Raw genomic sequence first — 72,089 nt, 5'->3', positions numbered from 1 at the left:
ATGCAAATTAAAACAATTTTGAGATACTACCTCACACCTATTGTATTGGCTAATAGGACAGAAAAGGAAAATGACAAATGGTGGAGGGGATGTGGGAGAAAATGAGATATTATGCCCAAAACAGCTATACAACCATGCATACCCTTTGACCTAGCAGTACCACTACTAGATCCGCATCCCAAAAGAGATAAAAAACAAAAAGAAAAAAGACCTAAATATATAAAAAATATTTATAGCAGCTCTTTTCTGGTGGCAAAGTATTGGAAATTGAGGGTATGCCCACCAATTGGGGAATCACTGAACAAATTTTGGCATGTGATAATGATGGAATACTATTGTGCTGTAAGAAATGATCAGCAGGATGCTCTCAGGAAAAACCTGGAAAGACTTACATGAGCTGAGGTAAAGTGAAATGTGCTCTGTACAAAGTAACAGAAATATTGTAAGATGATCAGCTGTGAATGACATAGCTATTCTCAGCCATACAATGATCCAAGATAACGCTGAAGGACTTATGATGAAAACTGCTATCCATACCCGGAGAAAGAACTGGTGGTATCTGAGTACGGATTGAAGCATACTTTTTTTAAACTTTATTTTTCTTGAGGGTTTTTTTGTGGTCTGTGTTTTCTTTCACAACATGACTATCATGGATAAGTTTTGCATGGCTACACATGTATAATGTATATTGTGTTGCTTGTCTTCTCATGAGGGTATGGGAAGAGAGGAAGGGAAAGAATTTGTCACTCGAAGTTTTAAAAACAAACATTGAAAATTGTTTTTACATGTAACTGGAAAAAAATTAAAAAGCCAAACAAATTTTAAAAAAAGAAAAATGGATTTACTTATTCAGTGCTATACCAATCAGGCTACCAAAAATTATTTTATGAATTAGAAAAAATAATAAAATTTGTTTGGAAGAGCAAAAGGTCAAGAATATCAAGGGAACCAATGGGGAAAAAATATAAAGGAAGGCAATCTAGCAGTACCAGGTTTCAAATTATATTACAAACTGAGGATCAAGAAAACAATCTCATACAGGCTAAAAAATAGAGTAGTGGATCCATGGAATAGATTGGTACACAATACACAGTAGTAAATGACCATAGTAATCTAGTGTTTGATAAACCCAAAGATCCAAGCTTTTTGGACAAGAGCTCACTATTTGACAAAAACTGTTAGAAAAACTGGAAAACAGTTTGGTAGAAACTAAGTATAGGCCAACATCCTTACACTGTATATGAAGATAAGGTCAAAGTGTGTAATGATTTAGACATAAAGCATGATATCATAAATAAACTATAGGAACATAGAAAATTTTACAATTTAGATCTATGGATAAGGGAAGAATTAGTGACCAAACAAGAGTTAAGAGAGGATCACAGGAAATAAAATGAATAATATTTATTTCATTAAATTAAAAAAGTTTTACACAAACAAAACTAATGCACCCAAGATTAGGAGGAATGTAGGAAACTAGGGGAAAAATTTATAGCAAGTTTCTCTGATAAAGGTCTTATTTCTCAAATATATAGAAAACTGAACCAAATTTATAAAAATATGAATCATTTACCAGTTAATAAATGGTCAAAGGATGTAATAAGGCAGTTTTCTGGAGAAGAAATCAAAGCTAGCTATAGCCATATAAAAATGCTCTAAATCAAATACTGATTAGAGAAATGCAAATTAAAACAATTCTGAGGCACTACCTCATACCTATCAGATTGGCTAACATGACAGAATAGGAAAATGACAAATGTTGGAGACAATGTGGAAAAATTTGGACACTAGTGTACTGTTGGTGGAGTTGTGAACTGGTCCAAACATTTTGGAGAACAATTTGGAACTATACCCAAAGTGCAGTAAAGTTCTACATACTCTTTGATCCAGCAATACCACTACTAGGTCTGTATTGGGAAGAGATCAAAGAAAAGGAGAAAAAACCTATTTGTAGAAAAATATTTAAAGCAGCTTTTTTGTGGTAGTAGCAAGGAATTGGAAATTGAGGAGATGCCCATCAACTGGGGAATGACTGCAGACACTGTGGCATATGATTGTGATAGAAATATTACTGTGCTATAAGAAATGACGAGCAGGATGATTTCAGAAAATCCTGGGAAGACTTGCATGAACTGATACAAAGTGATGTGAGCAGAAACAGGAGAACATTGTACACAGTATCAGCAATATTGTTTGATTATCAACTGCGAATGACTTAACTCTTCCAGTCAGTTCAATGACCCAAGATATTTCCAAAGGACTTATGATGAAAAATCCACCTCCAGGGAAAAAATTGATAGAGTCTAAAGCCCAATTTTTAAAACTTTCTTTTTGTTGCTTTTTTTTTGCAACATGGCTAATATGGAAATATGTTTTGCAAGATTTCACATGTATACTTGCTATCATATTATTTGCCTTCTCAATGGGTGGGGAAGAGCTGGGTGGGAGAGAGAATTTGGAACTCATTTTTTTAATGTTAAAAACAAATAAATAAATTTAACTAAAAGATTTTCATTCTTGTCCATTGCCCATACCTTCTGGGATTATTTCCTCTGTAGAATTTTAATTCACAGGAATGGGGAGGGAAGGGAAGGGGATAAGTATTTATATAGCACCTAATATATGCCAAACCCTATGCAAACCCAAATATTATCTAATTATTTGATCACAAGATCCTACCTATTCTTCCTCTGAATATTCTGGAATCTCCAGTTGTCCTGATCTATATCTTGCCACTGGACCCAGATGGCTCTGGAGGAGAAAGTGAGGCTGGTGACTTTGCACAGCCCTCCCTCACTTAAATTCAATTCACTTGCAAGTCTGGCATCACCTTCCTGATGTCATGCTCCTCTTCAAGAATGAAGGACAAACAACAACCTGTGAGTACTACAAGCTATTCCCATTGGGAACTGCCAGTTCTGGTTGGGCAATAAAGCTCATTCCTTTTCATTCCCTTCCCTTACCTTTCTAAAGAGAGAAAGTGAATAAAAATGGAAAAAATACTCCCCAGGCTCATGATATACCCTCTCATAAGGGAGCTACATTATCCCTCATCCATCCATCCATCCAGCATGGGGAAGACTAGAGGTTTCTGAGCCATGATTTTCTATTTTCTGGGATCAATATTAGGGAAGAGAATAACTAAGAATAACACCAATGTTCTTATTGCTTCTAGTCTTGCTTCTTCTTCAAGGCCCATCCCAAATCTTACCTTCTTCATGAAACTTTCCTTGATCTTCTTTAAACACAGCCTGTCGTGTGATCCCTTCTCAACCTGACCTCCCATAGAAAGTTCTTCCCATACATTTCAGCATGAGATTATCTTCTGTCTTGGATTTTTCTCTGATTCATTCCAGTGTATATGTTGGGTCTCCCCCACTTGACAATGAGTTCTCTAAGGAAAAAGACCTTGTTTTATACTCATTTTGTTTCCCTTACAGTCATAGTAATGGTAGTGGTTGTGGTGGTGGTGATGATTTAAGGTTTGCAAAATATTATATGTGTATACATATATATGCATTATGTATATATTCATACATATAGTCTCATTTGATCCTCACAACAGCCTTATGAGATACTCATATATGAGATATATGAGGTGGAGATTTAAGGTTTGCAAAATGTTATATGTGTATACATATATATACATTACATATATATGCATACATATAGTCTCATTTGATCCTCACAACAGCCTTATGAGATACGTTCTATCGTTATCCCCTTCTACAGATGAGGAAAGTGAGACTGAGAGAGGGGTAATTGACACAGAGGCAGAATGGTGACAATGGAAAGCATGATGAATTTGGAGGCAGAGGTCATGGGTTCAAATTCTGGCTCTGACATTCAGCTGCATGACTTTGGTTCACCTTTCTGGACCTCAGTTTTCTCACCTATAAAACAAGGGTGTTGGACTAGATGGCCTCTAAAGTCCCTCCCAGCTATGATTTTATGAGTCACTACACCATCGTTACCTCTTCGATTGCACAATTCTGTAATAATAGAATATCTATGCACATCTGATCTCTTTCTCTAATGTTCTGCCCACCAGTTCCCACAGACCATAAGCCTTTGGAGGGAAGAGATCTATCCCATTCAATTTTTGTCTTCCCTAGCATTTAACCCAACCCATAGTAGATACCAATAAGAATTTGGTAGACTTATTTTTTGCCTAGAAGAAGCTAAATAAATAATTGTTGGATTAAAGTAAAATTGAACTTTAATTTATTTTTGATTAATTTTCACTTGACTTATGAACAAGAGGAATTTGGACCCTGATTTCCTGAATCTAGTGGAAATTTAAACTGGATGAAAAAGCATAATCTTCTGAAGAAATGCTAGCTGCTGACCTGAGGATCTCGTATTGAGCCAGACAGAATCATGGTTTGTAAAGTAGGAAAGGACCTTGGAGGTCATGGGATGATGGAATGTTAGAGCTGGAACAGATATTTGAGTTCATCTAATCCATTACCATAATTTCCAGATTAAAAACAAAACAAAACGCAAAACTAAAACCCAGAGAGGTGAAGTGATCCACCTAGGATCACAGTTCTTTAAACAGCAGAGCTAGGATTTAAACCCTCTAATTGCAAATCCAGGGCTCTTGACACATGCCTGGTCCAATATCCCACCCAATGCAAAAATGCCTTCTACGCATCCCTGACAGATGTTCACCCAGATGATAGTATGCAACAAAATGAGACAGCAAAATCATACTGGCTGGCTCTTGGCAGCTAGCCTGAAGATGATTCGCTCCTCTCACAGGGTTAGGAGCTATTCCCTCCAGGGGAGAATCACCATTCTTTGGATGTCTGGGTTCCTTCCTAACAATCTTGCTATTGACTGACAGGTGCTAAAACACAAGACCATAAATCAGACACAATGGCATGCTGCTTTCAATGACTGCTTTGAAGTCTATGCCTTGGTCTAGAAGGCTCGTGATGATAGGTCTGTTAACAACAAGTACCTATAACAAAGAGAAGGCACTGATGTGTTTTAAATGGCGGCTGATCAGGTCAAAGCCAATGTTAGATCGTCACTCCTAATATAGCTATTATGGCTTTTTTTTTAAGAGTTCAGGTTTCTCTCCTGGTTCTCCTCCTCCTTACCTGGATGCTCCTTCTCAGTCTTCTTTGCTGTATCGATGGTGTCCTCCTCTACATGTGCAGACCTCAAGGATTGGTGCTGGGCCTTCTCTTTCTTTTGACACTTTCTCAATGATGTCATAGGTTCCCAATGGTTTGGCTATTACCTCTCATTCAGATGACTCCTTGATCTAAATATCCAGCTCCAGTGTCTTTCCTGGCCTCTGGTTCCTCTTTACCATCTGCCTATTGGACATTTCTGGCTAAATGCCCCTCGTAAACACAACACATCCAAATCAACTCATTATTTTTCCTTTCATACCCTCCTCATTTTCATTTTCAAACCCTCTTCTCCTCCAAACTTCCCTGTTCCTGTTGGGGAAACGATCATCATCCCAAACACCAAGATTCAGAACCTCAAGAGTTAGAACGAAAAAGGACCTTAGAAGTAATTTGCTCCACCTCCCTCATTTTATGGATGAGGAAACAGACCTAGAGGAAAAGAGTAACTTTCCAAAGGCCACACAAATAGTAAGTGGCAGAGCTATGATTTGAACTTGGGTCTTCTGACTTCAAATCTCACAGATTCCCTCCAACCACACTCTTCAACTTGTCTGTTTCCTGTACTTTCCATAACCTGTTGGTTGCTCAGTGTTGTTGAAGATCTCCATGGCATCTCTTACATCCATCATTACGCTCTACTCCGATGGCCATCACCTACTTCAGTCCATAACGTCTCTCACCAGGATGTTGTTAATAGTCTCCTAATTGGTCTCCTTGCCTTAATCTTTCCAAACTATCATAGGCGTAGCTTTCAAAGTAATATTCTTAAAGTATAACTTTGATCATGTTACTCCCCTACTCAATAAACTTCAGTGTCTCCCTATTGCCTCCTCTGTTTGGCATTTAAAGCTTTTCAAACTCTGGTTCTCTCTCTGGTTCTCTGCCACCTTTCCAGGCTTATTGAACATTCCACTCTTTCACACCATTGTGCTTGATCCAAACTGTCTTACTTACTTTTTCCTATACGTGACATCCCATCTCCCAGCTTTGTGCCTTTATCCAAATTATCCTCCATGCCTGCCATACCCTCTCTCCTCATTTTCATCTTTTAAGGTTCAGCTGATTGAGACCTCATACCAGGCTTATTCTGATTTTCCCCATTCACTAGTACCCTCTCCACCAAATTTATTAATTATTATTTCATTTATTTTTATATGTTTTGTATTTACTTATCTGCATTCATGGGGCAGCTAGGTGGCACAGTGGATAGAGCAGAAGACTTGAGTTCAAATCAGGCCTCAGGCACTAGCTATATGACTCTGAGTAGGTCACTTAACCTTGTTTCCTCATCTGTAAAATGAGCTGGAAAAGGAAATGAGAAACCACTCCGGTGTCCTTGCCAAGAAAACCCCAAATGGGGTCGTGAAGGATTGGACAGGACTGAAATGACTGACTAACATTCATATTGCTTCCCTTCCAATAAAATCTAAGTTCCTTGTGTTTGTTACTCCAGTGCCTAGCATAGTTCTTGGCATATCATAAGCATTTGATCAGTACATATTAAACTAATGAATTAATATAGCACTGTTTAATTACTATTAATATTACTATTATTATGATTACTTGACCATATTGAGAGGCATGGTGCCCAGGACAAGGAAGTTGACCATCCTAGTCTGGCAATATCTAGTATCAAGTTCAGTTCTGGGCACCACATTTTAAGAAGGAGAATGTCCCTGTTGCTTGGAGATATTGGTTGCAGAAGACAGAAACAAAGATGGTGAAGACCCTTAAGTTCATGGCACATGTAGATAGGTTGGAAGGAACTGGGAATATATCTTTCCATGTCAATCCCTTACTCAAGAAGCTCCAGTGGCTCCCTATTTCCTCTAGGACAAAACACTAATCCCTCTATTTGGCATTTAAAGCCCTTCAAAATCTGGCCTCTGAGTGCTTTTCTAGGCTTAATACCTGGTCTTCACCTGGCCTTCCCTTGGCCAATTTCCTATCCACCATACACAGCATTCCTGCTCCCACCTTTGCACTCTGCATAGACTTTCTGCCATGTCGTGAATACTCTGCCTCCTCACCCTCACTTCTTATAACCCTAGTTTCCTTCAAAGCTCAGACCAAGTGTCACACCCTCTAGAATGCCTTTCCTAATCATCCCCAGCTTCCTGTGCTTCCCCTCATCAATCTACTATGTGCTCATTTTGGATAAATTTAGCATTTACTTATCTCCATCCATGTTGTTTCCTTTGATAGAATCCTTCCCCTTCACAGCATCCCCCATTAAGATGTTGATAGGATTTCCACTGAGTTTTACCTGTTGCATACTGTTGTGATGTAGATAGCCCTGTAGATGTCCACGTCAGTCCATAGGACATAATCCCATCCCCCACACTTTCTAGCTGGGTGACCTTGGGAAAGTCACTAGAGCTCTCTCCTCAACCATAAAATAAGGAGGTCAGACTCAATGGCATCTAGGTCCCTTCCAGCTCTAGAACCATGATTGTATGGAATAGAAAGGGAAGGTGAGAAAAATCCAAAGTAAAAGTTCACATCACCACTTGATTCACAGTGGGTACTATCCAACCTATCCCCCCAACCCCAACTCATTCTGCCTCTCCCCCTATCTAAGGTATGAATAGAAACTTGTGGAAATGAGGTTGATTTTCCAGGACCTTGTGACTTAGCCCAAATTGGATAAATGAAAGCCTAGATGGTATATAGGGAAGAATGTTGGACTTGGGGTGAGGAAAGCACTGAGTTCAAATCCTATCCCTGAACCTTGCCATTTGTGTGAACGTGGGCAAGTTACACCATCTCTCTTCCTCAGTTAACTTTTCTATAAAATGAGGCTAAATGATGCCTTCAGTACTTACCTCATAAGGTTGTTTTGTAAGGATCAAATTATATAAAGTAAGTAAAACACTTTACAAACCTTAAAGCATTATAAATAGCATTTGTTATCATCACTTGTGAGAGGCAGTATGGTATCATAGTGGATAGAAGGTCAAGAAGACCCTAATTCTAGTCCCGCCCCTGATGCATACTGTGTGACTCTACCCAAGTCACTCACCCTCTTAGTGCTTTAGGCCAGTGGTGTCAAACTCAAATAGAAGTAGATCCCTGTAGGTTGAATATTGACTTAGAAAATCACAAATTAACATTTTCTATGTTGTATTGCATTTTTATTTATTTTGTTAGATAATTTCCAAATACGTTTTAATCCTCCAGGTTTTGAATTTGACAAATCTGCTGTAGTCATCTCCAAAACTGTGAATTCCCCCTGCCAATGAAATCAAAAATCCTTTTTCCCATACTCCTTGCTACTTTATCCACTCATCAACCAGAGTTCCACCAAAGAACTGGAGACAACCAGGTTGGCCTGGAGGTCAGAGGATAAGAGATCTCAATGAGGAATTTAGATGTAGAGTAGCGAAAAGTGCAGAATACCTGCATTTGTTCCTTACTACCTGCATGTTCTTGAGGAAATCTTTTTAGCTCTTAGCCTCAGGTTTCCCACTTATGTACAAAGAAGGAATGGGATTAATTGACTTCTAAGGTCCTTTCATCTCTACATTCTGTGCTTTTGACTTTGGAACAAATTTCTCAGCTAGGGAGCTAGCTATGTAGGGTGCAGGATCTCCTCTTCCTGAAACTCTCCTTGAGATAGTGAACCACAGCCCCATATCTATGCCAGTCCCCTTCTTGCTATGGACTTTGTCCTTCTAACTATAACTACTTAGTACCAGCTGCTCTTCTGACGTATGTGCTACCTGATTACACAACCTCTTTACTTAGTCATTTCTCTAACCTGACATTGACCATCCCTTATACCTGCTGCCTATCTTGGTCCTCAACTCAGAGCAATAGAAAGAACTATACCTAGTTCTCTTTCTCCCAAGAAAAATCTACTAAATGCTGCTTATGCCAGGAATAAGAAGCCAGTCAGGTTTATTTAAAAAAATATTGGAAGTGTCCATTTCTCCAGCTTCAAGACAATTTGGGATCAACTTTTACTCAAAACAAAACAAAACATAGCTTATGAGCCCCCACTGATGGTTTTTGTTTCTTTTACCAGATTAATCAAAGGACAAATTACTCAAAAAAAGTCACAATTAATCATACATCTCTCAGAATTCTAAACTCTCAAAATATTAAAATGTTGTGATTTCATCAATTTAGGTACTCTCTCCATCAACTTAGATAATTAATTAATCTAAGCTTGCCCTTCGTATAAGTTTCTTGCCCGTGTACTCTGATATTTCTCCAGAGGGGCTCCAACATTCTAGCCATCTCCTTCACTTTCTTTTGATGTCATGAGTATAGTAAGGGAACACATAGGCTATCCATCAGTTATCCTTTGCTTCCACCATAAATCCATCCCTTTTTTATTCAAATAGTTCTCTGATGATATCACTTCTTGTTTATACCCATCATGCAAATCTCTGTTGCCCTCTGGATGATACTCATTTTCAGTTCTTTGAAGACCATAGTATTTCATATCTCACAGCCATAGGTCACTGGTAGAATACTGATATTCAAAGTATGGGTCTTTGTTTCAGCTGGAAGATTGGGATTAGGAAAACAACTATAAAGTTTCCTAAAGGTAATGCAGCCCTGTTCAATTCTGGGTCCAATTCATTGTCCATATGTAACCAGAATGGCCTTTGTTTTCTTTGAATGACTCAGCTTACCTCATTGAGCCTCTGGATGCTGTGGCTTGCTCTTCCGGGGCAGGAAGCCCAGAGAGCATGTCAGGAAGCAGAAAACTTCCTGTGTGATGAGTCATGGGGCTGGCTGAGGGGAGGTGTTAATGTCTACGCTAGGGGGAGGGGCCAAGTCAAGAACCAATCGGCCCTGGTCATTCAGGCGGTGTTTGATGATGTCAAACGCCCTATAAGAGGGGAGAGGACAGTTTGAAGAGCTCTCCTTTTCCGGTTGGTGTGGGAAGCAGTGGCAAGTAAGCGTGACTCTGGGCCAGCCCTTGCTCTTGGGCCGAGCCCAGATGTTGGTAACTATGAATTGTGTTGGGTCTGTCTGTTGATATTTGTAATTTGTTTGTATTTTGGTTTTGAGGTTCGGGATGCTAGTTTGTTTTTTCCCCCAAACTAAATGAATGTTTTGAACCTCAGGGTGTTGGTTTTTTCCCCTGAAGTAAGTCAATGAATCTGTATTTGGTCTGTCTCTTGATGCTTGTCTGTATGCTCCCCTGAACTAACTGAATGCTAACTGAATGCTGGCGTTTTCCCCTGAACTAAATGAATGTTGTTTGTATGCTAACTGAATGCTGGATTAAAGTAAGCTGGTCAACCCCTTCACCGTGCTTTCCTTGTTTAAGCAGATAAAAAGAACCTGTGCTTTCCTGGAAGCCTCCTGGGTGCCAGCTGTGGGGGAGGGATCTTACGCCCCCACCGAAGCTGCTAACTGGGTTGTTAAAACACCATATATAGTATCTGTGAAGATACGGATATGGCTGTAGTAATAGATAGGGAGGTAAGTGCAGGCATGGGGTGAGGACAGGTACAATAGAGAGATAAAGACATAAATAGATAGAGATATGGGTACAAATATCGATAAAGATAAAGATATATGGATATAGATGGATGAGCTCCATCATTTGTCCATCCAAGTGCTTATCATAAGTCATCTTTATCCACTTTACCACTTCCTCAACTTGGACTAAGTACTGAATCTCCTCTGATACAGTGGCAAGCATATATGATGAGCATGTTTCTTTGTTCTGTATCTTGTCTGGTATTATTGGTTAGAGTGTCAATGAACAAGCTGATCTTTGTTGCTATAACTGTTGTTAAATATATAATGAAATGTTACTCAATAGCATAGCTAAACAAATGACAAGGTAAATTCACACAATCCATACACACGTTGCTACACCATCAGAAAGAGAACACATAAGAAGCACAAATGATCAGAGAGCATGTATGGAGCCATAAATGTGAAGGATATTTGTAAAGCAATGGAATAAGCAGGGAACATGTATGAAGGCACATATGTATTATATATATATATATGTATATATACATGTATAAACATATAAAACATATGGTCAGGGAGACATGTGTGGGAGAGGACACATGTAGAGAACATAAATGACTAGGGAACACATGTAACCAAGATAGCTCATGTTCTTAGGGAGGGATCCCAATGAAATACTTTTCTACTTCTGATGTTCCTGCTTAATTCCCCATGAGCCACTGAAGCAACCTCCTGGTCTGGTGATGTCATCAGACTGTGAGCTGCTTTCTTCACTGTGTTGTCACACTGCTGGGGTCCTCTGAGAGTTTGTCCTCTCTACTGGATCTCTGCTGCTTCCATCTACTATTTCTCTGATGAATTCTGGCAGCTATATGGCCTTTCTCCACAGGGGAAATGTTTTGGTAATTGTAAATTGGAGCCTCAGGGGCTTTTTTTTGTGATGCTGACCTGGGGCTAAAGTCAGCCGTCTGTCTCTTGACTTTCTCTTTTCTGATTCAGCCATCACTCTTTGAATTTATTCTACTCTTTGAGTTAAGCTGAGAAAAATTAATTTCAGTTTCGCTCACACCACTGGTTACTACTTCTTCCCATGCGAATGACTTTGGGAGATTCACTTAGAAAGACTTGGGGGTCAGGGTGGTGCTGGTTTTTTTCAGCACTCCTGACAATAACAAAATGACTCTTCTCCTGACTATATATTCATCCATTCATTTTATTAATACTAGTGAGTCAAGGGATTCTCATATGGAATGGGGCATAGACAACCACTAATAACTCTTCTCACTGTAAGTTTCTATGACTTGCTGACATGTTAAGTACTCTGCAGCATGCTAGGTATGGTGCCAGATAGCAAAGAGAAAGAGTAGTCATTTTATATTAAAAAAAATACATATATTTATACAAGGAAATTCACAAAACAGAGGCTGAAGATTGTAATGAGCATTTATGTTTAAATCAATAGAAGTAATAGTGGTGGTAGTAGAGAAGGCCAGTAGGGGGAAATGGAAATTCCAAGCATCTCCTCCACACGTTCAACAGCCACCTCTCTGCCCACACCAGAGACCATGTTCTGGAGGGGGGTTTTAACCCTTTCATTTCCAGAATTTCTACTCTGGAACTCTGATGTCCTGATTAGTGGCTCATTATTTCAGGAAAGTCCCAGTTATGATTTACTTCACTCCCTACCCTCTCTGGTCATTTCTTCTACAGCCTTGGCAACATCCTTGATATCACATGCCTTTCTTTTCCTCCTTCTTTCCTTCCCCAATCGCAATTCTGGAGCCATGATCAAAATCAACTCTGCTAGTATTCCTGGATGGGGTATATCAATCAACTCCCATATGGGCTCACCCACTACCATAGTAACCTTCCAGACAAAGTGTCCCTCCCTGGCCACCACTCTTCTTATGACTTTTCTTTCCCTATTAGAAAGTAAGCTTCTTCAGAGCAGGGACTATCTTTGCTTTTTGTATTTGTGTTCCCAGGCTTAGTACTTCACATTTTATTGTCCAACTTTCTCTACCATGCCTTCACCCTGGAAGCTCCTTCACCCCTGGACTCGTCATATTGGAAGCATCCATTACTCTTGTAGCCTCTCCCTCTGATTGTCTGGCTCCTCCCAGAACTTCCATTTTAAGGAGGATGTCCAGGCCAACCATGTCTTCATTCTTCTCTAAGCTTTACTCTTGACTCTCCAGACTTATTCTACCATGCTCCTGAACTGAGTACCTTCACCTTATCTCTCTTATGTGTCATTTCTCCCCATTAGGATGCAAGCTCCTTGAGGACAGAAACTGTCTTTTTGCTTGTATTTATATTCCCAGTGCTCAGCACGGTGTTTGGCACATAGTAAGTGCTTAATAAAAACTTTCTGACTTGTTGATGAAATGCTTAATAATTTTTTTCAGTCATTCCAGGAACAGATCAAAAGTTGGCCCAGAGACATCATGTAGTAGTGATGACATTTTTCAAATATACAAATATTTGCTGGAGCTCTCTCTTAGCTAAAAATGGAACGATTGTTTTTTTAAATGCCTAGATACAAATTTCACTCTTTAAAATGTTCCCATGAGAAGACTTTTACTGTACCTTATTCTGACCAATAAGGAAGAATGGGTTTCTATAGTACTGTAGAAATGATGATGCAATCACAACATCTTAATGATTTTCCCAGAAAAAAAAAGGAAGAAAAAGGGAATCTAGCCCTGCTAGATTCTAGGGCTTGAGTTTTAAAGAGCCCAGAGATAGTATAAGTCCAATACAGGTTCCTCAGTCTGGCATTTCAGTTTTCCTCCACATCCTGACCCCAGCCATTTTATAGATGAGTAAGCAAAAGTTGACAGAGGTTGAGTGACTTTCTCAGGGTCTCAGTACTATAAATATCTGAAACAGTATTTGAACCAGAGGCCTTCTGACTCCACATTCACTTTCTATGCATTGAACTATGCTTCCTATCCTAATACTAACAGAATTCAATAATTGGCATGGTTATTGGCTTTAATAAAAGATAGGGACAAGAGGCAGCATGGCATAATGGATAGAGAACTAGTCTAAGTGGCTTTGATAACTGGCAAAATTTCAAAATGCATTTTGCGGGAGTGATTTGTAAGTACATAGAAAGGGAAGTCAGCATGGCTTCATCAAGCACGTCACTTTAGCCTAAACTCATTTCTTGTTTTCAATGAGTAACTGGACCAGGAGGTCAGAGGAATGCTGTGGACATAGTATCCTAGTATGCCCTGGACTTCAGTGAGGTCATTGACAAAGTTTGTCATGGTATCCTTGAGGAGGTGAAGAGATGTGGTGTGGATAAGATTGTCAGGTAGATACGGATCTGGATGAATGACCGCATACACAGAACCACAGAGAGTGGCTCTTAATTAATAGATTAATGTCAAGCCAGAGGAAGGTCTCTATGAGTCTCCCTTAGGGGGTTGTCCTTGGCCATGTTCTATTTGAGATCTTTATCAGTGACTTGGATAAAGGTAGAGATTGCATTACTATCAAGATTTTAGATGAAATGAAATTGAGAAGAAGAGATGTTATTGTTTTTCAGTCATTTGGTCATGTTCGATTCTTCGTGACCCTGTATAGAATTTTCTTGGCAAAGATACTGGAGGTGTTTTCCATTTCCTTCTCCATTAGGCAAACAGAGGTTAAGCGATTTGCCCAGGGTCACACAGACAGAATTCAAACTCTGGTTTTCTTGCCTCCAAATTCACCACTCTATCCATCCTACCCACTAGATGAGGTGATGGTAATGAGATTTAAAAGGAAAGGACAAGTAGGAAAAAAAATCTCGACACAGGCTTCTGTTCCTCTTGGCATCTACTTTGATGCCACCATTCATTAATTCAGTACAAAGAAGTTTTCTGAGACATAGTAGGAGGCTCAGGGTCTCCCTTTCTGATGTCGATGAATAGTAAAAACAATCCTAATTGGGAGAAGTAGCTTTGATCTGCAAAACATAACCCCAGATTAATACCAACTTAATTGTATTACTGCATCCAAGACCTATGAAGAGCAATAACACCACTGTCCTACAATCACTAGAAGGTGAATTTAGAATTGTTTTTCTTTTAGTGGAGATAGATTACATCGAAGAGTCCACGCTCTGTGCTCTCACTTTCTTTCGATTGATGACATGGGACAGCTGGGGTTAGGGGTATAGACTTGGTATATGTACCAGAGAAGAATACAAAAGGAAATAACTGTGAAGGAATAACTCTCTGAGAATCTCCTGATAAGTCACTTGGTCAGTCAACATGCACTTATTAAGCACCTATTATGGGCCAGGCACTGTGCTAACAGAAACATAGATTCAGGCAGAGCCAGAACCAGAACAGAACAGAGCTAACCTGTCCAATGTGGAGCCTATACTCTGCTTAACTACAGACTATTCGAGTCCCATCAAGTTATGTCCAAATGACTGAAAAAAATGTATCAGGCAGCTAAATATATCCCAGTCCCAGAGAAACAAGTAGCAAAGAGATTTTCCAGAACCTGTCAAGGACATAAATGTGTGCAGGAAATTATTAATCACATTATGGGATTCTTCTGAGCATGAATTATCTTATTTTTAAAAAGCAAGTAAATATGGGCTAAGTTCCACCCCAGCTCCTCCTTTCTATCGCCACCCTTCTTGGAATCCTGCAGTAACTGCCCCCACCCCACTGCTCATACACCCCAATAGACTTTGGGGGAAAAACAGGAATTTCTTATCAGCTCAACAGGAAATTCTATTTTTTACTTGATGTTCAAATTAAAAATACCAAAAGAGAGAGAGGCACATATGTATACACACAAGCCACATGCTAAATTTATCCCAGGATGCACCCCCATACTGTTAGTTCCCAATGTTCCATCCTTTAGAAGCTGGCTGAGGAGCATAGGAAGAAAGAAAGGTTGCCTTTCACTGGAGAAAGACATTAATTTAAAATTGCTGACCTATGAGAGGAAGCTGATGGTATAATTCAATAATGATCCAGACTAGAAAAAACCTCCAGAAATACTAAGATCATTGAATCATAGAATTAAAGCCGGAAGGGACCTAAGTGATCATTTAGCCTAATCCCTAATTTCACAGATGATGAAACTGAGGTTAAGAAGCTGCCCCAGGCTATCTAAGTAGTAAAAAGTGACAGAACCTGGATCCCCAAACCAGGTGTTCTTACGCTAAATCTAGGGAGATTCCCCCTGCCATTTCAACACCCCACATGTGATAGTGAATCCCAGTAAGTAGTCCCAGCCGTGTAATAGGAACTTAGGGATACCTGTTCTGTTAAATAAAGAGAATGCAAAAATGGGGCAGCTAGGTCTGGAGTCAGAAGACCTGAGTTCAAATCCAACCTCAGATACTAGTTGTGTGACCCTGGGCAGGTCACTTAACCCTGTTTACCTCAGTTCTTCATCTGTAAAATGAGCTGGAGAAGGAAATGGCAAACCACTCAAGTATCTTGGCCAAGAAAACCTGAAATGGGGTAATGAAGAGTCAGACATGACTAAAATGACTGAACAACAAAACAGAATAGCCAATAAGGAAAAGCCCAAGTCTCAAGATCATAGATGTAGGCAGAGCTGAAACTAGTGTGGAACAAGTGGTACCTGTGATTACACCCCAGGAAGGGACATGGAGCAAGGTGCCATTTCCTACCCTTCCAATGGGTTCCACTATATTGCTCAGCCCAGGCTGACCCACTCCCTCACTTCCAAACCCAGCATCTTGTGGTCTTCAGGCCTCTTTCCCAGGGCTGTCTTTGCAAATACCATTGTTCTACCTGGCCTGAGTCTCCTCCCATAGTAAATTCTCACTTACTCACTCACTCTCTCTTACTTGGCTTTGAGAAATATTGCAGACATGGAATCCACAACTTGGTGGCCAATTTGGTGATGATTCTCTCTGAATTTATCCAGGCTCTTCCTTAGATAACAGATACAGAGGTCACTGGGCTGTTGCAATAAAGTCTTATTCCGATGCTTCATTGTACTATATAATTGGCTCTTCCCTCTTGCAACCTTACTCTTCCCTCTGCAGCAGCAACTGCAGCTGAGGACAGACTTGCTCAATGTCCTTCTGCTGAGATGATGATGTTGCTGGATTAGTGATTCACTAGGGAGCCAAAGCTTGTCTTAAAGCCGAGCATGTAAGAGAGTAGCTTCTATCTATTTGTCTGTCTACCATTTATCCATCTCTTATATTACTTTGTTTTGCTTAGACTAGAGGTGGTAGACCATTAAAGTACAGCAGAAGGGAGAAGAGAGTCCAAATGCAAACTTGGGAGACTTGGCCTCAACTGAATCTCTCCAGCTCAGGTCATCCATCTATCTAACCATCCATCCTTCCATCTATCTATCATCATTTAAAACTAACAATAATAAACCCATCACAACACACACACACACACACACACACACACACACACACACATACACATGCACACACCAGATGACCTCATCTGACCCCCTTATTTGTCTGATAAGGGAAACTACAGCCATGAGAAGGTCAGTGGCTTGCCTAAGATTACAATCTGAATATTATATATGAGTATATGATATATGAATATATGCACACAAATATATAAAATGTATATAGAATATATGTACATTATTTATCACATATATGTATATTATAAGCTAAGTGTAATATATAAACACATGTTAATATTTTATTATTATATATTTGTACATAAAATGTATATATGTATGTATAAATATGTACACTATAAAATATATAAGAACCTATAAGTGTATATAAATATATTGTACTGAATATGTTGTACATACTATACATATGTCTATAATATATAATAAATTAAACATATGATTGTAAATATCACATTAAATATATAATATTCTATATGCATGTGTACATTCTATATATATATATATATATATATACCATATAAATAATTCATAAATACTTGCATACATACATATATACATGTACGTAATATACCTATGTATATACATATACATACACATACATAATACATATACACACACACATACTCTATAGATCATGTCCTTGGGCAAGAGACTTGTGTCTTTTTCTTATCAATATCAATCGTTTTCTTATCAATAAAATAAGGGAGTCAGATGAGGTAATCTCTTAAAGTCCCTTCCAGTCATAAATTCTATGACTAATTAGCTTGTCATTTTGAATTCTGGCTATCATTGATACCTACTATCCCTCTCCTCTATTACCTGGGAAAAGTGTATGTACATTACAGATTTAGACATGGATGTTATGTTAGAGACCAGGTAATCCAGCATTTCTCAAAATGTGGTCCTCAAACCCTAGGGCTCCTCAAGACCCTTTCAGGGGGGTCCTCAAGATTAACACTATTTTCATGAACTTATTAAACTTCATTTGCCTACTAAAATACTCCTACCTTTTCCAACTACTTATTTATGTAAGGCTGGATTTTCTTTATCTATGTCAATCAAAACAGCATGCTACAATAATTTGAATGCAGAAACAGATATGAGAATCCAGCTGTTTTCTATAGGCCAAAAAGTAAAGAGATTTGTGAAAATATGTAAAATAATGCCACTTTTCTTGCTATTTTTTCATTTTTGGAAATAGTTATTTTTCATAAAATATGTTATTTATGTTGACATGTAGTGGGTTGATTATTGTCATTTTATATAAATTAATAAAATTTTAAAATGTATGCATTTTCATTCACAATACCATAAATATGATAAAAATTTATAATTTAGTAAATAAAAATAAACAAAACATAAACAAAGGCTCTTTGGGGTCCTCAGTAAATTTAAGTTTTATCTAGTCTAATACTTTTATTTTATAAATGAAGAATCCAAACACTGGAGAGGTAAAGGGGCTTGTCCAAGGTCACACAGATAGTAAATTCTGAGAGGTTGTATCAACTTTCCCGGGCCATCGCCCTAGCACCGGCTATGCTCCCCTTCCTTCCCCATCTCGATCCCTTGGTTAACCAGTTCTACATGATACTGTCCTTCCTCTTCTCTTGAGTCACTTGTCCCATTACCCTATCATCCTGCCAAGCCTCAGCCTTGGATGACTCCCATCATCCACTATTTTCCCTCCTACTCGTGTGCTGCTTAATGAAGCTGGAGAAAATCATGAAACCACGCTGACTGGCTCCATTACCAGTTTGTGTTACATAATCTCAACGAGGCCCACGACAAGGCAATCTTTTTATACTTCCCTAATTGACTCACTATCCCACTCACCATGGCAGCTTTTCCGAATCTTTTTCATCCCTTATCAAGCCTCCCGTGACTCCCCCTCCTTCATATTCTTTCCATTGAAAATCTCTCCTCATATTTCAATGAAAAAAAAGATATCTCCCAGAGCTCCTTCTCCTTTTTTTCTCATCACTCAGATCCCTTCTGCCATCGTCTCTGCCTTCACCCTTGTGTCACATGAAGAAGGGGCCCTTGTCTTTGCCAAGGCCAACCCTTCCGCCTGCACTAGTGATTCTGTTCTACCCCAATTTCTACAGCACATTGTTCCCACTATCATCCCCACTCTTTAATTTATCTCCCATCTCTCTGTATGTCCTGGCTCCTTCCCTATTGCTTATAAACATGCCTATGTCTCCCCAACTCGATCCACTCCATTGTGACTAGCTATTACTTCTTCTATGATTAAACTCCTTGAGAAGGCCTTCCATGATGCCTCAGTTTCCATTTCCATCACTCTCTTCTTAATCCTCTACAATCTGGCTTCCCACTTCACCATTCACTAAAACTGCTCTCTCCGAAAGCCACCAATGATCTCTTACCTGCCAAACCTAGCAGCCTTTACTCAATCCTCACTCTTCTAGACCTCTCTGCAGCCTTCGCAACTCTCTTCTTGCCAGGTTTTCTGCGACATAGACTCCATCTTGGTTTTCCTCTTGCCTGTCTGGCTGCTCCTTCTGAATATCTTTTGTTGGACCTTCATCTATTTCATGCCCTGTAATGGTGATGATCTTCTAGGACTCTTCTTTACACTCTTTTTCCTGGTGGCCTTGTTAGCTCCCAATTAATCAGATGATTCTCTGAGAACTTGAAATCATTCTCAGACCTACTTATCCAGCCCTAGTTTCTCCACTAAGCTACAGACTAACATATCCAACTGCCTGTTGGACATCTTGAACTGGATGTCTCATAATAACAATAATAACAATAATAATGATGACGATGATGATGATGATGGTGGTGATGATGATGAAACATTTATATGCTGCTACTCTGTGCCAGGCATCGAGCTAAGCACTTTACCATTATTATTCCACTTGATCCTCACAACAGCATTGGGATGGAAGAAACTGAGACAAACAGAGGTTATATGACTTGCCCAGGATCACACAACTAGGGTCTGAGACTGGATCTGAACTCAGGTCTTCCTGACTCTAGGCTGGGTGCTCTATCTACTGTGCCGCCTAGCTGTCATCTTAAACTAAGTATGTTCAAAACTGAACTCATTATCTTCTCTCCCAAACCCTTCCCTCTCCCTAGCTTCCCTTTTACTGTTGAGGACACCGCCATCCTCCCAGGCACCCAAGCACACAACCTAGGTGCCATCCTTAACTCCTCACCTTCCCTCACTCTCCATAGCCAATCTCATGCCCAGTCTGGTCAACTCTCCCTTTGTAGCATCCCTTGCCGGTGCCCTCTTCTCTCCTCTCACTCTGGGACCACCCTAGAGCAGGCTCTCGTCACCTTATGCCTAGTCTACTAAGCAGCCTGCTGGTTGGTCTCCCTGCTTCAGGCCTTTCCTCGCTGTAGTCCACCTTCCACTGAGCTGCCAGATTAATCTTTCTGAAGGGCAGGTCAGCCCATGTCATATTCCCCCACTGCCCCCTCATTCCCAGTTCAATAAACCCCAGTGGCTGCCTGTAACTTCCAGGAGAAAATATAAAATCCTCTGTTTGGCTTTTAAACCTCTTCCTAATCTGTGCCCCTCACTACCGCTCTCCCCCACCTTTCCAGTCTTTCTTATGTCTTACCTGTCCCCACATCCTATGTAATCCAGTGACACTGACCTCCTTGACCTTCCTCAAATAAGACACTCCATCTCCCAAGTCTGGGCATTTTCCCTGGCTGTCTTCTAGGCCTGGAATTCTCTCCCTCCTCATCTCTACTCCTTAGATATCCTATCTGCTTAAGTGCCAACTTAAACCTCACCTTCTATAAGAAGCCTTTCTACATCCCCCTTAACTCTTACGCTTTCCCTCTGTTGATTACTTCGTCTTTACCCTCTATATAGCTTTTTTTGCACGTAGTTGTTCATATGTAGTTTCTCCCGTTAGATTTCAAGTTCTTTGAGAGCAGAGATCATCTTTTTGCCTTTCTATGTGTCCATAGCACTTAGCACAGTGATTGGCACATAGTAGGCACTTAATACGTGCTTATTGACCTGGTTTTCCACTACACCTGGTAACTCTGCTGTTACAGCTATTCCTTCCTCAGAGAAACGAGGCTGGGACTATTCTATGGGGCAGAGAAGGCTTTGTCAAAGGACTTTTCTTGGGATCTCTGAGAATTGGTTCCCCCATTTTGTAGGAAGAGGGGAAACTAGAAGACAAGCAGAATAGGATTCTCTAATGGAGATATGAAACTAAAGAATTAGCTGAAAGGCCAGCTTAGCAGACTGGTGGCAAGGCCCCCTGAATATAGTATTTGGGTATGTTTGAAACACATCTTATTTTAACTTCATTTTATCTCTCCACTTTGCCGGAGGCAGGAGCTATCTTGGGGCATTCTATGTGAATTAATGTGTTTCTGAAGGTTAACTGTTAACCACTGAATTGTGGACCTGGAGCCTGCCTGGCTGAAGCTAAACAATAAGATTGAATTCCAGGTTTCTGGAAGGAAGGGAGGAAGAAGAGAAATTGGGCACAGAGACAGGAAAAGTGAGAAACAATTGTTAGTGAACTAAAGACTGGCCAGAGGAGAATTCTTGTGGGGTCTTCCAGGAGAGGAAACTTATAGAGCCTGGGGGATGGGAAAACTATGGTACTCTTGGATCTGAACTCCAGGGTAAGACCTATAGTCTAAAATAGGAGGGAATTTGCTTAGATATTAGAGAGTTCTGGCTTTGCTTTTAGGTTGAGGAAGAGTGGAAATGGGTGGGGAGAAGAAATAAAATGAAAACAGACTTTTCAGATTACCAGAACCTAGAGCAGAAAGTATGATTCAGAGAGGAGGAAATTCTAAAGTGCACCTGATCCGGTAAGCTGGATAAAGCCAGACAATGGCAAGATACTCTATACCTGCCTTTTGCCATTTGCATTTTGCATCAAGAGAAGTCTTTGGAAAGGAGTTTAGTTGCATATTAATGACTGACCTGAATGTGATGCCACCAAAATAGCTAGGGACATGGCAGTGTTGATTGATTAAATGACAAAAAAGCAAGTGCTTCAGCTGTAAGCCAAGAGATCCTTGAGTATGAACTTCACCAGGATGATGACCAGGCCTTATTCTCTCTTTTACCCACTCTGCTATGTTTGGTGGTCACTCACTAGCTGTGTGGCTTTAGGTAAGTCACTTAACCTCTGTTAAGGTAAAACTCTCTGAACCTCAGTTTTCTGATCTGTAGAATGAGAGGGTTGGAATAGATGCATATAAAAGTCCCTTCTAGCTTTGACATTCTTAGGATTCTAAAAATGGTGTGGTGAGGCAACCTTGCTGGATTCTAGGTCTGGAGTTAGGAAGTTGTTCTTATTCAGTCTTTCAGTGGTGTCAGACTCTTCATGTCCCTGTGGACCATACTGTGCATGGGGCTTTCTTGGCAAAGATACTGGAGTGGTTTGCCATTTCCTTTTCCAGTGAATTAAGGCAAGCAGAGGTTAAGTGCCTTGCCCTGAACCACAGAGCTAATAAGTGTCTGAGGCTGGATTTGAGCTCAGGTCACCTGGCTTAGGGCAGAGTAGAATAAATGTTCCTCAGTTTCCAAACTCTTATTCCTAGTATGCGTAATGACTGAGTGACTGAGTCACTTCCCCTTCCCCTAAAACTCAGTGGCTCTCTATTGTCTTTGGGATAGGATTCAAATTTTCCAGCCTAGTATTTAAGAACCTCCTTGGCTCCAATCTGTCATTCTAACTTTATTTCAGACTCCTTATTCTATATTCTAGCCAAACTCGTCCATTAGTTGTACCATCTCTCTCATCCTGTCTCCAAACATTTGCAGAAGTCATTTGTGCCTGAAATGCACTCCCTCCTCACCTTTATCGCCCAGAATCCTTATCTTCTTTTATGGCTCAGCTCAGATGTTGCCTCCTCCTGGGAGCCTTCCCTGATCTCTGTCCCTCTAAAATTGTTAAGGAGCTCTTCTTTCTCCAATTTCTTTGTATTTACTTATCTGTATTCTAGTTGTATTCCCCATTGAATGAAGCTTCTAAATTAAAAACTCTGTCTTTGCTCTCTAGAGCTTATCACAGGGGCCTTGTTTAATGGTGTTTTTTAATTGTTGAATTTCATACAACAGATACTTATGGAGTACCTACTATATGCATGGGGGATATAAAAAGATTAAAAGATATAGTTCTAGTTACAATGCTTTTCAGACAAAGAGGCAAGGATGGGGAAGGAACATGCAATCTTCAAGCACCTTCCATGAGCCAGGCACTACACTCCTTACAAACATTTTTCCTGTGATCCTCACAATCCTATTTCATTATCTCTACTTTATAGCAGAGGAAACTGAAGCAGGTAGAGGTTAAGTGACTTGCCCAAGGTCACAAAGACAGTAAGTGTCTGACGCCTATTTTGATTTCAGGTCTTTTCGACTCTAGGCTCAACACTCTATCTGCTGTGCCACCTAGCTCCCTACAAAGGGACCTTATTCAGTATTTGCTGAGTTGAATGAGCATTACAGACCAACGGCTAAAAGTCAGAGAGAAGAATGATCCTGGAGCACCCCAGGGAGGAGGTGGCATTTGAATTGGCAGAGCATTCCAGGTAGAGAACATGAGCAAAGATGTGGGCCTTAGGAAAGTGCAAGATTATTTTGGAAGAATTGGTGGTAACCCAGTTTGGCTGAAGCATGGGGTTAGTGCCGGGTCAGAGTGGGAGGCATAGCCAGAAAGGGAAGTTGGGGCTAGAGTGTAGAGAACCTTGAGCACTAGCCTAAGGAGTTAGAGCTTTATTTGGGAGACCTTGGATAGCCATCAAAGGCTTTTCACTAGGAGAGTGGCACAATCAAAGTGGATCTTTAGGAAGGTTAATCAGGCAATGTCAGAGGCAGGAAGATTGATGAGGAGATGATTGCAATAATCTCAGGAATGAGGCTCTTTACTACAGGACAGCAATAAGAAAAGAAAGAATGAATGAGAGAAAATTATGGAGAAAGAATTAACATTGTGGGGGACTCACAGGATTTAAAGTTAAAAAGGACCTTAGAAATCATCTGGTCCAACACTCTCATGTTACAGATAAGGAAACTGAGCCCAAAGGGGTTAAGTGCTTTGTCCAAGGTCACCCTCAAATCCTCTGACCCCCAGATCCCACACCCTTTACACCATTTTCACCATCTTGTATATGAGGGCTAAGGAGGAATCAAAGATCCTAGAAGTTTTAGGTTTGCTTGACTGGGAGAGAGTTTTGCCATTAACTGATGGCAGTTCCACTTCGGATGGAAGTCCTAGGAGTCTATCAATCTGAAAGCACTTATTAAGTACCTACTATGTGCCAGGCCTGTACTATGTGCTGAGGATGCAAAAACAAAGAATGATACAATCCACACTCTCAATGAGTTTCTGTTCTAGTGGAGAAAACAGGAAGTACAGACATAAATATCTCCAGATGCTGCAGCTACCTGCCTAGACCCAAACAGCCCTCTGGGTAATTGCATGCTGCTGAGTAGGTAGGAGAGGAACCTCTGAGTTAATTTGTTTAATATCCTATCAGGTGCATTTGCTTCTTTAAAAATCCCCAAACTTTTCTATTCACAGATTTCTGCTTTCTGGTGAGGTGAAGCACCAGTTAGGTGACTGGAGTGCTGTGCCTGGAGGCAGGAAGACCCGAGTTAAAATCCTGCCTCAGACATACTAACTGTGTGACCCTGGGCCAGTCACGTCATTTCTGTTTGCCTCAGTTTCCTCATCTGTAAAATGAGGATAATAACAGCACCGATCTCCAAGAGTTGTTGTGAGGATCAAATGAGGTAATAGTTGTAAAGCACTTAGCACATAGTAGTTTCTATATAAAAGCTATTGGGGAATCATAGATTCAGAGTTAGAAGGAATATCAGTGGCCATTAAATTTGGCCCCTTCTAGAGAATACCAAGGGAATTAATGAAAAAAAAAAGTGGAAGGAATTGGGGCTAGCTGTACCAGATCTCAAGCTACACTATAAAGAAATAATAGTCAAAACAATTTGGCACTGGGTAAGAAACAGAGAGGTTGATCAGTGGAACAGATTAAGTACACAATATTTAGAAGCAAGAGAGCACAGTAGCCTAGTGTTTGAGAAACACAAAGATCCCAATTATCAGGACAAGAACACACAATTCAACAAAAACTGTTTGGTAAAACCATCGGGAAAACTGGAAAGCAACGGAGGAGGTGAGGAAGTGAGGAAGAAACTGAGTATAGACTAACATCTCACAACATATACCGACAAATTCCAAGTAGGTACATGATATAGATATGAGGGATGACATTCTAAACAAATTAAAGGAGCATGGAAAAAGTTCATATTCATAGATCCATAAGATCTATGAATAGGGGAAGAGCTCATGACCAAATAAGAGTTACACAAGTTCACAGGAGGTAAGTGGATAATTCTGATTATATAAAATTAATTTTTTTCACACAAACAAAACCAATGCAGCCAAAATTAGGAGAGAAGCAGAAAAACTGGAGGGAAATCTTTTTAGCAAGTTTCTCTGATAAAGGTCTCATTTCTATGATATGATATGTAGGGAATCAAATTCATAAGAATAAGCCATTTTCCATTTGGTAAATGGTCAAAGGATATGAATAGGCAGTTTTCAGTGGAAGAAATCAAAGCTATCAATAGCCATATTTTTAAAAAATGCTTTAAATCACTAACAGAGAAATACAAATGAAAGCAACTGAGTTTCTACCTTACATATATCAGATTGGCAAAGTTAACAAAAAAGGAAAATGATAAATGCTGGAGGTGCTATAGGAAAATAAGCACATTAATGCAATGTTAGCGGAGCTGTGAACTGGTCCAGCCATTCTCTAAAGCAATTAGGAATTATATCCTAAAAGCTATTAAACTGTGTGTAACCTTTGACCCATTGATTCCACTATTAGGTCTATACCCCCAAAGAGATAAAAGAAAGAAGAAAAGGACCTCTATGTAATACATACATACATACACAAAAGAAAGAAGAAAAAGACCTCTATGTAATACATACATACATACATACATACATACACACATACATCATACACAATCATACGCATATATGTTTATAACAGCTCTTTTCACGAGGGTAAAGGCTTGGGAATTAAGAGGGTGCCCATCAGTTGGAGGATGGCTAAACATGTTAATGGATATCAAAGTGATGAAATACTCATCTACTATAAGAAATGATCCAAGGGATGGTTTCAGAGAAACCTGGGAAGATCTGTAGAAAATGATGCAAAGTGAAGTGAGCAGAACCAGGAGGACAATTTATACAATAACCACAATATTGTAAAGACAAACAACTGTGGAATACTTAGCAATTCATTAGCATAATGACCAATTGTAATTCAGAGGATGCTTATGATGAAACATGCTCTCCACCTGAATGAAGAAAGGTGAGGGATTCAGAGTGCAGATTGAAGATAGATAGATAGACAGATAGATAGATAGATAGATAGATGGATGGATGGATGGGTGGGTGGATGGATGGGCAGACAGACAGACAGATAGATAGATAAATAGATAGAAATATAGATATGTATGCATACATATACACAGACATGCATATATGTATTTCTATAGACAGACAGATATGGATAGACAAATAATGTGGGAATTTTTTTTGCTTGGCCACACATATTTGTAATGAGCTTTGTTTTCTTGCTTTCTCAATGGGAGGGAAAGTATTCAGAAGGGAAAATAAATTAAATGAAAATAGGCCTTTTATTTTACAGCTGAGGAAACTGAGGTAAGAAAAAGCTAAGTGACTTGCCCAGGGTTATGCAGTTCCTAAGGGTCTGAGGTGTGCTGCTTGAATCAGAACAAGTCATTTAACTTCTCTCAGACTCAGTTTTCTGATCTATAAAATGAGATGGTTTACAGCACCTACCTCTCACATCTGTTACAATCATCAAATAAGATAATATATGCAAAGCACTTTGCAAATATTTTTAGTTAATTTTAAAAAATTAACATAAATCTATATTTTCTCCCATTATTCACCCCATTAAAAAAGAAAGAAAAACAACATCCTTGTAATAAATATGCCTAGATAAGCAAGACAAATTCCTTAATTAGTTGTGTCCTGACCTTGAAGCACTATTTACCACATCTAAGAAATTCTCCAGCTATGTTAGAGATTCTGAGTGTGGAAAAGTAAGAAGTCTTTTCTGTGTTCAAGGACCAGGAAGGTTTATCTCTCTCCAGAGCTCAAGAGGAATAGTCAGACTGGGAGAGATGCAGGAAGCTATTCTAAACCTGGCTTTAAACCTGTACTTTAATAAGTTATCAGTATCCTCCTCCTCCCCCAAAAGAGGAAAATCAGGTAGCTTGAAAAGAGCAATATAAATGGCTTTTAGCTGAAAAGTCCCTCATCCATGCTCAAGGATGGATGTTCCTAAAAAAAGGGAATCATTTCTGGAGAGATAATTTCTGGACTCTGAAACACTGCAATGGGCTACTAAGGAATTTAATGAACTCCATCAAAAGCAATTCAATGTTAATGGATATCCACTCATGGAACAAGGGTTAGGCTTGTTCCCTTTAGCTGTAGAGAGATGAAATAGAAGCAATGGGTATAAATTGCCAGGAGGCAAATTGAGGTTTGAGGAAAGAAACAAATGTCTCACATGTAGTTTTCCAAAAATGAAATGGAGTGCCTCCACAAGAATTTCCCACCAACAGACATATCTGAGCAAAGGCTGGATGACCACTTGACTGCCATATTACTGTGGGGATTCTTTTTCAGCTATTTGGTTGGACTGAGGTCGCTTCCAGCTCTGGAATTCCACGATTCTGTGATTCCATAATGTATCAGTCCTGCCTAGAGCCCAAGAAGCTGAAAAGACTGAACCTGAGAAATAATTAAAAGGCCTGGCTAAATCAAAGTCCTACAGTCTGTCATGTTGAGCCTTCTCACTTGACCTCTACTTGACATTCAACAAACCACCATCGCTTGAGTAAATAACATTCCAAAACGATCTACTTCTCACACATACTGTTTGGGTGATTCTGGTGTAAGACACTTAACTTCCCAGCGCTTGGGCAGCTCTCTGAGACTTAATACTATAACTTGCTGAGCAGATGCCAATCTGCATTGGTGGAAAAAGTTTCCTCATTGGGAGTTCTTTAAATTGATGAAACATAAGTTTGGTCAGAAAGAAAATAAAGCAAAAAGAAAAAATGCAAAAAATGCCACTACCACATATGACAGATTCTTATATCCTTCCTGGGGCCTCTGCATATGACTATAAAAAAAATAATAATAATGATAATGAAAAGCAAAACAGGAAATTCTTATCAGTTTGGCAGGAAATGCTTTAACTGCATGTAAGGTGTTGCTTTAGTATTTTGCTCCTTCCAGGAACTGTTTGGAAATAATTTATGGTCCAAGACAGGAGCCAGTTTTCCCCAGCTTCCAGTGGGAGGACAGCGTGTCAGGCTAAGGATGGTGTGTGTGAGTGATACTGGGGAGCAGGATCTGCATTTATCTTGAAATGTGCATGTCCAAGGATAGCAGATTCATTGTGTCCCATTATAAATTATGATCCCGCTTTTGTTCTACATATCCCGGGAAAATAAGGAGGCGCCATGGCAGCCTTTACATTAGTCAGCAAATATCAGTTACGTGAAATCTTCTGGGACAGAGAGGCAAATAGAATTAAATGTTTCTTTGAGACAGCGGGATATAATGGAAAGACCTTTGGACTACAGGGTCAAATATCTGAATTTGGATCCTGGCTCTCCCATTGACTAGCTATGTAACTTTGGACGAGTCACTTCAAATCAATGTTTTATCAAGCATCTGTTGCTTGCAGAGCACATATAGGAGCTGAAGTAGATAGCCACTTTACATAAGATACAGTCCTAGCTCAATAGGAGATTGAGAGCTAAGATACCGAGGCAGATTAATTGTACTACATGCTATTAGATGGAAAATGCATTTAAAAGTCACAAAGCCATGGGTGATAGGGAGAGGGGTGGTGGCAATTACCACTCTTGGCGATCAGGAATGACTTTCTGTAGGAAGCAGCATTGGATGTGGGCTTTAAAAGAATGGGTACATAATCAATAAGCAAAAAAATAAGTAGGGAGAGTATTCTAAACACAGGGGAAAGACTAAACAAAGGCAAGGAGCATGAAAATGAAATCAATATTTTCCCCCAGGACAGTGCAAGCTCCTTGAGGGAAGGAGGGAAGGAAACAAACTTTTAAGTGCCTATTATGTGCCAGACACTATGCTAAGCATTTTACAGTTATGATCTCACTTATGATCTTAACAACTCTTGGAGGTGTTTTTATTATCCCCATATTACAGATGAGGGAACTGAGACAAACTGATCAAGTGATTTGCACAGGGTCACACAGCTAGTAAGTATACAAGGTTGCCATCCTCTGTCTTGCTCTTTTTGTTCTACTCCTTGTTCTCTTTCTCCTCCTCCTCCTTCTCCTCCTTCTTCTCCCTTATAGCTCTGCCCATCTCACCTTCACCTTCCAAGCCTAACACAGTACCCGGTACATAGTAGGCAGTTAAAAAATGTTTGCTGAATGGAATTGAATCAAATTGCATTTGACATTTGCTCCCAAACATCTGCCTCCTTATTATTCCACTATTTCTTACTGTGACAATAGGTCTCGAGCAATTACTTCTCTTTTCTCACCTCTTCTATATAATGAGTTATTAGGTCCTGTTAACATGCACATATAGATAATGAAATATAAAATGTGTGTGAAATGATAGAATGTAATTTTGGAAGAGGGGAGAGATTGGGAAAGGATTAGATGTGTAGGAGGTGGCTCTTGAGCTGAGTTTTGAAGGTACCTAGGGATTCCAAGAAGTGGAGGTAAGGAAGGAAAGCATCCTAGGTATGGGAAATAGACTATTTAAAAGCACAGTATTGAGAGATCAGATATTGTATAAGGAAAAACAAGTAAGCCAGTTTGGTTAGAGAGTAGAGTGTGTGAAGGGGGAATAATATGTAAGCCTCCTGAAAAAATGGGCTGGAGACCAATTAGGAGGCTATTGTAATAGCTCAGGTAAGAGGTGGTAACAATGAGTGCAGAAAAGTTGGGGTGTGTGTGTTAAACTTAGAGGAAAGAAGGTAGTTCATGATGCTGAGAAGATTCTCTGAACTTCAGTTTTCTCAGCAGCAAATAAATATAAGGGTGGGAGGAAGGTTTGGACTAGACAGTCTCTAAAGTGTCTTCCATCTAAGATCCTGTGATCAGCTTATGTCATCCTAAGAGAGAAGAGGGCAGGGAAGAAGCCAATGACATTCAAGGGGAGGTGAACAGTTCATCATCTGATATTTGCTACTACACATTATGGTAGGTTGCATTGCTCCCCATCCCTACTGATGTGTTAGAAATAATCCTAACAGAGACATTTTTGTATGAACTGGGCATGCAGTGTGTCTCAAGCAGACCCAGTGTGGAAAGCACAGTTCATTTGAATGTTGGAGGTTGTTTCTACGATCTAGTCTTTCCAGTTGGAGAAACTGAGACTGGTGATTTTGCACAGCCCTCCCTCACTTAAATCCAATTCACTTGAAAATCATAGCACCATTTTCCTGATGTCATGGTCCTCTTCAAGAAGGAAGGACAAACAACAACCTGTGAGTACTATAAGCTGCCCCACTGAGGACCCAATTGGCCAATTTCACTATGGCTCTCATTGATTGGCCAAAAATAGGTCACAGCCCAAGCCCCATGTGGTAGTCATTGTTTGTGAATGTTTATGTTTTGGCCAGAAACCAGAGGGTTTCCCTTCCAGGTTGATTTTTTTGGGGGGGAAGGTGGGGGAAGACTGGGTAAAAGAGGCCATTCTTTGCCTCATTTCTTATCTAGCCTTAATCACTGAATGGGCAATGGTCATTGCCTTGGTCATGCTGAGACCTGGGAAAGACCTTAGCTTTAAAAGGTGAAGGTCTCCCACTGTATCCAGGGCCATCTCCAGTTGTCCTGATCCATATCTGGCCACTGGACCCAAATGGCTCTTGAGGAGAAAGTGAGGCTGGTGACTTTGCACAGCCCTTCCTCACTTAAATCCAATTCACTTGCAAGTCATGGCATCATCTTCCTGATGTCACGGTCTTCTTTAAGAATGAAGAACAAACAGCAATAGTCTTTCCAATAACCTACTAGATATATAGATTTTTATATTTGGTTCAGTTGTCTTCTTCATCTTTACATATTTTAGTACTTTTAAACTTAGGTATTTAGACCACGTCTATGCTGTAACAATACACTAGTATTAGTGCCTTTTTTAGCTACAGTTATGTGAGCAGTGAGGATATTTTCTGAACTCTGACACTTCTCTAGTCAGATGACTTGCCTACTAGCTTCCCCAGGTTATGCCCTGGGGGATTAGCTCTTATCTCAGCAGGAAGCATATAAGAGACTTCTCCTCTGAGGCAGAAATTGTCTTAGTTTAATGGTCTTCCTGCCTTCTTTTTACTGATTTGACTACTTCCTGGATTCAGATCCATAGCCTTGCTTCTATCTCTGGCACTTAGATGATCACTGACTCATAATTGATCAAACTGGCTCCTGAACACTGGGTGAGCATTGATGGATAACTTCCATCACTCTTTGGGGGTCTGATATACTCTCATTCCTGGTTATTTCCTTTCCTTCCAAGATCTACCTTAGTTCTCTTTGATCTTTGCTGCAGTGTCTTACTCTCCAAGGACCCAGCTGGGCCCAAGATGGAAGAGAATAACTTTGCTAGGAAATCTGGAGAAAAGCTTGTTGAAAAGATGATATGCTAAACCCACCCCTCACCCCAATATGGCTGTGAATTGGTGGAGGACTCCAGAAAGGCTAGGGTGAATGCAATAGAGGCTAAATGTGACATTTCCAGAATTTTAATATTGTGTGGGAGAGCACAATACTGGCACAGGATGCTTAGATGCAATGGGGATTTTTCACATGCTAATGTGTCTCTGACAAACATATGCTTCTTACTTTCCCAGGGAGCAGATGATACTGAGGCCGAATTGCAAATGAGCTTGGGGATTTCAGAGAAGGGTGGTAAAAAGAGTTGGTGGAGAACTCGGGAAAAAACTCATTGAGATTGAGGAAATAAAGATAAATGGAGCATTTGAAGCACCTGCAAGGGACTTTAGAATTTGAAGGAACTGAAACCCAGAGAGTTTAAGTGACTTGCATCAAACACACAGAGATAATATGTGACTTACGAACCTCATGGGCTTTTCCTTCACACCAATTCTCAGTTATCATTCTAGGATACAGATATTTTTTATTGATAATCCGTCTAACAACCAGATCACACAGCTCTTCAACTTTTACTCTGTCTACTCAATAATCTCATTCTCTGCCCCACTTCAATCGCACATTGACATGGTCACACCCACAATTTCTTGCAATTGCACTATCTCCCATATGTGTTTCTCTGAAATTCTATTCTCCAACCAAAACCTCTAACCTTCTACTTCTCCAACTCTTTCACTTATCCACTCATACTCTTTACTCTTCTTGTGACACTGTTTTTTATTTTAATTTAGTATTTTCCCTCAATTACGTGTAAAAACAATTTTCAACATTAATTTTAAAAATGGAGTTCCAAATTCTCTCCCTTCCTACCCATCCCCCTCATTGAGAGGGCAAGCAATTTGATATAGCTTATGCATGTGTAGTCATGCAAAACAGATTTCCATACTAGTCATGCTGTAGAAGAAAACAGACCAAAATAAAAAACCCAAGAAAAATAAAGAAAGTTAAAAAATATGCTTCAATCTGTATTCAGACACCATCAGTTCTTTCTCTGAGGACGGATAGTGTTTTTCATCATAAGTCCTTTAGAGTTGTCTTGGATTGTTTTATTGCCGAGAATAGCTAAGTCATTCACAGTTGATCATTCCACAATGTTGCTGTTACTGTGTACAATGTTCTCATGGTTCTACTCATTTCACTTTGCATCAGTTCATGTAAGTCTTTCCAGGCTTTTCTAACAGCATCCTGCTCATCATTTCTTATAGCACAATAGTATTCCATCACAATAACATACCACAAATTGTTCAGCCATTCCCCAATCTTCCTGTGATATTGTGGTCTTTTCCTAGTCTATTTCCTTCACTGTGATGTCACTTGCTTCCTCCCCTAGTTTTGAACCTATGGTCTGCCACTTTAACATGTCACCGGATATTGTCTTAGATTCTCTTACTTTCCTGGTCTCCCATTAATCCTAACCTGTAAATCCTCATTTTGGGGCAACCATTACCATCTACTCTCTTCTGCTTTAGTTCTGCTAAGAGTTGCTGAAGAAAGTTATGAAATCACACTGTTTTCATTCATCATACAAAACCACCAGCATCTGAAAATCTTTCTTTTCTGCTGAGGCAGTTAGGTGGTATAGTGGATAAAGAAGTGGGACATGAGTCAGTGAGACAGTCAATAAACACTTATTAAGCACCTCCTATGTGCCAGGAACAGTTCTCAGCACTGAGGATACAAAGAAAGGTAAAAGACTATCCCTGCTCTCAAGGAACTCACAGTCTAATAGTGGAGACAACATGCAAATAACTATGTACAAACAAGCTATAGACAGGATGAACTGGAAATAACCAACAGAGGAAAGGGATTAGAATTTTTTATTTTTTTATTTAATATTTTTAGTTTTCAACATTGATTTCCACAAGATTTTGAGTTACAAATTTTCTCCCAATTTCTACCCTCCCCCCACCCCAAGATAGCATATATTCTGATTGCCCCTTTCCCCAGTCTGCCCTCCCTCATGTCACCCCACTCCCCCAGCCCTTATCCCTTTTCCCCTTACTTTCTTGTAGGGCAAGATAGATTTCTATACTCCATTGCCAGTATATCTTATTTCCCAGTTGCATGTAAAAACAACATTTTTTTAACATTTGTTTTTAGAACTTTAAGTTCCAAATTCTCTCCCTTCTCTCTCCACCCACCCTCCTTGAGAAGGCAAGCAATTCAACATAAACCACACATGTATTGTTATGCAAAATATTTTCGTAATAGTCATGTGGTGAAAGACTATGTTTCCCTCCATCCTATCCTATCCCCCTTTATCCAGTTTTCTCCCTTGACCCTGTTGCTTTTCAAAAGTGTTTTTGATTACTTCCTCCCCCAATCTGTTCTCCCTTCTATTACCACCCCCCTTATCCCCTTATTCCCTTCCCCCCCCCTACTTTCTTGTAGAATAAGATACCCAATTAAGTGTGCTACTCCCTCCTTGAGTCTAATCTGATGAGCAAGGTTCACTTATTTCCTTTCACCTGCTCCCTCTTCCCTTCCAATAGAATTGCTTTTTCTTGCCACTTTTATGTGAGATTATTTACCCCATTCTATCTCTTCCTTTCTCCTCCTAATATATTTGTCTCTCACCCCTTAATTTTATTTTTTTTAGATATCATCACTTCATATATAACTCACCGTGTGCCTTCTGTCAATATGTATATATATATATATATATATATATATATATATATATATATATATATATGTATGTATGTATACATATATATACAGACTTCAACTTCAACTTCCCTAACACTGAGAAAAGTCTCATGAGTTACAAATATCATCTTTCCATGTAGGAATGTAAACAAAATGGTTCAACTTTGGTAAGTCCCTTATGATTTCTCTTTCCTGTTTCCTTTTTCAAGCTTCTCTTTTATTCTGGCTCTTTTTCCCCTTTATTGTCCCCTTCAGGATCAGGATGTTTGTTTTGATTATGACTATTTTCACCCTGGTATTATTCTCCCTCTTAAATGTCACTCACATTTCTTTTTTTAAAATTTATTTAATATATTTAGTTTTCATCATTGATTTTCACAAGAGTTTGAATTACAAAATTTCTCCCCATTTCTACCCTCCTGCCCACTCCAAGATGGCGTATATTCTGGTTGCCCCATTCCCCAGTCGGCCCTCCCTTCTGTCACTCCACTCCCCTCAAATCCGCTTTTCCCTTCCTTTCTTGTAGGGCAAGATAAATTTCTACACCCCATGGCCTGTGTATCTTATTTCCTAGTTGCATACAAAAACTTTTTTTTGTCTGTTTTTGAACATCTGTTTTGAAAACTTTGAGTTCCGAATTCTCTCCCTTCTTCCCTTCCCACCCACCATCCCTAAGAAGGCAAGCAATTCAGCATAGGCCACATGTGTATCATTATATAAAACCCTTCCACAATACTCATGTTGTGAAAGATTAACTATGTTTTGCTTCTTCCTAACCTATACCCCTTTATTGAATTTTCTCCCTTGACCCTGTCCCTTTTTGAAAGGGTTTGTTTTTGATTATCTCCTCCCCCTACCTGCCCTCCCTTCTATCATCCCCCCTTTTTTATCTTCTTCCTCCTTCTTTCCTGTGGGGTAAGATACCCAATTGAGTGTGTATGGTATTCCCTCCTGAAGTCAAATCCGATGAGAGCAACATTCACTCATTCCCCCTCACCTGACCACTCTTCCCTTCCTACAGAACTGCTTTTTCTTGCCACTTTTATGACAGATAATTTACCCCATTCTATCTCTCCCTTTCTCCCTCTCTCAGCATATTCCTCTCTCATCCCTTAATTTGATTTTATTTTTTTAGATATCATCCCTTCATATTCAACTCACCCTGTGTCCTCTGTCTATATATATATATATATATATGTATGTATGTATGTATGTATATATGTATGTATATATACACATATATGTATATGTACACATATACATACATGTATATACATAAATATACACATATATGCACACACATATATATACACATATACATACACATAATACACATACATATATACATGCATACACACACGTATATATACATACCCATATACAGCTACCCTAATGCTGAGGTCTCATGAATCATACACATCATCTTTCCAAGTAGGAATGTAAACAAAACAGTTCAACTTTAGTAAGTCCCTTATGATTTCTCCTTCCTGTTTACCTTTTCATGCTTCTGTTGATTCTTGTGTTTAAAAGTCAAATTTTCTGTTTAGCTCTGGTCTTTTCACTGAGAAAGCTTGAAAGTCCTCTATTTTGTTGAAAATCCACATTTTGCCTTGGAGCACGATACTCAGTTTGGCTGGGTAGGTGATTCTTGGTTTTAATCCTAGCTCCATTGACATTCGGAATATCGTATTCCAAGCCCTTCGATCCCTTAAGGTAGAAGCTGCTAGATTCTGTGTTATTCTGATTGTGTTTTCACAATACTCAAATTGTTTCTTTCTGGCTGCTTGCAGTATTTGCTCCTTGATCTGGGTGCTCTGGAATTTGGCAACAATATTTCTAGTAGTTTTCTTTTTGGGGTCTATTTGAGGAGGTGATCTGTGGATTCTTTCAATTTCTATTTTACCCTCTGGCTCTAGAATATCAGGGCACTTCTCCTTGATAATTTCTTGAAAGATGAAATCTAGGCTCTTTTTTTGATCATGGCTTTCAGGTAGTGCAATAATTTTTAGATTATCTCTCCTGGATCTATTTTCCAGGTGAGTGTTTTTTCCAATGCGATACTTCACATTGTCTTCCACTTTTTCATTCCTTTGGTTCTGTTTTATAATATCTTCATTTCTCATAAAGTCACTAGCTTCCACTTGCTCCAATCTGATTTTTAATGTAGTATTTTCTTCAGTGGTCTTTTGGACCTCCTTTTCCATTTGGCTAATTCTGCCTTTCAAGGCATTCTTCTCCTCATTGGCTTTTTGGAGCTCTTTTGCCATTTGAGTTGGTCTATTTTTAAGGTGTTGTTTTCTTCAGTATTTTTGTCAGTATTTTTTTGGTTCTCCTTTAGCAAGTCATTGATTTGTTTTTCATGGTTTTCTCTCACCATTCTCATTTCTCTTCCCAATTTTTCCTCTACTTCTCTAACTTGCTTTGCCAAATCCTTTTTGAGCTCTTTCATGGCCTGAGACCAGTTCATGTTTTTCTTGGAGGCTTTTGATGTAGGCTCTTTGACTTTGTTGACTTCTTCTGGCTGTATGTTTTGGTCTTCTTTGTCACCAAAGAAAGAGTCCAAAGTCTGAGACCGAATATGAGTGTGTTTTCGCTGCCTGGCCATGTTCCCAGACAACTTACTTGACTCTTGAGTTTTTCGTCAGGGTATGACTGCTTGAAGAGTAGAGAGTACTTTGTTCCAAGCTTGAGGGGATGTGCTGTTGTTTTCAGAGCTATTACTGGCAGCTCTGCCACACCAGCACTCCTCCTTCCCCAAGAACCGCCAACCAGGACCTGATAAAAATCTTAAGCAGGCTCTGTACTCCTGCTCTAATCTGCCACTTAATTCCTCCCACCAGGTGGGCCTGGGGCTGGAAGCCACTGCAGCTGTAGTTCTGTAGCTGCACCACCTCTGCCGCCCCTGGGGCAGTGGCTGAACCACAAATTCCTTCCACTCTGTCCCTGCAGCTTTTCCCACTAACCTTCTCTGTTATCTTTGGTGTTTGTGGGTTGAGAAGTCTAGTAACTGCCACAGCTCACTGATTCAGGGGTTAGGGTTTGTTCTGCCTGGCTCCTGGTCTGGTTGGTCCTGCCGCAGCCCACACTGAGCTCCGTTCCCCTCCACTCCTCTCTGCTCCGCTCCCAGCTCCATGCGCGATAGACCTCACTCAGCGACCATCCAGGTTGTCCTGGGCTGGAGCCCTGCCTCCCTCTGCTATTTTGTGGGTTTTGCAGTTCTAAAATTTGTTCAGAGCCATTTTTTTATAGATTTTTGGAGGGACCTGGTAGGGAACTCATGCAAGTCCCTGCTTTCCAGCCACCATCTTGGCTCCGCCCTAGTCTTTTCCTCCATTCTACTTTTAAGGTGTTATTTCCTTCAGTATTTTTTTGAGTCTCCTTTAGCAAGTCATTGACTTGTTTTTCATGGTTTTCTTGCATCACTCTCATTTCTCTTCCCAATTTTTCCTTTACTTCTCTTACTTGATTTTCTAAATCCTTTTTGAGCTATTCCATGGCCCAAGACCAATTTGTATTTTTCTTGGAGGCTTTTCATGTATGCTCTTTGACTTTGTTGACTTCTTCTGGGTGTATGTTTTGATCTTCTTTGTCACCAAAAAAAAAAGATTCTATAGTCTGAGTCTGAGTCCTTTTACCCTGCTTGCTCATTTTCCTAGCCAATTACTTGACTTTTGCGCTTTTGGTCAGGGTATGACTGCTTTCAGAGTGGAGAGTACTTTGTCCCAAGCTGCAGGGGCCTTGCACTGCTATTTTCAGAGCTACTTCTATTCTGAGGTGGTATGATATTCATTTCTGGCCTGTGCTCTTGTCTGTGAGTACAAGCACTCCTTTCTGCCTTGGAACCACTAGGAGGACTCCTTCTCTACAGTCACCACCAAGCTCTACCACCAGCATTCCTCCTTCCCCAAGAACCATCAGCCAGGACTGAGACCCAGATCCAAGCAGGGCAAAGCAAGAGAACCCTGCCTCTGCTCCAGCAAAGCACTTCCTGCACTTCCACTCTGATCTGCCTCTTGATTCCTCCCACCATGTGGACCTGGGGCCAGAAGCAGCTGCCACTGAGGAGCTTCCTGCTGCTGCCACCCCACCACCTCTGCTGCCCCTGGGGCTGGGCCCAACCACACACTTCTCTTACCCAGATCCAGCAATTTTCCCACTGACCTACTCTGTTGTCTTTGGCATTTGTGGGTTGAGAAGTCTGGTAACTGCCACAGCTCAGTGATTCAGGGCCCTGAGGCCTGTTCCACCTGACTCCTGATCTGGTCTTTCCTGGCACAGCCTACGCTTGGCTGCACTCTGCTCCCAGTGCAGTGTGATAGACCCTTCCCAGCGACCATCCAGGGCATCTTGGGCTAGAGACTTGTTTCCCTCTGTTACTTCATGGGTTTTGTAGCTCTAGAATTTGTTTAGAGTCACTTTTTACAGGTGTTTGGAGTGGTTTGGGGGAGAGTTCAAGCAAATCTCTGTTTTCAAACTGCCGTCTTGGCTCCACCAGGGACTAGAATTTTGATATGAAGATGGACTGGACTAAAGCGAGACTTGTGTTTGGGAGACCAATGAGCAAGCTATTGTAAATAGTCCAGGCATGAGGTAATGATCATTCAAATCTGCCCTCAGGTATTCATTAGCTGTGTGACCCTGGGAAAGTAGCAACCCCTGTCTGTCTCAGTTTCTTCATCTGTAAAATGCAGTTAATAATTGCACCCAGTTTCCAGTGTTGTTGTGAAGACCAAGTGAGATAAAAATTTGTAAAGCACTTATGCAGTACCTGGCACTTAGTAAGTACTTCATAACTCCATATTTGCTTTCTTCTTCCTTCTATGCTAACCAATTCCTTATCCTGTCCATTAGAGAAGTGCTCAAAAATTTTTTCTCTTCCTTCACAAGCACCATCAAACATTTTCCCAACCTCTCACATATATAACCCATTACCTGGCCTCCCACTTCTATTAGAAGACTAAGGATTGGGGGCAGAGCCAAAATGGTGGCTGGAAAGAAGCAACTTGCTTCTCCAAACACCAATAAAATATGGCTCTGAAGAAATTCTGGAGCTGCAGAACCCATGAAATAGCAAAGGGAAGCAGGGCTCCAGCCCAGGACAGCCTGGATGGTCACTGGCAAGGGTCTATTACACGGAGCTGGGAGCAGAGCAGACCATAGCCCAGCCTGTGCCATGCCAGGACCAACCAGACCGGGAGCTGGGCAAAACAGGTGTAGTGCCCTGAATCAGTGAGCTGTAGTAGTTACCAGACTTCTCAACTCACAAACACCAAAGACAACAGAGAAGATTAGTGGGAAAAGCTGCTGGGACAGAGTGAAAAGAGCTCACGATTGGCCACCACCCTGGGGGTGGCAGAGGTGGTGCAGCTCTGAGGCTGCTTCCAGAGCTATAGCTGCAGTTGCCTCTGGCTCCAGGCCCACCTGTTGGGAGGAATTAAGTGGCAGATTAGAGCGAGAGTGCAAAACCTGCTTTGTCCAGACTGAATCTGGGCTGCAATCCTGGTTGGTGGTTCTTAGGGGAGAAAGAGCACTGGTGTGGCAGAGCTTGCTGTGTAGAAAAAGCTCTGTAAATGGCAGCATAGCCCCTCAAGCTTGAGACAAAGTACTCTCTACTCTACAAGCAGTCTTACTCTGACAAAAAGCTCAAGGGTCAAGTAGTTGGCTGGGAACTTGAACGCGCAGAGAAAATGGTCTCAGATTCAGACTCAGACTTTGGGATCTTTTTTTGGTGACAAAGAAGACCAAAACATACAGCCAGAAGAAGTCAACAAAGTCAAAGAGCATACATCAAAAGCCTCCAAGAAAAATATGAATTGGTCTCAGGTCATGGAAAAGCTCAACAAGGATATGGAAAAGCAAGTAAGAGAAGTAGAGGAAAAATTGGGAAGAGAAATGAGAATGATACAAGAAAACCATGAAAAACAAGTCAATGACTTGCTAAAGGGGAACCAAAAAAATACTGAAGAAAATAACACCTTAAAAAATACACTAATTCAAATGGCAAAAGAGTTCCAAAAAGCCAATGAGGAGAAGAATGCCTTGAAAGGCAGAATTAGCCAAATGGAAAAGGAGGTCCAAAAGACCACTGAAGAAAATACTACCTTAAAAAATAGACTGGAGCAAGCAGAAGCCAGTGACTTTATGAGAAATGAAGATATTATAAAACAGAACCAAAGAAATGAAAAAATGGAAGACGATGTGAAATATCTCATTGGAAAAACCACTGACCTGGAAAATAGATCCAGGAGAGATAACTTAAAAATTATTGGACTACCTGAAAGCCATGATCAAAAAAAGAGCCTAGATATCATCTTTCAAGAAATTATCAAGGAGAACTGCCCTGATATTCTAGAGCCAGAGAGTAAAATAGAAATTGAAAGAATCCACTGATCACTGACTCAAAAAGATCCCAAAAAGAAAACTCCCAGGAATATTATCTCCATATTCCAGAGTTCCTAGGTCAAAGAGAAAATACTGCAAGCAGCCAGAAAGAAACGATTTGAGTATTGTGGAAACACAATCAGAATAATACAAGATCCAACAGCTTCCACATTAAGGATCAAAGGGCTTGGAATATGATATTCTGGAGGTCAGTGAAGCTTGGATTAAAACCAAGAGTCACCTACCCAGCCAAACTGAGTATCATGCTCCAAGGCAAAATATGGATTTTCAATAAAATAGAAGACTTTCAAGCTTTCTCAGTGAAAAGACCAGAGCTGAGCAGAAAATTTGACTTTCAAATATAAGAATCAAGAGAAGCATGAAAAGGTAAACAAGAAAGAGAAATCATAAGGGACTTACTAAATTTGAACTGTTTTGTTTACAATCCTACATGGAAAGATGATGTGTGTAATTCATGAGACCTTTCTCAGTATTAGGGTAGCTGAAGGGAATAGATATAGATATAGATATATAGATACAGACAGAGGGCACAGGGTGAGATGAATATGAAGGTATGATATTCAAAAAAATAAAATCAAATTAAGGGATGAGAGAGGAATACATTGAGAGAGGGAGAAAGGAAGAGATAGAATGGGGTAAATTATCTCACACAAAAGTGGCAAGAAAAAGCAGTTCTATTGGAAAGGAAGATGGGGCAGGTGAAGGGGAATGAGTGAATCTTGCTTTCATCAGATTTGACTTGAGGAGGGAATAACATACACAATCAGGTATCTTACCCCACAGGAAAGAAGGATGAAGGGGATAAGAGAGGGGGGATGGTAGAAGGGAAGGCAGATAGGGGGAGCAGGTAACCAAAAGCAAATACTTTCGAAAACGGACAGGGTTAAGGGAGAAAATTCAATAAAGGGGGACAGGATAGTACGGAGCAAGATATAGCTAGTCTTTCACAACATGAGTATTACGGAAGGGTTTTACATAATGACACATGTGTGGCCTATGTTGAATTGCTTGCCTTCTTAGGGAGGGTGGGTGGGGAGGGAAGAAGGGAGAGAATTTGGAACTCTAAGTTTTAAAAGCAGATGTTAAAAAAAGAAGGTGTTTTTGCATGCAACTGGGAAATAAGATATACAGGTAATGGAGCATAGAAATCTATCTTGTCTTACAAGAAAGTAAGGGAAAAGGGGATGGGGGGGGAATGGTATGAGAGAAGGGAGGGCTGACTGGAGAATGGGGCAACCAGAATATATGCCATCTTGGAGTGGGGGGGAGGGTAGAAATGGGGAGAAAATTTGTAATTCAAAATCTTGTGGAAATCAATGCTGAAAACTAAAAATATTAAATAAAAATAAACGTAGATACTGTAAAAAAAAAAAACAAAAAAAACTAAGGATTTCCACCAAGACCTGTACCAGCTCCCTTCTTCCCCTTCTTCTTTCCTGTAATAGAAAAGGAGACCCCCTCTTTTCAATAAGGCCAATCCTTAACCCTGGTGCCCTTTATCAAATTCCCTCCAAGAACCTGCCCCAGTGGCTAGCCCTCCCTCTCATTCATCTTCAGCCTCTCCCATGCCACCAATACCTTAACGTTGGTCCACACACATACTTAAACCTTCCCTAAAGAAGCCTGCTAGGACAGCTCTCTACACTGGACGCTTCCCATTCCTCCAAACCCAGTCTTTCCTCATTTCCTAGCACTGGAGCATCTGTCCCTTTTCCTAACTTAAACCATTCTCTCAAAGATCATGAGGGCCTCTTTAAAATCTAAACCCGATGGATTTTGTTCAGTTCTCACCTTTTTTGACTTCTCTGTACCTTTTGAAATCGTTGGCACTCCCTCTTACCGCACATTTTCTCCTCCCTTATTAAATTTCATCTCATTAGATCCAGCCCAGCGCTCCGGAATCCTTTTGAATCCTGATTGTCTTCCAGCTTTGTGTGATTTGCAAATTCGATGAGGGTGCAATCTATGCCTTTATCTGAGTCATTTATGAGAATGTTGGCAATGATGATAAGCATCAATATGGCACTACAAAGTTTGAAAAATACAATCTTATCTCATTTGATCCTCACAATGACCCTGGGAGGTAAGTGCTATTATTATCCCCATTTTACAGATGAGGAAACTGAGGCAGAAGCAGTTAAGTGACTTCTCCAATCCATCCTCCATTCAGCCACCAATGTGATTTTCTTAAAGCACTCATCGAATCCTACTCAATCAACCCCAGTGTTTTCTTGTCACCTCCAGGATCAAATACAAAGTCCTCTGTTTGGCATTCACAGCCCTTCATAATCTAGCCCCCTCCTACCTTCCCAGTCCTTTTGCACCTTCCTCCATGCCACGTACTTTCCAATGCAGTGACTCTGGCTTTGTTTTTCCTCAATGAGGAATATCTCTTGATTCCGGGCATTTTCTTTGGCTGTCCCATATATCTAGAATGCTCTCCCTCCTGATTTCTACTTCCTTTAAGTCACAACTAAAATCCCATCTTCTGCAGGAAGCCTTTCCCAACCCCTTTTACCGCTTTCAGTTATTTCCCATTTGTCCTATAAATAGCTTGTTTGTTCGTATTTGTTCACTTGTTGTCTCCCCCCTTAGATTGTGAACTTCTTGAGGGCAGACTGTCTTTTGCTTCTTTCTGTATTCTAAGTTCTTAGCATAGTGTCTAGCACACAGTGGTTGCTTAATAAATGTTGGTTGAGTAGTGTCTAGCACATAGTGGGTGCTTAATAAATGTTGGTTGACTGACTTACTCAGGGTTACACAGCTATGTGATAGATGATTAATTGGACCCCTATTTTATTCTAATCAGTATTAATTAGTTTGATATTATTCCACAGGGGTAGTGCTTATAAGTTCTGATATTAGGCCCCAGAGTTGTGAACTGCAGATGGTACGTTCACGTGCTTAATCACGGAAAGCTAACTAGAGGACCTCCATGCTTGTTTTGCCTTGTTGTGGTGACCAAGCCCAGGATGGTGTAGGTGACTCAATACATGGAAAGGCCCTAGCTACTTTTATTGCCCCTCCATCCCTTGTCATCCCTCTATTGCCCAATATGGGGATCTGACCATAAACATGTGGCCAGTGAGTGACCCCTGTGGCCTGCTTTTCTACCAGCCTATGGGTGTGCTCATCAGCTTGGTAGGACCTCCTGGAAGGTCAAGATAGGTCTGTTAAGGTCTGCTCATTAGCCCATTTGTCAAGCAATAGGAATCTGTATTCTGTTTAGACCCTCCTAGAGGGTTAAGGGCAAGGTCTATCAACCAGTGAGATTCTGTACTTTTGGTCTGCTTCACTTGTATTGCCTTGGGTATCAAGCAGTATAAAACGAAGGCCCTGGAGGAAGGGGGCATTTCTGATCATGAGAAAAATCTGAGGTCTGCAACATTAGAGGGGGCCATGGACCCTTTAATAAAGTAACATAGCTTCTGAGCTTTCCCTCAGTATTGTTGTGGTTTTTTGTCCTTGCAGATTGGACAATTTTGGAAATTCCCACAGCTATTAAGTGTTGGAGCTATATTTGAACTCAGCTCTAGAGCTCTATCCACTAGGTCATTAATACAAAGGCATGCATAGATTCCTAGTGTATTCCACTGCAATCTCTTCTCATGTTGACACTGAATTGTCAATGATGACTATTTAAGTCTTTCCACCCAACTAGTTCTGAATCATTTTAGTTGTATTGTGCCTAATCTATACCTTTCCATCTTCCCCATGTGACTAGTATAAGACAGTTTATCCAAACCTTTGCTAAAAATCTAGGTAATCTATCTCCTCAGCCTTCCTCTCACTTGGTACTTTATCAATCCTATTATGAAGGGAATGAGGTTAGTCTGCTGGCATGATCTGGTCTTGATGAGTCTGCCTCATTGTAATCATTGCTTTTCTTCCTAGATGTTTGCCAGTCATCTTTTTAATGATCTGCTTTATAGGACTCAAACTAAAGTTCAGTTGTCTAATGAATGAATGAGTAAGTGAATGAACGAATGATGTTCTATTGTTTACTCCAGTTATCCATGTTGGTGTCTTCTCTTCTCCTCCCCCTGCTTCCCACTCCAACTCCACGCTTCCTTGGATGCCTCCAGTTAACCAGGTGGTCTTTCCTTAAGTGCAGCAAATAAAACAGCCTATGGCTTTTATCACATACTCACCTGGTTCAACTCTGTTAGTACCTGTATGACCTTAAAGCAAGTTGCTTATTTTCCCTGGGCATTAATTTCCTCATCTTCATAAAATGAGGAAGTTTAAATAGGTGGCCTTTGAAATCCCTTCCTGATCTAAAACTATAATGCAGTGAGCTATGATTCTGTAAAGTTTCCTTAGGTCCAAGAAATGAACCTCAAAAGTCCAAAGCAGGGATGAGAGAAGAGACTAGAAGCAGTTTAGACCTCCTTTTCTTCTTTTGTTGTTGTTGAGTCATCACATCTGACTTCATTTGGGATTTTCTTGGTAAAGATACTGGAGTGGTTTGCTATTTCCTTCTCCAGGTCATTTTACAGATTGGGAAACTGAGGCAAATAGTGTTCAGTGACTTGACCAGGGTCACATAGCTAGTCAGTGTTTGAGGCCAGATTTGAACTCACAAAGATGAGTTTTCCTAACTCAGGGCTCGGTGCTCTATCCACTGCACCACCTAGTTGCCCTCTAACTCTTTATCTTCCCTCTATTTTCATGTCACACATCTTTATTAAGCATTTACTACATGACAGACATTATGCTAAAGCCTGGGGATAGAAAGAAAGGCAAAAACAGCCTTTACCCTCAAGGAACTCATGTACTATTGCAAACAATTATGCATATATATGTATATACATTTCAGTATATGTGTATGTATACACACATATGTACATGCATGTGTCCACAACTGCAATATATTCACACATGTGTGTATACACATATACACATGCAGATATAGAAATGTCTGTACATATGGACATATACATACAATACATGTACATATACATGTATATGTTATATGTATATACTTATACACATATAGCTATATCTCATATGTATATAGTCTCAGAGGGAAGGCAACAACATAAAAGCATGATAGAGGGAATCCGGGAAAATTCTCTTTCAGAAAACAGCCTTTGTGCTGAGACTTGAAAGGAGCCAGGCTCTGTTGGCCTTTTCTTGTCTGTGACTTCAATCCTGTTTGTCATTGTTTGTTCAGAGCCAAGCTTCTGATCAGGCCATTCCTTTCAGGAACAAGAAGGAATACTATGCCAGATGCTTGAGCTCCATCCCTGGACCAACTCTGAGCTCCAAAGGAGGAGCTCTTGCCTTAGCTTCCCCAGATCCAGGCTCCCGACTCATTTCTCAGCCATCTCTAAACCATACCTGGTGGATTCCCTGTTTCCCCTTTTTAGCTCTCCTTTCTGTGATGCCTTCTTCCATTATATTAACAAGTGCCTTGAGGGAAAGGATTATCTTGCTTGCTTATATTTTTATTTCCAGAGTGTAGTTCAGTGTCTTGCACATAATAGGATGTACTTAATAAACGCTCTTTCTCTGTTGGTGTCTCTGTCTCTGATTTTCTTTATCTCTGCCTCTCTTCTCTGTCTGTTGCTCTACCTACCTATCACCTATCCATCCATTGCTGGCATATATTTGGCTATATGTATGTGTGGTATAGGCAGCTAGATGGAACACTGGATAGAACACTGGGCTTGGAATCAGGAGGACTCATCTTCACGAGTTCAAGTCTGGCCTCAGATACTTACTAGCTGGGATCCTGGGCAAGTCACTTAACCCTGCTTGCCTCACTTCTTCATTTGTAAAATGAACTAGAGGAAGATGTGACAAACCTTTCCAGTGTCTTTGGCAAGAAAATCCCCAATGGGGTCAGGAAGAGTCAGACATGATTATAAAACAACAATACGAGGTATATGTCTTGTGAGTATGTACACACATGCACATATACACTTAGATGTATGTGCTCATATATACATGTACATGCATATCCCAACCTTTTGTAGTTGAGCTCTTCTTCTGCTCCCTTGTTGTCTGGCTCTTGGCTCTGTAGACCTCTCTGTTTCTCTTCCAACTGTCCATACTTTTTTTCCTGAACTGACTTTGGTGCTTCTGACATGGACATTCCAGGTTGTCACTGTGGCTTGAAGCTCTCCTCTGGGGTGCTTGATTTGACCTTGATTTAGTGCTTGAACCTCTATTTTGTCTCTGTTCCCAGTCTGCCCCATGAATAGCTGTCAGCCCAGAGCAAAGGCCTGCCCTGCTCCACCCCCTAGCCCAGACTGTTGGCCATTAACCTTTGACTTCTGGATCCCTAGGGTGGTAGAAGTTGACAATTTCATCCACACCAGTGGTTTCTATGGGATTGGATTCTGTTCCAGATGTCTTTAATCCTTAAACTATGCTCTCTTCCCAGTTTCAATGTTATTTCTAGAATGTTTAGATGACCAAAAATCCTCAAAGGGGTACATGCAGACACTCCCTAAACCCCTAGAGACCCATTCCAGAGAAAGATTCTTCTTTATCTTGGGATATTTTCTTAACAAACGGGGTGGGGTTTAGACCTCTGATCCATACAAAGGCAAACCAGGATTCCAGAAGACTAAAGATAAGGTACATCACCTGCCTTCTATCCAAATGGTGATGGACTCAGGGTGCAGAGTGAGACCTACATTTTTCAGACATGGCCAACAAAGGTGTTTATTTAGCTTAACTATGCACATTTGTCATGTAACTTTCTTTTTTCTTTTTCTTTCTTTCTTTTTTTGTTTTATAACTGTGTGGGGGGATACATGGAAGAGAATAATAAATACTTATTAATTAGGGGGAAAGTATTTAAAATGAAGAAATAATCCAGACCAAAACAATAACAATAACAAAAGGTCCAAATGCTATAGGTTGGTAACAAAGCAGTGAAAGGATCACAGAAGCACAAGATTAAAGATTTAGAAGGAACCTCAATGGTCATCTAGTCCCATGACCATCTAGAACCCAGAGTAAAATACACAAATCTAATATAAAGTGGTCTGGCAAGAGTCCAAGCAACTGAGAGTCCAAATGACTTTTAGTTGATAAAAAGGACATAGTTCTTTTTTTTTTAAATTAAGATTTTTTTATTTTTAGTTTATTACACTCACTTCCGCATGTTTTTGAGTTCCATATTTTCTTCCCCTCCCTCCCCTCCTCCCTCCCCCCCATATAGTTCTAATATGCATCACTCAATGTAATGACTAGGATAAAAAAATAATAACAAACCTGATGAAAACTTCTCTGTTCATCCCATTTCTTTTCCCCACTAACCTAGAAACAGACAGAAGCTCCAGGAGGAAGACATAACAATGATAAGGAATCACCTTTCAATAGTGCTTTAAGATATGCAAGCCATGTTTCTTACAACAACCATATGAAGCAGGTGGTTCAAAAATTCTTATCCTCACATTACAGAGTAAATAGGGGATCAGACCGGTAGTATCAGCTGCCCATGATGGTCCTACAGATCATAGGTGTTGGAGTCAGGTTTAGAATAATCACTAGCAACCTCTCCTTTGAAATTCCCGGTACCAAAATTTTGTACCTAATCTAGACTATGGTGGTTCTGGTGTCACTGGCTCACTGTCTTCTTCTCCTTCCCAACTCCTGCTCGTGTACCGGAGATTTCAACACCTGTGTTGATTCCTCTCCAAACTCTCTTTCTAATTCCTATGAACACAAAAGTAGTTTGTTTTGTTTTGTTTGTGTGTGTTTCCATGCATGTTTGTTTCATCTTGCTTATCCAACAAATGTAATCTCCTCAAGATTTTGTCTTTAAATCCCCAGTGCCTGGTACACAGTAGGTATCTAATAAATGCCAGTTGATTGATTAACTAACAGGCATTTTGTAATTTATCTGACAGTTTCAAATATTTTTAGACCCATGACATCACAACCTCCAAACTTCTTTTGTTCAGACTCTTAGCTTTGGCCCTGAGTCACTTAAGCCACCCCAAATTCTTTTAATTCTCATTCATGTGTGTAAATGTCTGTTTATCAATAATTCATAATCACCATAATCTTTTATATTCAACAGCGCTTCACCGTTTAACAAATACTTTCATACATATTATTTCATTTAATCCTCAAAGCTAACCTGGGATTCAGAAAAGGGAAGTATTATCAAACCCATTTGACAGATGTGGAAACATGGAGTCACAGAGATAGAATGGTTTTCCCACGCTTACACAGCTAGTATGAATGGCAGCGTTATGACTCAAACCCAGGTTTTCAGATGCCTGGTTAGTTTTAACGTTCTATCTACATTACTACCCTGTCTTGTAGTGAAGTTCCTCTGAATTTTCCTGGACCAAGACTTGAGAGTTCAGGTCTTGTGCCTGAGATTTCAAGGTTTTTTCCCGCCTCTAGGCTTGCTCCATTCAAGGCATAAATATTACTGAGCTTAGCAATGTAGTACATTCATGGTGTAAAGGAAGTTAAAAAAAAATTAGGTCCTTACCTTTGAGGAACTTTATGATATAATCGGAGAAATAAGACATACAAGAAAGAAAGGACTAGCTGGCCTAGACTCAACATGCCGCTCACCTTCTCTTAACCCCACTCCTCACTCAACGGGAGGAGCTGGTGAGGGTTACTAACGTCTGATTTTCCTGGTCCCTGACCATTGACAGCACTGCTTGGAGACTAAGAGCCTTATTTTTCACTTACCACCTGCTACTTCCCCTACGACTATTAATTTACCACTATCTATTTTTCTCCCTACCCTCATATTAATCGATCACCACCCGTATAAGGAAAATGGCAAGAATCTCCAATTCCACTTCCTGTTCTCTCATTTTCATCTTCCTGAACCCTATCTGTCCATGTTCCACTTGAATCCTGACCAACCCATTCCACTGTGCCCTCTTGAATTCCTGGTCCATAATAAACATACTTTTCTTTATTCTGGCACTCTTTCTCTTAGACTCCTTCCATCTCCTAGCCCCCAGTGAGACTTGTTTCCACCCTGATCTTACTACATCCATGGCCTCCTTTCCACCTATGGCTATACTCAAACCCTGATGCACTGATGCTGAAGGGTGAGACAGAATGCTCCTTGCTCCCCATTGCCATTTCCAGGTTTTCCCCTTACCGCTTCTCCTCCTTTGAAGTTTCTAGTATCAAGATTTTCTACACAATCTGGATTATGGTGGTTCTTACACATGACCTCTTTGGCTCACTAACCACTGCCCTTACACTAGGGATTTCAACATTTATGTTGATGCTCCCTCAAACTCCCTAATCTCCTAGTTCCTCTTGTTGTTGTTCAGTCATTTCAGTCACATCTGACTCTTTGTGACCCCATTGTGGGTCTTCTTGGCAAAGATACTGGAGTGGTTTGTCATTTCCTTCTCCAGCTCATTTTTACAGATAAGGAAACTGAGGCAAACAGGGTTAAGTGACTTGCCCAGGGTCACACAGCTAATAAGTGTCTGAGTCTGTATTTGAACTCAGGTCTTCCTGAATCCATGCCTGGCACTCTAACTAGTGTCCCACCTAGCTGCCCATGTTTTTCAGTTGTGTCTGACTCTTTGTGACCCTATAAGGGTTTTCTTGGCAAAGATACTGGAGTGGTTTGTCATTTCCTTCTCCAGCTCGTTTTATAGATGGGGAAACTGAGGCAAACAGGGTTAAGTGATTTGCCCAGGGTCACATAGCTAGTAAATATCTGTGGCCAGATCTGAACTGAGGTCTTCCTAACTCAAGACATGGCACTCTATCCATTATACCACTTACCTGCCCCCACAGTTCCTCAGCCCCCTTAAATCCTTCCTTCAATCCTCCTCAGGCACACATGGAGATGACACACATTGTATCTCACTATTACCCAATTCCCTAATGAAAAACTCTGACATTCCACTATCTGACCATAATCTCCAATCACCAAAGGGATCTATGATAGAAAAAACAAACAAAACCCCTCCCCAAATGCAAAGATTAAGAAACTAGGTTCTAAGGATTGACATTCGAAAGAATTTAAGCAAGAACTCTATCTTCCTGGCTTCTCCATTCCTTTCTTTCTCCTGAAAATTTGAGAGGCAACAAAATTCTCAGGATTTTGGCTTCCCTGTATCTATGGAATCAAGGATAATAATACAGCACCAACTGCTTCATAAGGTTTTTGTAAGGAAAGGACTTTAGAAATGATAAAGCACTCCAAAAATGTGAGCTAGTCTTCTGGGTTATATGGAGAATACAACAGGGGCACAAAACAATGCTTGCCTTCCAGTAGCCTAGCTTCAGCTAAAATCCCACCTTTTCTGCCCCCGCCCCCTTAGTCTTAATGCCTTCCCTCTGAGATCTTGTTTGTGCAGAATTGTTTAAGTGCTTTCTCCTCCACGCTGTTAGATTGTGAGCTTCTCAAGGACAGTCTATTTCTGTCTTTTTTTTAATCCTCATTGCTTGTCACAGTGACCTGCACATAGCAGGAGTTTAATAAATGCTTATTAATCTGACTGGATTCAACAATATAGTTAAGGTTAAGGGTTATAAGATTCCTAAAACAAAATGTTTAGTGAATGATGAGAGAAAATATGTAATTGAACAATAAATTTGGTGGTATTGGCCAATCGTGAAGTGCCACAGAATTGAGGGAAGAGAGAGATCAATGTGGGCTGGAGCGGTGAGTGAGGTCTTCATGGAGCTGGTAGGACTTGAGGTGGGCTTTGTGGGATAAATGAGAGAGTACAATTTCCTGTCTATGAGAATGTTAGGGATAAAAGTCTGGATGAAGACTTGTGCACGTAGTGATGGTTTGAGTGCAGTGGGGTGGTAGTGTCAGTGGGAGTGGTATGGGAGGGGATTTGTAGTCTTCGGACCTGGGGGATTTTAGAAGTTATTAGAATTTTCCTTTGTCCTTCAGTTATTCAGTTGAAACTCTTTTTGAATGCTGTTGACCCCAAGTGAGGAGGTAGTTAATACTGAGGGCAGTGGGTGAGGAAATGAAGAGGAAGTGGTGAAATGAAGAAAGAATAGAGTCCTGTCTCAAGCAGAGGGCAGAACTCTGATAGGAGTATTAATTAATTAATTAATGGTAGGCACCTAATAAATGTTTGTTGATTGATTCGTTCATTAGTTGACATTTAGTAAACACTCAATTCAATTCAATAGACTCTTATTAACTACCTTCTATGTGAAAAATTCTGTGTTAGAGTAGCTACAAATATGAAATATGCTGTAATGAATGTCCTCAAGAAACTCACAGTCTAACAGGGGAGATTAAATATATATGAATATTTAGTTAAAATTAAAATATGATAAACCCACAGAACTGGCACAAAGTGCTAACAAATTTGAAGGAGGAGAGATCACGTCTAGATGGATGAATGATGGAAAGAGTTATGGAGGAGGTGTGGATGAGAGTTGAGGTGGGTCTTAATTACTTAATAAAGTAATAATTTAAACAGATAAATAAAGGTGGGGAGGAAGTATAGAGCTGAACTGCTAAATAAACATCAGACTGCCATTTCATAGGGGTGCTACCTTTGTTTACTTCATTCCCAGCCCAACTCACTTGCCATATTTCTCCACTTTGGCCAGTAACCTTAATGCCTCCATGGTGTCTGCTCCTCCTCCCCTCCCCTTCTAGCTCTGCTTTATATATTAGCTTCCAATAATGACAATAACTAGTATTTATATAGTGTTTACTTTGTGCCAAGCACACTATAATTATTATTTCATTTGATTCTCACAGTAGCTCTGGGAGCCACGTGCTTGTATTATTCTCATGTTACAGAAGAGGAAATCGAGGTAAACAGAGGTGAAGTGACTTGTCCAGGGTCACACATTACTAAGTGTCTGAGGTCAGATTTAAACTTAGGTCTTCCTGGCTCTACACCCAGTGCATTTTTGACTGTGCTATCTAGCTGCTCCTAGCTTAGAATGTTAGCCTTTTGGGGGAAAAGACTTATTTATTTGTTTTTTGTGTTTGTATATCTGGCAACATTTATCCCAGTGTCTGGCACATAGTAAGAACTTAATAAATGATAGATCTATCTATCTACCTGTCTGTCTATATATCTATCTATCTTATCTATCTACCTGTCTATCTATCTATCTATCCATCCATCTATGGTACAGCATAAGCAAAGGCACAAAGGTGGGAAAGGGCAAGAAGAGATTGAGGGTTCCAGTTTAACTGGAAGATAGGTTGTGGGAAGGCATATTGTAGTAAAAGGGTAGAAGTTGTAGTAAGATGGCAGAGGACCTTGAATACCAGACTAAGGATTTCAGGGTGAGGTGAATCATGACTTTTATAGGAAGACTTTCCACCGGCATAATTAAAACCACTTACACACACACACACACACACACACACACAGAGCAAGGCACTTGTGTGCCCTGAGGACAGTTGGAAAATTGTGGCCACATCCTTCTGAAATTGTTCACTAGAGTCTTTGAACCTTCATGGTTCCTGGTAGTACAATCATCGATGTTGCTGCATCTTCTGCCAGTGCCATTTCTTCTTACCATCTCAACCTTTGCAGATTTTGTCCAGGCCTTTCCATGAATCCTCCATAAAGGATCTGCCTAATGACCTGGAGGCCTTCCTCTGGTTCCTTTTATATCCCATAGGCACCAGAGCAGCATTTAGGTCACCTTTCTGTTATGCCTCACTCTAACTGTATTTCATAATAGTAGTAATTATTGGGCAAATGTCACAGGACACTCGTGTATCCAATAGCTTGTCTTAGCACAATGCCACATTTTTGGTATTTTTAAAAATAATATTAAAAATTGTCCCATCCCTCCAAAACATACACAAAGACACACACACACACACACACACACACACACACACACACACACACACACTTTCTGTTGTTTCCTATGTAGCTATCAACCTTTATGCACCCTCAGGCATTGATCTACACACACACACAAGTTTGCTGCCTCAGACATTTGTGAGAACTGCTCATTTGTGAGACTCTAACACCAGTGGTGGGAGGGTAAATGTGGTGGAGAGTAAATGTTTAGGTGGTGGGAGGGACTAGCAGAGAATGGAGGAAGATGAGTGGACCCAAGCCTCGTTGGGTAAAATGATAAAATGATAAAAAGATAAAATAATCATTTTTACAACTACCCATCTTTCTTCTTATCTACAGACAGCTATTGGGATTTTGGAAGAAAAACCATCACTGTGGCTTTCTTCTAATGCCTGATGGATTTGGCTCTTAGGGGAATTTTTATTTTCTGTCTTAGGAAAAATTAAAGCTTTCCATGTTTATTTATTTAGAAAGTCAATTGCATTTCTTGAGCTGTAAGAAAAAATATCACTTTCCCACACTTGTGACTTGTCTCCATTCCTTCAAAAATTGAGTTTGCGTTGGTTTATTTATTTTTCAAATTACTGACAATTTCAGAACAGCTCCAAAGGGAACCTGGAAGAATGTGATGATTCAAAAGACAAGGCTTGATTAGAAGCATGGTAGGTAAAGAGGCCTTCTAGCATGGGGGAATTTTCCATATGCATCTCTTTATAATGAGGGAAATGGGAGCCAAGCTTTTGAAAGGCATTGTAATGATATTAAAAATTAATGGCGAGAAAATGACAGATACTTAATTAAACAAACCATTTATCTAAACATCTTCACCTCACATTACTCCTCCCTGAAATAACATTTGTACCAATGCCTACCCCGCTAAACCCCACAACACAGCATTCAGCAATATTCTTTCCATATCCCGCTCCCTCGACATAATCAAACCAAATTAATATTTTACTGAGAGCAACATGATATCATACAAAGAAGATTAGGTGTCAGGGCAGGATGTGGGCTTTGATCTCAACTTTGGGAAAGTCACTTCTCCAAACTAGACCTCATTTTCATCACCCACAAAAATAAGAGGGGCTCTACTCAGGACTCTTCTGTACTGAAATTTGATGAGTTTTAAAGCTAGTAAAGTAAGATATAGAATTTTAACACTGGAGGCAATTCAGGATGAGTTTTGTTGTTCTGTTTCCAAAGGTGGAGGCAAATTCATATCTAAGTTATCTGAGTAAATATTTTTCTTTAGGTAGAGTTCCAGGAAAATGGTGGGGTTAGGGAGACTACTTCCTAAATATCACCATTTAAAAAAGAAAAGAAATTTCCAAAAGAATCTTCAAAAGAATAAAATTTTAGGGGCAGCTAGGGGCAGTGAATAGAGCACCAACCCTGGAGTCAGGAAGACCTGAGTTCAAATCCGGCCTCAGACAATTGACACTTACTAGCTATGTGACCTTGGGCAACTTAAACCCAATTGCCTTCCCCCCTTCAAAAGAAAAAAATAGAGCCATAAAAGAATAAAATTTTAAATAACTCAAAGGAAAGAGCAATGTTTCCCTCCCCTAACTAAATACAATGAAAAAAAATATTGAGTAAAGAATCAGAGGACAAAATACCAGAAGGAAAATGTACTGAAATCACACTAACAGTAGCATCAGAAACAAAATTAGATTTGTCTTAGAACATAAAATGAACCCAATGTACAAATTTACAAAAGAAATGGAAATGGCTTTTAAAATCACAGGTAAAATAAAGAAGGAGCTGAGTACAACTAAGGTATCTCAGAACACAATAATTAAACTAAACAGTTCATAATATCCACGGAGAACATAAATATAATAATGGAATTAAAAAACTAAGTAGGATTTTTTTTTTACTGACTCCAGACTATCTTTCCAGACTGATTACTCCTTACTAACCCAACATATACTCTATTATGTGTTAGCCAAATCGGCCACTTAACTGTTCCCCATAAAAATGGCTTTGTCTCCTGTCTTTGTTCTCATGTCTAGAATATACTCCCATTTCACCTCCACTCCTTGGAATGCCCAGCTCCCTTCATGACCAAACTCAAATGTCACCTCTTTCATTTCAAGAGGCCTTTCACGTTCTCCCCTTTAGTTGTTAATTCAACATTTCCCAAATCACTTAATTTTTTTATAACTTATTTTTACTATTTTTGAGCAGGTTATATCTCTATTTCCCAGCAGAATGTAAGTTTCTCGATGCAAGGGCAAGCAAAGTGGGACTTTTTACTGTTTTTTTCTTTTGGAGTGCTTCTCGTCACTAAGGCAATCACGTGCCTTTGAGTGAGTCTTGCCTTTGTAGGAAGGCCCACACCCTTTTGCTAACTAGATCACAAGAGGTGTGAAGCCCTCCAGAAGTATGAGGCCCTCAGAGAGGTGTGAAGCCTCAGGGCCCTAAACAGGGTATATATGCTCTGAGGTTAGCATTTTGTTTGGGGCTCTCACTCACTGCCCGCCCCCCCCCCCCAGCTTTGAAAACCCAGATGTTGCTGCTTCTCTATCTGGTAACTGTTTATGTATTTCTTGGACAGACAGCCTGTCTGCTGATTTGTGTTATTTTGCTGTTTATATAACTTTTGCTTGTAATTTCTGTTTGTGTTTTCTCTGAAGTTCAGGGTGCTGACTTTTTCCCCTGAACTAAGGGAATGATATATGTATGTTTCTATAGGAAAGTAGGAGGGGAAGGGGATAAGAAAAGGGGGGGGGTGATAGAAGGAAGGGCAGATTGGGGGAGGGGGTGGTCAGAAGCAGAACATTTTTGAGGAGGGACAGGGTGAAAGACAGAGAGAATAGAATAAATGGAGGGGATAAAATGGAGGGAAATATAGTTACTAATAGTAACTGTGAAAAAATTTTGAAACAGGTTTCTCTGATAAAGGCCTCATTTCTCAAACGTATAGAAAACTGTCAAATTTATAAAAGCAAGAGCCATTCCTCAGTTGATAAATGATCAGAACATATGAACAGTTTTCAGATGGAATAATCAAAACTGTCTATAACATATGAATAAAAAATTTCTTTAACTCACTCTTGATTGGAGAAATGCAAATTAAAACAATTCTGAGGTATTAACTCATCCCTGTTGGATTGGCTAATAGGACAGAAAAGCAAAACGACAAATGGTGGAAGGGATGGGGGAAAAATGAGACCTTAATGCACTATTGATGGAGTTGTGATCTGATTCAACCATTCTGTAGAGCAATTTGGAACTATGCCCTGCATAGTTGACCTAGCAATACCACTACCAAATCTGTAACCCAAAAGAGATTAAAAAACAAAACCAAAAGGAAAAGGACCTATATATACAAAACATATTTATAGCAGCTCATTTCTAGTGGCAAAGAATTTGAAATTGAGGGTATGCCCATCAATTGGGGAATGGCTGAACAGATTTTGGTATGTGGTTATGATGGATTACTACTGTGGTATAAGAAATGAGCAGGATGCTCTCAGAAAAACCTGAAAAGATTTGCATGAGCTAATGTAAAGAGAAATGTACTGTGTACAAAGTAACAGCAATATTGTAAGATGATCAGCTGTGAATGATTTACCTATTCTCAGCAATACAATGATCCAAGACAATTCTGAAGGACTTATGATGAAAATACTATTCTTCCCCAAAGAAAGAACCAATGGTGTCTGAATACAAATTGAAGCATACTTTTTAAATTTTATTTTTCTTGAGTTTTTTTTTTGGTCTATGTTTTCTTTCACAACATGACTAATATGGAAATATTTTGCATGACTACATATGTATAACCTATATCAAATTGCTTGTCTTCTCAATGGGGGTGGGGGTGGAGGGTGCAGAAGGAGGCAAGAAGAGAATTTGGAACTCGAAGTTTTAAAAACAAATGTTTAAAATTATTTTTACATGTAACTGTGGGAAAATAAAATACTAAGTAAATTCAAAAACAAAAATAAAACAACACAAAAAAGAAACATGTTTAATTATGTATATAATTAACAGAAACTAGATGTCCATAATAAACATTGGTGATCACATCTACAATCCTCTTTTTCTGTTGTCCTTTGTATATAGAAATGTTTATTTCTTGGTATTTATCAAATTTGTCAGAGCAGCAAAAAATAAAAATTAGAAAAAATTAAATCTACTAAAAATGCATTTGATCTAGGGTAACAAAAGTGAGGGAAAAAAAAAACTATTTCAATGGATCTGAGATCCAGGTGATGTGGATGCTCCCTCCAGTGACAATGACCTACCCCTACCTTCTTTTTCTGTCTGATTCTTCTCTGTGGCTTCCCATAAATCTTCCATAGCCCATTTATTCAACATGTTGGAGGCTCTCAGCTGAGTCTTTTAACACTTCATTATCCCTTACTTTTATTACTTGTCCAGAAGACCTTCTTTTCTTATTATACATTTTCCAGATAATATATTTCATGACACTTCTTCTATGCAAGCCATCGTTGAGAATATGCCACAACCTACTATCACCCATCATATGTCTCTCTACTGCCTAATCAGTGACCCAGAATTTTGATTCTTCTCTGGTTGTGATGGTCCATAATTTGTGGCTAAAAAGCACTAACAAAAGAATAATGATGATTAAAAGACAAGTTTTGGTGTCAGAAGCTTGGAATAATTGAAAGCGCTGCATGTTTTACCAAATGCTATATAGCTTACTCACTTCCTCATATTTAATTGTGTCTCTTATATTGTTAATCAGCAGTTTCTGCTGATAGACTGATTCATCCATTTGCATGGGCAATAAGTATTTCTCACATGTAAGGGTGGAGGTTGATTGAATCCATCAATCAATCTATCACCCCCCATCCCAATTGAAGTAACTAATGAGATGCTGTAACCTCTTTACTTTATCAGGTAAAAATACCTACATTGAATCAACTCAAGCAAGAACTTAAGACTAAATGTTAGAAGCCTTTGGTCAGTTTGGAGGGAGTGAAAAGCACAGGGTGATATAGAATAATACTGCCCAGGAATGGTGTTGGGATTAGCAGAGATTCGGTCATGTCCTGTGGGTCTCACCTAAACCAATTAAAAAAATTTTTGGAACCCAACAATTCAGTATTTGGAATCCTAGAGGAGTAAATGATTCTAGCTAAGCCCTTGAGAGGAAATTTCTTGGTAGGGAGTGAGAGGAAGAAGAGTATCTCTACCACTGCCCCACTCTGACCAGAGGAGGACTTTGCGAACTTAGGGAAGACTAGAGGATTTGGCATTGTCATCAGCTTCCAAGCAGCATGACCAGAACAACCGACAGCAGCGTTTGCATCAGAAGCTGAGGACAAACAGGACACATCAAAGAAAGGTCAAGTCAGGCCTCTATAAGAAACACAGTAGAAAACTACACTGTATCTAAAGGAAGTTCATGAAGGTCCCACGGAGGGAAGAAAATGGCATCCAGCAAAAGGACTTCCAGGAGCTGGGAGTTATGATTTTTGCCACGTGTGCTTTAAGATTGAGTCCACTTTCCCTCGGACTCCGTGTGTGCTTGTGGTAGGGTATGTATATAGTTTGGAGAGATCTTTGGTACCAACTGCCCCTACTATGCCACCTTAGTAAGTACCCTTTTCTAAAGACTAATTCTGGCTGACTCCCTAATTGATATAATCTGAATGGGAAAAGCATGCTTCACAGGACTTTCGCTTTTTGTTTTTGTTATATTGATATTTGGACTACAGATCTATTTTGAGTGGTCATAAAACAAAAAAAAACATAGCAAGTCATATCAATATTTTTAATGATTATAAAATTCTGATGATCATGTACATGATGCAAAGAAGGCTTTTGATAAAACAACCATTCAAGTTTAAAATGTTAAAATATATACAGGTTGTTCCTAAAGTCTGGACACACAGGCAAAAATGCATATTTTCAAGAAATGAAATGAATGAAATTTTCAACAACATTTGATTTAATTGGAATATTAACAAATAACATCTTCAATATGATTTCCATCATTTGTGATGCAAAGGTTGATGTGCTTTGCAAGATTCACATGAACTCTATGCAATAACTCCATATTGCCATCAATTTACTCTTTATGCGTTCAATCAAGTGTGTTGCACCTGTGATTTTCATTGAGTGCACCTTCTCCTTTAGCATACCCCAGAAAAAGAAGTCAAGGGGGCTAAGGTCTGGTGAAATGGTTAATGAGATGTTAATGAGATTTCCTATGTGTCTAGACTTTAGGGACACCCTGAAGTACTAGAAAGGTTTATTTGAAAATAATAGATAAAATAATAGAAATATATGGAATAGAGAAACAAAAGATTTTCTCACTAAGAACAAGAGTAAAACATCACTCTCTGCTCTCACTATACTATTTTTAGCAATAACGTAAAAAAAAGAGAGAGAATAAGATTTGGCAAAGAAGAGATTAAAATATCCCTATTTGCAGATGACATGATGTCATATTTAACAAACCCAAGTAACTCAATAAGTCATCTGTGTTTCTATACATCAATAATATTTATGAAAAATGTCAATATAATCACTATTTGGGCATTAATCTGCCAGTATATGCATAAGACTTAAATAAAGACAAAATAATGTAAGAGAAATGAAGGAAGAATTGCTTAATTAGAGAGGTAGTCATGTTCAGTGATATTAAAGTGAAATAGAAACAGATCCCTGTGGGCCACCTACTGACTTAGAAAACCACAAATTAACATTATTTGTGTTTTGTTGCATTCTTGTTTATTTTGTTAAACATTTCCCAGTTTCATTTTAATCTAGCACTGGTCCACATCGGAGCAGAGAGTTTGACACTTCTATACATGACTAAATCAAGACAATATTGCCAAGATGGTATGGCAAGGGCTGCCGTTCCCCCACTTGTGGCTCATGGGTGTTGTGTGACTTCAAGTGCAGCAGAACAGACTTTCTCTAGCTTCTTCTCCCCTTACTCTTCTGTAAGGGGCACTTTAATTCCTGCCAGGAGGGGAAGCAGGAAGTGATTGGTAGTTTTGTTTCCATTGGTACTAAATAAGTAAATCAATTTAGGCAATATTGTCATTTCTCTTTTATTTCATTGGCCTACCCATGAGCAATTAGTATTTCTCCCATCGTTTAGATCTGTCTTTATTTGCATGATGAATGTTTTGTAACTATGTTCACATAATTCTTGTGTGTGTCTTGGCATGTGAATTTCCAAGTATTTCATACTATCTGTAGTTATTTTAAATAGAATTTCTCTTTCTATTTCTTTCTTCTGGCTTTTGTTGGTAACACTGAGACTTTGTTTTAATTATTTCTTGATGTTTTATGAAGACATTAGCTTCCATTTGACCAATTCTAATTTTTAAGAAGTTATTTTTTTTTCCAGTATTTTTGGTACTTCTTTTGCCACTAGGCCAATTGTGATTTCTAAGGAGTTATTTTTTGTGACTCTTTCAGCAAGCTGTTAAATCTCCCTTCATAATTTTCATGCATAACTCTCATCTCTTTCCCCAACATTTCCTCTGCCAGTCTTGTTTGATTTTTAAGATCACTTTTTGCTCTCTTTTATCTTTTTGAAGGAAAGGGGCCTAGAAGTACTAGGTCTCAAACTATATTACACAGCAGTAATCATCAAAATACTTTGTTACTGGATAAGATATAGAGTGGTTGTTCAATGGAACAGATTAGGTACACAATATACAGAAGCAAATGAGCACAGCAATCTAGTGACTGATAAACTCAAATTAGATGAAATACGGGAAATTGAGGGAAAAACTTATAGTAAGTTTCTCTGATTATGTTTCATTTCTCAAATATATAGAGAACTGAGTCAAATTTATACAAATGAGAGTCATTCTCCAATCGATAAATGGTCAAAGGTTATGAATGGGCAGTTTTCAGATGAAATCAAAGCTATCAATAATCATAAAAAATGTTCTAAATCACTAATTGTTAGAGAAATGCAAATAACATTGGATAAGATGACAGAAAAGGAAAATGAAAAATGCTGGAGGGAATATGGGAAAATAGCCAAACTAATTATGTGTTGTTGGTAGAGATGTGAACTGGTCCAATCCCTCTTGAAGAAAATTTGGAACTATGCCCTAAGAGCTATAAAACTGTGTGTACCCTTTGACCCAGGAATATTGCTACTAGGTCTATATCACAGAGATCAAGGAGAAAGAAAAATGATCCATATGTACAAAAATATTTATAGCAGCTCTTTTTGTGATGTCAAAGAATTGGAAACTAAAGGGATGTCCATCAGCTAAGGAATGGCTAAATAAGTTATACCATATAAACATGATGGAATATTATTGTGCTATAAGAAATTATGAAAGAGAATTTTTGAAGAAACCTGAGAACACTTATATGAACTGAAGCAAAGTGAAATGAGCAGAACCAGGAGAGGAATATACATAGTAACAGCAACATTATAAAGATAATCAGCTATGAAGGACTGAGCAACTCTTAATAATACAATGATCCACCGCAGCTCCAAAGGACAGCAGAAATGCTATCTACCTGCAGAGAGAGAACTGATGGACTCAGAATGCGGATGGAAACATATTTTTTCCTTTTTTAATTGTTCTTGCTTTAAAAAAAAGAATATGGATAATGGGGAAATATGTTTTACATGATTTCATACATTTAATGGGTATTGTATTTCTTACCTTCTCAGTGGGTAGAGGAGGCAAGGAGAAAACTTGAAACAAAAATAAAATTAAAAATTAAAAAATAAATTTCAAATAACTTGGGATTACAAGTCATTTAGTTTTATATATGTCCATATATATATATTTTTTGACTAATGACTACTAAATTTTAAACTTAGCAAAAATAGTCATTTTTATGTTTGAGTGCAGGATACAAGAATCCCAAGTATTTTTAACTATTTGGCAAAAACCAACAGATGGTGGGTCCAGAAAGAGAAAATGAAATTCTTGTAAGGCAAGACAATTATCCTTATTTGCATATTTTATGGGATTTAGAACTGGAGAGTATTTTAGAGAGTAATTTTATTTTACAGATGAGAAAACTGAGTCCCAGAGAAGAGAAGTGACTTTCCATAGGTCACATAGATAGTGAGCTGCAAATTAGAGATTCACACCCAGGTCTTCTGCCTCCACATCTAGCACTTATACCCACTAGCCAAAAGATTAGCTTCACTCTCAGAAGAAGCCCTGTGCTGTGATATGAAACTGCATGGGCCTTATCCAGGAGAACAACGGACAGACCCTGAAATGAGGACCAAAGCCACTTGGTTTATTCCTTGGTGCACTAAATAGAGCCCCTGATGTGAGGATGAAAGTGTCTTGATTTATCCCCTGGTGCACTAAGTGGAACCCCTGATGGGAGGACTAAAGTGTCTTGATTTGTTTCCTGGTGCACTAAGTGGAGCCCCTGATGGGAGGATGAAAGGGTCTTGATTTTTTCCCTGGTGCATTAAGTAGAAGCGGTCTTCAAATGGATAAGTTATCCAGGTTACAAGGCTGGCTGTGAAATCTCTGATATTGTAGACCAGAGGGTTGGGTTAGTGATCTGGCTTGGCTCTGTGCTTTAGTCCAGAGCCAAAGCCTTTTACTTTCTCTTCATCTTGAGTAGTTCCAGAGAATGTCACTGACCTGTTCAGGGCCGCCCTTTATCTTGGGTTCTTGCTGAAGCTTGCAACACAGTAGGGCACGAAGAGGACGTGCTATCCCTGTTTGGAAACTGACACATTTATTCCCTCTTGGGGGACGACTCACCAGCTGCCTTCCCCACTATTCAACATGTCTGTTGGTTACAAATAAATATTCCTGTGGCTCAGGATTCTCTGAAATGAGGAGAATTCCTTTGAACCACAAGACAAACTGTGGATGCTTGCAGAGAGCGCGTGTAACTCAAAGGGTAGATCTACACATTGGAAGAATAGGTCATATTATTAAGAAAAGGTCATAGGTCATACTCACGTGGTATGATTTTTGTTGTTGTTCAGTCATTTTCAATCATGTCCAACTCTGCATGACCCCATTTGACATTTTCTTGATGAAGATACTGGAGTAATTTGCCATCTCCTTCTCCAGCTCATTTTACAAATAAAGAAACTGAGGCAAACAAGGTTAGGTGACTTTCCCAGGGTCACACAGCTAGTAATTGTCTGGGGCAGGTCTGAATTCAGGAAGATGAGTCTTTCTGACTCCAGGCTGTGCACTCTATCCACTGAGTCACCTAGCTGCCCATGGAGTGGTTTAAGAGATATCAAGATGCCCACATGGCCAAAAGAACTTTCCTACTGGTCTGCCACAGGGACAGAAATTCCCACCATTGGCTTCATTCTTTTGTATAGAAGGATAATTTCAAAGGATCCTCTTGAAATGCATGTAGATAAACCTGGGAGAAATACATTGATACAGATTGAATCATTAGCTTAACTGACTGTAGGAGAGAGCAAGAGCTGAGGAGATGAGGTCACTTTGATATTCCGATGGAATATGATCTCCTCAATGTTTGTGCTCTTTCCCCTAGTTGTGACTGCAACCCTACCTGTGAAGCATGGTGACAACAATGAAAACAGAGACGATAACAACTCATAACCAATAGCTAACATTTACGTAACACTTTAAGGTTTAAGCTCTTTACAAATATTATCTCGTTCGATCTTCACAACAACTCTGGGCAGTAGTTGCTGTTGTTATCCCTACTTTAAAGACGAAGATACTGAGGCATTGAGAGGTTGAGTGGTTTGCCTAGGGACACACAGCTAATGAGTGTCTAAGCCAGGAGCTGTCAAAAAGGAGTACGGCCTTGGATGCCAAAGCTGACTTTGCTTTCTGTAAAGTTTGCAAGTCTTGAATTTTTTTTTATATTTTAAAGTAAAATTTTATTGTATTTAAAAATATTAAAAAATATATCCTTTAGTTGGCCACAAAAATAGGCTTTGGCAGGAGTTGGCTACGGTTTGCCCACTCTTGGTAAGGTCCGATTTGAACTAATATCTTCTTCACTCCATATTTAGTGCTCTATTTACTATCAGCTAGCTTCCTTGTAAGAGGTGCTGAGTTTAGAATCAGAGTGCCTGGGTTCAAATGCTGGCTTTACTGCTTACTAACTATATGACTCTAGGCAAATTATTTTCTATCTCCAGGTCCCAGTTTCCTTAACTATAAAATGAAGGGATTGGATTAAATGATTTCTGAGATCCCTAAATTTGTTATGCTATTAATTCATACCTTCTCATTTTATGACTTTTTTTCTATGTTTTTCTGTAAATCCCCTACAGATCTACCCAAGCTGCTGGAGACTTTTTTCTGGTCTTCGTAATATTTTGTTGGTGTTCATACAAACAAAAATATTTATAGCAGTACTTTTTGTGGTAGCAAAAAATTAGAAACAAAGTGAGTGCCCATTGACTGAGGAATGGCTACACAAACTCTGACACCTGAATTTAATGGAAATATTACTGAGCTGAAGAAGATGAAAATGAACATTCAGAAATGTGGAAAATATTACATGAACTTCTACAAAGGGAAATAAGAGCTCTCGTCTTATCATATATCTCCAGCTGTCTATTGTATGTCTCAAACTGGATTCCGGTAGACATCTTATATACAACACATTGAAAACTGAGCTCATTATCTTCTCCCTGCCCTAAACCCTGACCTCTTCCTAACTTCCCCATTACTGTTGAGGGTACCATCATCCTTCCAGCTACCCAAACTCACAACTTAAGTGTTATGCTCTACTCCTCACTCTCTCTCACCCCCTCTATCCAATCTGTTGCCAAGGCCTGTTGATTTTGCCTTTGTCACATCTCTCACACATTCCCCCTCCTCTCCTCTGGTAGTTCCATTACCCTATTACAGGCCCTCTTCGCCTCATCACCTATTTCAATGGCCTGCTGGTTGGCCTCCCTGCCTCAAACGTCTTCCTGCTCTAGTTTGTCCTCATTTAGCTGTCAAATTGATCTTCCTAAAGCACAAGCATGACCTTATCCCATTTAATCAACTCCAAGAGCTCCCTGCTACCTCTAGGATTAACTATAAAATCCTTTGTTTGGATTAGGAAACCTACCATAAACTGCCTGCTTCCTACCTTTCCAATCTTCTTACATCTTTGTACCCCAATCAAGTACTCTGTGATCCAGTAATGCCGACTTTCTTACTGTTCCTCAGTCATGTTGGTGACAATCCATCTCCTAGCACTGAGCATTTTTACTAGCTGTCCCCCAAGCCTGGAACTCTTTCCCTCCTTATCTTTACTCTTAGCTTCCCCAGCTTCCTTCTAGTTTTAGATAAAGTCCCAATTAAATTTTAAATTTATTTTTAAATATTCTATGGGTTTTGGTGCAACACTTGGGTTGTCCATCTGTTATCATGAACTCTTACTACATGACTAGCCCATTTCCCTTTTCAGTCAACCATCTCCATGACAATGCTTTTCACAATATGTCATGGTGGGCCATATGCTTCAACCCACTTACTCCCACAATGAACTGCTCCTGTCACTCTTTAGGACACCTACAATTTTGCTTCTTCTGAGACTGTGGCATGACATGATTTGTGGATATATAACATCATTAGGAGAATATTAATATCTTTATTTAAAGATGGACATTCATAGCAATGAGCAGGATCTTAAGGCACAGGATAGATAAATTTTGAAAAGGGGGAATGAAGCAGGAAACATCTGGAGCATAGAACACTGTTCTGAAGTGGTTGGGTTCCATAAAGTATCAAAATGAGGTCGCAGACATCCAAAGGGAAGAAAGAGAATTGAGAAAGCAAGAAAGAGAAGGTAAGGGTGATTAGAAGAAGAGGGGAAGAATCCAGTCTCATTGACTTTATAACTTTGCCCAGGGATGTCATGGATATGCGGTTCTCTGCGTAAACAAACACTTTTTCCATTATGAAATAGCTATATGATTAATGAATGACCATCTATTAACTAATAGTAACATTTGTGTAAGCCACCAAGTTTGGGCTAATGTGTATAGTTCCATGATTTGATCCTAGAATCATGGAATGTTCATCTAGAACCAGAATTCTTAACTTTTGTGTGTGTCAAGGACGCCTTTGATGGTCTTATGAAGCCTATTGACCCCTTCTCTGAATAATATCTTTAAATGCATCAAAAACTATAGGATTACAAAAGAAACCAATTATGTTGAAAAAGTTACCAAAAGATTTTTTTTAATTCACAAACCCCTTCAAATTTAATCCTGGTCCCACTAGGGGTCCATGGATCTCAAGTTAAGAACCCCTGCGAATAAAAACATCTTTGAGAGAAGGGCCCATTTTTTAAAATTCCCATGTCCTAGCACAGTGTCTGGTACAGAGTAGGCTCTTAATTAATACTTATTGATTGATTTTAAAAATTGCATACATATTCAAGTCTTCTTTTATAAGGTGACTAATGTGGAGATGTTTTATATGATTGTACATGTACAATCTACATCTGATTGCTTACAGGGAGAGAGGAAAGGAGGGAGGGATAGAATTTGGAACTCAAAACATTAAACGTGTTTTTTAAAATTGTTTTAATATGTAATTGGGAAAAAATAAAATATTATCTATCTATACATACATATAAATTGCATATATATGCATTTCTGCAATTTGAATGACATTTCAAATCATTAAGGCTATCCAATAAAATACTCAACTGCTTCAGTAATTTCCCCAATGTGAATACCCTCTCCAGTAATGGAGATCATAACCCTTATGTGCCTGTTTATCTTATGATTCCTGTCCATGCCCTCCTCTAAATTCCCCACAGAGAATCCACCCAATGTGCTGGGGGCCATCCTTACTTTCTTCTAACATTACAAAGATACCAGTGGAGCATGTGAGCTGTCATCTTCCCCTCCTATCACATGACCAGTTCATTTTTTTTTTTTGCAATGCATTTCTTTGATGATGTCCTCTATGCCTCTTCTCCTTCATAATCCCTTCCTTATCCTGGGTTTCAGTCTCAAATTTAATACTTTGGACTCTGCCCTGATCCATAACTAACAAAACTGTGCTCAAGCTCCACCTTCTGCATATAGTATATGATGCCTTTCCTGATTCCCTCAGCTGCTAGTTACCTCTTCACCAAAAATAATTTTGTATTTATGTGATAGATAGATAGATAGATAGATAGATAGATAGATAGATAGATAGATGGATAGATAGTGCATTTGTCTCTTCTGTTACAATGAAAGTTCCTTGAAGGCAGAGATTATTTAATTTTTATCTTTGTATCTCTGCCATTTAGTTTAGCACCTGGTACCTAGTAAGCACTTAATAAATGCTTGCCAATTGATCACATAATCATGACATGAGAATTATATTTATTATTTAGAGAAATATTAGTAACAATACTACTAGAGCATTTTACAGTTGCAATGCACTCTATAATATTATCTGATTTGAATCTCCCACCAGCTCTTTGAGGTAGGCAGGCTAGCACTTGCTATCTACCCTTATTTCACAGGTGAGGAAACTGAGGTTCAGATAAGTTAGGTGAACAAGCAGTACCCTAATTCATTTACTTGTCCACTCACAAAGAAAACATTTTTTGAGGCTTTGCTCTATGAAAGATAGAACACTAGTTGCTGGGGGGGTTCAAGGATGAATATGATGCCATCCCTGGCTCCATGGAGCCTCCTGATTAAACTTAGAAGCAAATCACCTGTTATGTATACTGTTGTTTTGGAAAGGGAATTAACTGGCAAGACTAATTGCCTCTTCAAGGGGAAAGGGACCTCAAGAGATCATCAATTTTCACTCCTTCCCTGATGCAGGAATCTTTTCTACAGAATCCTTGAAAGGGAGGTGTCTATCTCTGCTTGAGGACTCTCAATCCTAGGGAACTGACTATTTCACAGGGCTGCCAATTCCATTTCTTTTTGATAGTTCAAAATATTGGAAAGTCCTTCTTTATATTGTGACAAAACCTGCCTCTCTGCAACTTCCATCTACTGGTCTTGCAATCATAGGATTTTAAATTAATAAATAGATGGGCTTTGGAGTTTATCTGGTCCAATCCCCAACCCCTTCCCATGGGGAATCTCTTCTAGTAACATTTATCAATTGATATGCATTTGTTGAGCACCTATAATATTCTAGGTGCTGGGGATAGTCTTTATAGGTAAGCATAGGGGATACAAGATAAAATAGTTCCTGCCTTTAAGGTGTTTACATTTTATGGTACTTAGAATATTAACAGAGGAAATTACACCTCCAAGAAATGACAGGTTAAAAATAGGCTACTTCCTCTTTTCCAAGATAGCCAGTCAATGCTTGAAGAGATTCATCGTGTCCCCTCCCAATAACACTTCATGATTTATCTGTATTTCTTTAAATTCGAAGGATTAAAGGACACTGTTGAGCCATTTTTGTTGGCTCTGAGGACACATGTAACTTTTTGAAGAAGGCAGAAAGTCAATCTTAAGGAGAAAATTGAAAAATCTTAGACAAGTTTAATAGAAGAATTTAAAAGCAGTGGTGTCCAGTCAATAGGAACTGTCATCGTTCTGATTTCTACTTTTATCTGTTGGATCTAGCTTCTGTCATCACAAGGAGAAGTTTTAAAAAGCAAACAAAAAATTCCTCTGTGATTCATTCTCCTCCTACCCTCCTTCAACCACACACATGCAAAACTCGTCAAGGCCAAGGACACTGCCTTTGACATGGACTTATGCCAAAGCCAATGTTCTATATTTGTGACCTCTACCTCACATGCCCACATGCCCTGGTTACATAGACTTTTAGTGAGCTTTAGGTATTCATATTTGAAATGGCCCTCATGATGTAAATATGGCCACTTAGCCCTGAAAGAGAGAAAAAGGTAATTATGGGCTCCGTTCCTGCTGGTCAACTAGGCCATGCTCTATGACAAGGACTAGGTCTCTAACCGCAACCAGGCCATTGCTTATAAGGAGGATGGAACAAGATCCTGGGTTAGCACAGATTAAAACCTGCTGCTGGAAAAGACAATTTGAAAATTCTTATGTGTCCTTTAGTGAGTCAGTGTGGAGCATTGTAAAGGGTAATAGACCAGGAGATTAGCCAAGGTGGTGGAGTAGGAAGAAGTAGTGTAGCTAAACCCCACGCAAAGTAGTATAGCCAAGCCATTCAGGGAGTAGTATAGTAAAGCAATTTTGCAAATATCTAGAAAATGGACCAAACTGAGTCCTGATTGAAAAATCATTTTTCCTGCCTACAGCAGCATAGGGAGGTAGAGAGTTCTGTGCATATGGGCTAGCCAAGAGCAAACTGAGCTACCTGAAACCTTCTAGAGCAAAGACTGAAAGAGGGAGTGCCTGTGGCAGTACATTAGGATAAGAAGTTCCGGATACGGCACAGAGAGGGCTGACCTTCTGCAAGGAACCAAAACAGTCACCAACTGGTAGCTCTGTCACTCACTAATAACTGCCGGGTCACAGATCTAGGATGTCCTGAGGGAGGGACCTGTGCATGAGAGGATGGAGGGCAAAGATCCAGAGCAAGGAGCAGTCACAGGTCCTAGGCCATGAACTCATCAAGGATCAAGTACAGATGAAGCAGCAGCAGTGTGGCTCTGACCCTAGAAGCAGAGAAAGGTCTCAGATCCAGCTCTTAGCCCAGGCTGAAACTCCAAGGGAATAAGGGTAGGAAGCCTCGATGAAAGGAAAGCTTGTACTTCTGTCTCTCTCAACCTGAAGGCTGAATCCAGCAGCAGTCTGCTAGAACTCTAACCAATGCAAGCCAACAGTTGTCTTGGCTGAGACCCAAATCTGTCATGAACTTACAGAGCTCAAACCAAAATGGAGACATTCAGACTATTCTGCATCAAACACTTTTTGGTGCACTGAAAGCTTGTGGGTCTCCAGCCTTAGGTGTTCCTGATATCCTGGAATAATACAACACACAGTACTCCAAGAAAGCAGCAGCAGGGCCCAAGAGGATGTCAAACAGGAGCAAGCATGAGGCAGCCATTCCCCTCCAGAAGTGCACAGAGGTTTAAGTTCAAAGTCAGGAATTAAAGCTAAGAGAATGAGTAAATTTAAAAAAAAAGAGTCCCACCATAAAGAGCTATTATAGTAACAGGGATGCCCAAGAAACAAACTCAGAAGATGAGAATGACTCCAAAACATCTACGAGCAAAGCTTCCAAGGATAATACTGCTTGGGTAAAAGTTCAACTACAATGTTGGGGGAAAACGAAATGAGATGGTTTTTTAAAGAACTAAAAATTATTTTATAAATAAAATGAGAGCATTAGATGAAAAAATTTGAGAAGAAATTAGAGTGGTAAAGGGAACAATTGGAAAAGAAATGAGATCTATGAAAGAGAATCAATAGCTTGGTACAAGGGTACAAAACCTTACCCAAAGCAACAGAGACCTTAAAAAATAAAATGGAGGGCAGCTAGGTGGTGCAGTGAGTAGCGCCCTGGAATCAGGAGGACCTGAGTTCAAATCCAGCCTCAGACATTTGACACAGGTACTAGCTGTGTGACCTTGGGCAAGTCACTTAACCCCAATTGCCCTGCCAAAAAAACCAAAAGATAAAATAAAATAAAATGGACCAAGAAAAAAACTTAATGACTCCATGAAAAAATGAAAAATATTGAAACAAAGCCAAAAGACTGAAAAAACTGAAGTGTAAGGCATCTCGTACAAAAAATAAATGACCTGGAAAACAGATCAAGGAGAAATAATTTAGTACTCTATCGACTGTCTGAAAGTCATGGCCAAAAAAGGGGCCTAGGTAGCATATTTCAAGAAATCACCAGAGAAATTTGCCCAGATATTTTAGATTCAGAGGGCAAAGTAAAAAATAGAATCTACCAGTCACTTCCTAGAAGTAACCTCAATAAGTCCCAAGAAGATTTTACCAAAATCCAGAGCCTCCAGGTCAGAGAAGAAAATTCTGCAAGCAGCCAGAAAGAAAGAGTTCCAAGTACTGAGAAGCCGCAGTGAGGATCATACAAGTCTTAGCAGGTACCACTATAAAAGAAATGAGAACCTTGGAATATGGTGTTTCAGAAATCAAAAAATATTGGCTTATAAGTAAGAATATCTGAGCCAGCAAAACAGAGTATCATCTTAGAAGAATATAGAACCTTAGAATCTTTTAATAAAATAGAGGACTTCTAAATATTTTCTGATGAAAAGACCAGAGCTGTGTAGAAACTTTGTAATATAAATGCAGGAGTCAAGAGAAATACAAAAGGTAAACACAAGTGAGAAATTATAAGGAACTAAGCAAGAATGAACTGTTTACATTATAATATAGGGAGAATATATATGTGTATATGTATTTATGTATGTGTATATATGTTTATGTATATATATGTATGCATATATGTACTCAAAGCCCTATTTTCAGAGGTCATAGCAAGAAGCTAATAAGACAGAGGACCTGAGTGAGGGGAGGTTGTTACGATTTGAGGAAAAGGGGAGCTAAGGGAGAAGAAGGGGAGAGGAAATACTCTCACATGGTTGGGGTATCTAAGTTGAAGACTATACAAACAAGGGGAAAGGAGTGGAGAGAGTGGGCATCTTTTGAACTTCAGTCATCTGAACTGGTAAAGGAGGGAAGAATACATATACAATCAGGTA

This window comes from Trichosurus vulpecula, chromosome 3, assembly GCF_011100635.1.
Source record: "Trichosurus vulpecula isolate mTriVul1 chromosome 3, mTriVul1.pri, whole genome shotgun sequence".
Classification (NCBI taxonomy): Eukaryota; Metazoa; Chordata; class Mammalia; order Diprotodontia; family Phalangeridae; genus Trichosurus; species Trichosurus vulpecula.
Note: the sequence above shows the minus strand (reverse complement) of the source record.